The sequence below is a fragment of the Bos indicus x Bos taurus genome, chromosome 27, assembly GCF_003369695.1.
Source record: "Bos indicus x Bos taurus breed Angus x Brahman F1 hybrid chromosome 27, Bos_hybrid_MaternalHap_v2.0, whole genome shotgun sequence".
Lineage (NCBI taxonomy): Eukaryota > Metazoa > Chordata > Mammalia > Artiodactyla > Bovidae > Bos > Bos indicus x Bos taurus.
This window is the reverse complement of record NC_040102.1, coordinates 24,633,738-24,705,826: the sequence shown is the minus strand read 5'-3', so window position 1 is coordinate 24,705,826 and position 72,089 is coordinate 24,633,738. Positions and strand designations below refer to the sequence as shown.

General features: G+C 44.2%; 1 protein-coding gene across 2 annotated transcripts; it reads left to right on the top strand.

Annotated features, from left to right (window-relative positions):
- Positions 1–31,717: 31,717 nt before the first annotated feature.
- PPP1R3B (protein phosphatase 1 regulatory subunit 3B) lies at positions 31,718–43,830 on the top strand. Of its 2 annotated transcripts, XM_027529838.1 has the most exons (3): positions 31,753–31,981; positions 32,687–32,817; positions 38,938–43,830. In XM_027529838.1, exon 3 carries the CDS (start codon positions 38,966–38,968, stop codon positions 39,818–39,820), a length of 855 nt encoding a protein of 284 aa, XP_027385639.1. In that variant the 5' UTR covers positions 31,753–31,981; positions 32,687–32,817; positions 38,938–38,965; the 3' UTR covers positions 39,821–43,830. The 2 variants fall into 2 exon arrangements, with proteins under 2 accessions (XP_027385638.1, XP_027385639.1); XM_027529837.1 differs by lacking the exon at positions 32,687–32,817 and having other exon boundaries at positions 31,718–31,981.
- Positions 43,831–72,089: the final 28,259 nt, after the last annotated feature.

Genomic DNA, 72,089 nt, shown 5'->3' with positions numbered 1-72,089 from the left:
ACAGGACTTAACTCCCAATGATCTGAGCACCTGATGACTTGTGATTTTCCCCCAGAAGACTATCCTCTTCGAAGGCATGATTCTCACCCATGCTGCTCACTGTTATAGCCATGGTGCTTAGCGTGGTGTCTGATACACAGTAGGTGCTCAGAAAATATCCCTTGAATGGACGAATCACCTAATGACTCCATTTACTGTTGAGGAAACAAAAATTCAGAAGGGCCTTCTAGCTTGGCCCCTACCCACAGGACACTGGAGTGCAGAGTGCCCGTGGAGAGGCAGATCTTCTAACCCCTGGCTGGGACTCTTTCTATTTGTTTCTGCCACCCTCTAACCCAGAACGTCTCAGTTCCCCCTTCACCATCTCAGTCCTCCCATCCTTAGAGCCCTGCTCTGTCCCCATTGGCTGACACTGACCTCAGAAAGCCTGTTCAAGTTCTAACTCACATTTATCAGGTAACTGATCACAGGCTACTTTGTGTTAGAAATTCCACTGTGGTTTCCAGTTGCTTTTAAACCTCTCCTCCCCGGAGCTAGTGCTGGCCTGCACCCCTAGAGGCACCTCCACTTTGCTTTGTAGCCTGGAGCAGGGCTCAGGTCAATGTTAATTTGATTTTGCAGCACCAGGCAAAACACAGAAAACCCTTCTCTCTGAGGTTAATACCAGTGAAACAATAAATGGAGCGCTCTCCACCCACAAGATAGCCCGAGTTGGAAAAATGGATTGTCAGTTCCTCTTCTTGCCTCGGATCTAAAAATGTCAATACTTAATACCCAGCGATGCTAGTCCATGTGCCCTGTGTTTCCTGACACTTGGCCCCTCCCCGACTATGTATTGATTTAATGAAGGGCCTCAGCCATCTCCGTTATCATGCTCATCACTTCCCCTGCCTGTTAGCTATTCTCCAAATTGAGCTATTCAAGCCAATTCATCAGATTACCTCCGGAAACACTGCTGGCTGGTCAAGGGATAAGAATAAATAACATGGAGATTTCAAAGCCATTACTGAGTGGTCTGTTAAAGAAAGAAAACTCAACAAAAAAGGAGATGAAGAACTTCAAGGAAGCCATTGAAACATCCCCAGGAGTAATGTAACACAGATGCCCACAGACAGGAAAGGACACAGAAAGTCAAGTAGCCAAGGTTGGTGACCCTATTCATATAAACTGTCACTCTGACCCTAAGTCAAGAAAAATAAAGAGAAAAGCACAGTCTACTATATATACAATGTCCTGAAGAGGAGGAAATATTAAAATATATTATCGAACCAAGCCCGGTTTCTGGAGAAAAATCTTGGCCCATTTCATTCCTCTGTTATACAGTAAATACGTTCATTCATCATCTGGCCACCCTATCTCTTTGAAATTCCATAAAATGCTGCCTACTTCATCTTGAAATATCTGTGCTTAGAGCAGAATGTGCAGTTTAAGCACAAAAGCTTTAAAACGCCACAGGAGTAATATCAAAAATCAGCTTAAGAACTTAATGCAACCAGACAAAAGACCAATAAATCTCAGGTCTGAGTGTGTGTGCATTTTAATAAGAGAATTCTTGCATAGAGTATTACAGTTTTGCTTGCCAAACATAAGATATGTTCCTGTGTTCCATGCTCATAATTGCAATAAAAGCTCTTATTGTAAATGGTACAGGCATGAGCAGAGGGGGGATTTCAGATTAAGGAGTTATATGAAGGAGGCTGACTTAAAGGTTACTGGGAAAACCTACCATTGATTTTCCAGCTCAAATCCTGGATTTGAAGCTGGGCAGGTAAGTCTTGCTTTTTCACTTTTTTTTTCACAAATAGTTTTGGTTTCTTAAAATGATTACTACACAGAAAGATAGTTTCACCTTTTATTCCCCTGCCCTTGTTTGTTACTTGATCGCAGGCACACTATTTACATTTTTATTCCTCGGCACAATTATCTCTGAGTGCTTAGGAATGTTCAGATGGACTTTTCAGCTGGGTTGGAGAAAATACATTTTCCAAACCACTTCAAAATGACAAGATCCCATTCAACATCGCATCAGGTGATGAGGCAAGACTATAGCATCTTGGATCCTGGAGGCTCCGAAGAAGGCAGACTGTCCTTGGCACCCAAGGTCAAAGGCAGGCTGAAAGCAGGATGTGGAGCCAGGAAGCTCTTCTAGGATAGGAGTCGGCTCTCCTGTATCCCTGCGTGGATGGGACAGGGTCAGGAAAGGAAAGGAAAGGAAAGGAAAGTGAAAGTCACTCAGTCATGTCCGACTCTTTGCGACCCCATGGACTATGCAATCCATGGAATTCTCCAGACCAGAATACTGGAGTGGGTAGCCTTTCCCTTCTCTAGGGACTCTCCCCAACCCAGGGATTGAACCCAGGTCTCCCACATTGCAGGAGGGTTCTCTACCAGCTGAGCTATCAGGGAAGCCAGAGCAAATGCTATTTCCAAACCATTGCAACTGAAACCTCCGATCAGATGGCAACATGGTCCATGGATGTAGGAAGGAAATAGACAAAGGACTTTCAAAGCTCCTGAAGTCATGATCAAATGACCTTCACTTTAGGAGGAAATCAAGCTGAGTTACTTAGTTTCTACTTCTGTGATTGGAAAAATACACACACACACACTCTTTACTGAAAAAGAATAAGACACTACTTCAAATGCTTGCCTACCATCCCTGTAAAGGCCAGACAAGCGCAACATGGCCATGGCAGGCATCCAGGACAAAGCACTAGGAAAGTCACAGTACTGAAGCCTTTCATAGACCCCTTGGACATTATTAAAGGCAGAAAGTTTGGAATTGAATCAGAACCTTATTCAGGAAAGAGGAGTAAGGGCCAGCATCCCACAGGCTGAGTTAGCCCCAGTGACCCTGCCAAGGAGCTGAGTGGCAGTACTAAAACAAAACTCACCTTCTTTCTTGGACTTTTAAAGCACATTATCACTGTTGGGGTGGGGTGGGGGGCATGCATGTGGAGAGAACACAATACTTCCCATCAATCCCCTCTGGAGTCATAAGCAAGCCCTTGTTTACAGGAAAAGAAAAGGTGGCTTTCTTTTATCACCTTCTGTTGACAAAACAAAACACACAAAGTATATATCATTGATCAACAGTCTGACGTCTCAAAATCAAAAGGGCAAAACCAAACAGGAGAAGAATACTGGCTAGGGAAAAGCCAGCAGAACTGGCCAAAATGCCAAGTGCTAAATCATTATTTCTTCTGCTCCCCAGAGGGGAGGGAGCAGAATCCCATTTGTTAGTTCTATTGTATTGATTTCTAGACTCATAGAAGTCGGTCTCCAGAAGGACCCTGAACAGTGCCTTCCTCTCATTTATTACTGAGAAAGATGAGCCCCCAAAGGTCTTGGGGTTTTATGAATTTCTCAGTTTTAAGGTGGTAACTAAGCGACAAAGTCCCTGGTTCCTGGCTCTTCGTCTGTGTCATACATGATGGCAGCAAGAGCTGGAGTGTGGGGGCCAGGACTTATCCCAGTCTTGTCCAGTGGGGGTTATAGAGATGTGTCCTGTCCCTTTTTAGTGGTGACCGACACCATGGGTGGCTCAGTGGTAAAGAATCCACCTGCCAGTGCAGGAGACTCAAGTTCAACCCCCGGGTTGGGAAAATCCCCTGGAGGAGGAAATAACAACCAATTCCGGTATTCTTGCCTAGAAAATCCCATGGACAGAGGAACCTGGTGGGCTACAGTCCGTCGGGTCACAAAAGAATCAGACACAGCTTAGCGCCTGAGTACCCACACGTGCAACGCTGCTGGAAGACTTCGACGTTTTGATACTTCTGATAACCTGCATCACTATTTTAGGTGCAGAAACTGATACTCCAAGAGATGATGTGACTCATCAAAGTCATCTGACATGTAAGTGACTCTCAATTCTGCTCTGCTGCTTCCTCTTGCTGCTTGCTGTGTCGAATGCTTGGAAAATAGACACAAGGCACAGGTCTGCTCACTAGGAAGACACATAAACCTTACAAAGATAAAAGGAAAGAAAGAATACAAAGAAACAGAAAGCTTCCTATAACCCCTGACAAGCTGTAGTGAGGCTGACCCACCACACACACACACACACACTACACTGTTAAACCAATTGAATTTTCCATATGAAGGCCAGTGTTCACTCTTCAGTGAGTTAGTCACTCAGTAGTGTCTGACTCTTTGTGACCCCATGGAGTATAGCCCACCAGGCTCCTCTGTCCCTGGGATTTCTCAGGCAAGAATACTGGAGTGGGTAGCCATTCCATTCTCCAGGGCATCTTCACGACCCAAGGATCAAACTCAGGTTTCCTGCATTGCAGGCAGATTCTTTACCATCTGAGCTGCCAGGGAAGAACTGAATTAAAGTTGAAGTTCTTCAAAGAACTACATGGTTCTATCCTGATCCCTAGACTATTGTTACTGCCATGAGTTTCTTTATCTTTTAGGAATGTCTGAAGCTCACCTTCCTTCGTAGAAAAGGAAGATGAAGTTGGTATCATGACAGTCGACTGGCAGGCGTCCATACTTTAACCATTCCATTAAGCCATGGTTCATCTTTATTTCCCTGGCATTTCTCAGTTGAAAATGCAGGTCTAACCCTAGAGCAGCACCAAGCCCTGGTCTGCACACTTGCAGCCTCTCTGTTCCAAGCAAAGGATTCAAGGTCCATTCCAGAATGCTGGCTGGGACAGAGGTAGTAACCCCTGCTTGGGTCTCTGAGCTGTGCTCAGAGCTGATTGATATCATGTAAATGGATGTTCTAATGAAGAGATTGGTCCATCAGCCAAAACTCAGGGACATGCAAAATGTATTAGGTCATTTATCGTCCAACAAGTTTCCTGTGGCGAAGGCAGCTACAGAAACATTTCCAAAATAAATGTCATTTTAATTCTTAATCTAAAAAGAATCATCATAAGCACCACTAATTTTCCTCTTTACAATTCTGCATGAGCATCTCTAATGGAGCAGGACCGTTCTAAAAATGGGACGACCTTCTGCCCTCGCCAATACCAGTTTTGGGAAAAGTTCTGCACTGTTCAGCTTTACAGACACATCTCTCAAAGGTACAAAAGTCACCAATCTCCTGGAATTATAGAAACCTAAGGATTTGGCATTATTGTGTAGACTGCATTAATATACATTCAGTCAATAATAATTGCCATAGCTAAAACTGATTTTTAATGGGAATATATTTTTACCACATTTAAAATACCCATGATTCTGCAGTGCGGAAATAAAAGGGAATGGAAAAACCTCTCATTCCTTGCAGAACCATGATTCTGAGTCACTAGTTCTGGGACGGGGTGGGGGTGGGAATGGTGCAATGGAATTAGTAGTGAAAAAAAAATCAATTGCAGTATTATGAACCTTTAATTTAAAAAAAAAAAAAAAGAGGTACAGAAGTTCATGCTGAGAGTAACTGCCAACAGCAGTTACTCAATTCTAATAATACTCAAGAATTTTCTGTATTCAATTCAGCAGAGTATTGTCTACCATCAAGGCTACTACTTACCTCCTGAAGCCTTTGTACTATTAATAATTAGAAAAAGATGCTCTCCAGCCTTACTCCTCACCCCTCCTGCCCTACCCTGAAGCTTGTGTAGTTACACTCCCTGGGGAACTGAATGCTAGGTATATTTCAGCTTCCCCACACTTCAGACAGAGAAACCTTTGTGCAAAATGTATACTTCTCTGTGTAGGCCCTGTACCTAGAAGTAAAGAAATTAAGGAACAGATTAATAAATTATGGCCTATCCATATGGATGGAGTATTAGGAAGTCATCAAAATGGTATTTTACAGAATATTTAAATACTCAAACTAGTCTTTCACTATATCATGGAAATATCTATGATATATTATGACATAAATATAACATTTATGATGTAAAATATTTATAATATAATACATAATGTTAAGTTAGAAAAATAAATTATAAAGGAAAAAATGGAATAGGGCATCAACTTAATGAACAAATTATCAGATGTGCATAAGATGAGGTGTACACCAAAATGTTAATAATTTTTATCTGCAGACAAGGCAATTATGGCTGCCTAATTATTTTTGTACAAATAAATTTCTGCATTTGAAAGGTTTTCTTCAATGAGCATGAACTGTTTCTGTAGTAGAAATCAATTTGAAATAACAAAGAAATATCTATAATCCCATCTGCTTTTCAATCCAGGAAATAATACATCTAGTTACTTTTTTGCTTCAAAATCTTTCCAATTAAGGAAACATAGGGATGGTGACGGAGAAGGCGATGGCACCCCACTCCAGTAGTCTTGCCTGGAAAATCCCATGGATGGAGGAGCCTGGTAGGCTGCAGTCCCTGGGGTTGCTAAGAGTCGGGGACATGACTGAGCGACTTCACTTTCACTTTTCACTTTCATGCATTGGAGAAGGAAATGGCAACCCACTCCAGTGTTCTTGCCTGGAGAATCTCAGGGATTGGGGAGCCTGGTGGGCTGCCGTCTATGGGGTCTCACAGAGTCGGACACGACTGAAGCGACTTAGCAGCAGCAGCAGCAGCAGGGATGCTGAAGTAACAAGATAGCAACTGATTTTCTCCAAGGCTATGATTCCCCTTAAGGATAGCGAAGAAATCTACAGTGGTTTTAAAATGAAAAGTGCATTTTAAAGTGGAGGATGAAGGTTTGAATCCTATCTCCAGTAGCCATCACTATATGATCTTGGAAAGATTATGACCTAGAGGGACAGAATTAGGGAAGTGGAGTGGGAGGGAGGCCCAACAGGGAGGGAATATATGTCTTTTGGGCTTCCCAGGTGGCACTAGTGGTAAAGAACCCGCCTGCCAGTGCAGGAGACATAAGAGACCTGGGTTCGATCCCTGGGTGGAGAAGATCCCCTGGAGGAGAGTATGGCAACCCATTCCAGTATTCTTGCCTGGAGAATCCCATGGACAGAGAAGCCTGGCAGGCTATAGTCATTGGGTCACAAAGAGTCAGACACGACTGAAGCGACTGAGCACGCAGCTTGTATAACTGATTCACTTTGTTGTACAGCAGAAACTAACACAGCATTGTAAATATATTCCAGTAATAGAAATGCTATACTATACTCCAATGATAAAAAAAAAAAAAACAACTTTTTTAAAAGAAAAGGAATCTGCAGTGATGCCAGGAAAGGACAGGACAGCTCCTCCCTCAGGCCACAGGGTCAGGGGCTCCCATCACATGGGTTCAGGCAGCCCAGAACACAAGACATAAAGCTCTTTGGGGCCATAATGTAGCTTTTGTAGTTTAAGAGGTTTCGAAGCTAATATTTAAACTCCTTGCATGCTTCAACTCCTATATGTAAACTGAGACTTTTACCTTAGAATCCTAATAATTGTAGTTACTCTAACTCGTCCTGTCATCACTGCTTACGTTCATTTTGAAAATACTAGCCTCTCTGGGAAGAAGTGTTTCACGCTAAGGGCCAGGATCAAGGGTGTTCTCCCACTCCACCCTGACCCTCATCACTTGGGGCAAATTAGGGAAGCTGAGGCCACCTCCTCCAGGGCAGGGCTGCAGAAAAACTAACAAAATTAAGTGAGGGGCTTCTCACTTGTTTGGAATTCTTCCCAAACCATGCACCAAATTCCGTAGTATTTATTCATTTGTTTGCTTTCCTACAGTTGTGCTCCTGGACTGCACACACTCCAGGCCCCACAAACCTGAATTCACCGAGGGTGACAGTAAATCAGATGAGAACACTAGGGAAGATAAACTCGGCGGAGGCACTGGGCGGGGTTGGGGGGGGGGTGTCTCCCAGAAAGCTCTGGACTCTTCTGCAAGGGTTTGCCATTATTTTAAAGATTGGACTTGATACTGTCCAACCCAACAGCAAGAAGTTATTTTTTGACTTTTATTGATTTATTTATTGACGACTGATATCTGAACAAGGTGAAAAAGGCTTCTTTAGAGGCAGAGGCAGCTCATCTTCTGGTCGTCCTGAAAGATACACTGGAGCAGGACTGGTTTCTCAGGGAATAAGCTCTCGCTGGGCAGCACTAAAGAAACCTTATGAAAGAAAAAGAAGAAGGCAGTGTTGCCAGCAGATGGGTGCTCTTTGCCTGTAACTGAGCAAAGCCGCCTGACTCCTTAGGAGGAGGTGGGGTGCTTAGCTTGGCAGCCGACTCCTTAGAAACTGTCTCTAAGGGGTGGCTAAGCCTCTAAATTATTAGCATATCCTTAGCTCTGATACCCTGGACAATACTGCTTTGGGTTTTTGTTGTGGAGAATGAGGGAGAAGGATGGTGAACACCTTAGAGCAACAAACAAACAAAACCCTGAAGACTTCTCAAAACACCTAAGGCCCTCATTTGCACTGGCTTATCCACCTGCTCCTGACTGTGGAATGTTCCTAAAATCCTTCCCTTTGCCTTTCGGCATCCTAGCTGCTAGTGTTAATAAAATGGTCTTTTTCAGAAAAAGCAGGATAATATTTTTTTATATTCAGTATTATTACAAACACACACATATTTTATATACCCAAGAAGAATGTATATCAATATACTAACAGCAGTTATATTAGAATGGTGATTTTTCCCCCAAATGTTCTTTAATATATATGTGGTTTTTAATACCATAAAAGGGACATAATAAAGTTGGGAGGGAAGAACATTTTATTAGTGGTTCTATCCCTAGTACCTGGCCTCCTGGAAAGCATCCAAATATGTTTTTTGAGGATAAATCAAGAGCTTGGGATGAACACACACACATTACTATATATAAGACAGATGCCAACAAGGACATACTATATAGCATGGGGAACTCTACTTAATATTCTGTGATAACCTATTTGAAAAAATCTGAAAAACAATGAATATATGTATATGGATAATTTTATGCAAAGATGGGTTCAATAAAGGACAGAAATGGTATGGACCTAACAGAAGCAGAAGATATTAAGAAGAGGTGGCAAGAATACACAGAACTATACAAAAAAGATCTTCATGACTCAGATAACCATGATGGTGTGATCACTCACCTAGAGCCAGACATCCTGGAGTTTGAAGTCAAGTGGGCCTTAAAAAGCATCACTATGAACAAAGCTAGTGGAGGTGACAGAATTCCAGTTGAGCTACTTCAAATCCTAAAAGATGATGCTGTGAAAGTGCCGCACTCAATATGCCAGCAAATTTGGAAAACTCAGCAGTGGTCACAGGACTGGAAAAGGTCAGTTTTCATTCCAATCCCAAAGAAGGGCAATGACAAAGAATGTTCAAACTACCACACAATTGCACTCATCTCACATGCTAGCAAGGTGATGTTCAAAATTCTCCAAGTCAGGCTTCAACAGTATGTGAACCATGAACTTCCAGATATTCAAGCTGGATTTAGAAAAGGCAGAGAAGCCAGAGATCAAATTGCCAACATCCACTGGATCATCAAAAAAGCAAGAGAGTTCCAGAAAAACATCTACTTCTGCTTTATTGACTATGCCAAATCCTTTGACTGTGTGGATCACAACAAACTATGGAAAATTCTTCAAGAGATGGGAATACCAGACCACCTGACCTGCCTCCTGAGATGTCTGTGTGCAGGTCAAGATGCAACAGTTAGAACTGGACATGGAACAACAGACTGGTTCCAAATTGGGAAATGAGTATGTCAAGGCTGTATATTGTCACCCTACTTATTTAACTTCTATGCAGAGTACATCATGTGAAATGCCAGGCTGGATGAAGCACAAGCTGGAATCAAGATTGCTGGAAGAAATATCAATAACCTCAGATATACAGATGACACCACCTTTATGGCAGAAAGCGAAGAAGAACTAAAGAGCCTCTTAATGAAAGTGAAAGAGGAGAGTGAAAAAGTTGGCTTAAAGTTCAACATTCAGAAAACGAAGATCATGGCATCTGGTCCCATCACTTCATGGCAAATAGATTGGGGAAATAATGGAAGCAGTGAGATACTTTATTTTTTGGGGCTCCAAAATCACTGCAGATGGTGACTACAGCCATGAAATTAAAAGACACTTGCTCCTTGGAAGAAAAGCTATGACCAACCTAGACAGCATATTAAAAAGCAGAGACATTACTTTGCCAACAAAGGTCCATCTAGTCAAAGCTATGGTTTTTCCAGTAGTTATGTATGGATGTGAGAGTTGGACTATAAAGAAAGCTGAGTGCTGAAGAATTGATGCTTTTGAACTGTGGTGTTGGAGAAGACTCTTGAGAGTCCCTTGGACTGCAAGGAGATCCAACCAGTCCATCCTAAAGGAAATCAGTCCTGAATATTCATTGGAAGGACTGATGTTGAAGCTGAAACTCCAATACTTTGGCCACCTGATGTGAAGAACTGACTCATTGGAAAAGACTCTGATGCTGGCAAAGATTGAAGGCAGGAGGAGAAGGGGATGACAGTGGATGAGATGGTTGGATGGCTTCACTGACTCGATGGACATGAATTTGAGTAAGCTCCTGGAGTTGATGATGGACAGGGAAGCCTGACGTCCTGCAGTCCATGGGTTCGCAAAGAGTCGGACACGACTGAACAACTGAACTGACTGATATGGATAACTGAAGCACTTTGCTGTGCACCTGAAATTAGTAGAGCCCTATAAATTAACTATTCTCCAATCATTTTTTAAAATATGTTGTTTAAAAGGATAATCCATAGAAAGAGATGAGGATACCAGTCTTGTCAATATCACTCTGATAAATCCATCTAACTTTGGAGAAGATTGCTCCTCTTCCTCTAAAGCTATTTCCATTAGACTCTTTCTCTATATCATTACTTTCCTGGCCACTTGCATGAACCCAGTAAAAAAGGAAAACCCGAAGAACACACCATGATGCTACGTTAAGTGACAGTATAGAAGTTAAGTTTTTCCTAAAACCCTTCAGGAATTTTGAACCACCGAAGTTCTTTTGCCAAGTTGATTTTCGATTCTTCAGCTTTTGTCTTATTTTTTATTCATTTGCACAGCAGAAAAAGTATGCCTCTCATTTCAACCAGATGTAGCAAATATCAACTCAAGCCAAGTCAGCAACAAAAATTCTGACCTCCTGAGGGTCCCCTCCATGGGAGAAGTTGGCCTGGCAAAACTTGTGCATTTATATTAAATACTATACCCTAGAAGAGGGGGAAACACCTGTCTTCAGGGCGAAAAAAGAGCAAGAGAGAAGCTGAAGCCAGGTTTATTAAAGCTTCCTTATCTTGCTACAAAGACCCGCTGAGGTCAACACCCCCTACCACCACTCCACAGGTGATGCTGAGCCAAGGCCAATTTCAACAACCTTTTCATCAGTCTGCCTATATTTTTCTCTCCCTCCACTGACTCTTCTGCTTTGGGTTGTTTTCTCCCCATCTCTGCCTCAGCCAGGCATCTGTGGTTAGCAGGTCTCTGGTTCCTTTGGTTCCCACAAGGAAAGAAGGCCACATACAATCCAAGTTAGGAGCCACATGGTCAAAATGTCTCTATGGTAACTGTTGAGATTGGTAGAATCACATTTGTACCAACCAAATTGCAAATTGATTCCAAGCAGGACTTAGGTCAGCCATGAGTTGCCCAAGGCCACAGAGCTGCTTCTGTGGCAGAATCCACTGGGAACCCAAAGAAAGAAAGTATAGTCGCTCAGTCACATCCAACTCTTTGCGACCCCATGGACTGTAGCCCACCAGGATCCTCTGTCCATGGAATTCTCCTGGCAAGAATTCTGGTGTGGGTTGCCATTCCCTTCTCCAGGAGATCTTCCCAACCTAGGGATCAAACCTAGGTTTGCATTGCAGGATTCTTTACCAGCTGAGCCACCAGGGAAGCCCCTCTGACTTATCATTAACAACAATATAATATCTTGTTCTTTCATTCATGTTTACCCAAAGACTTTAATGGTTTTGGTCAGGCATTTGCTTAATTCTTTAGGTATCATCAACATTTTCTGGAAGAACACACTTGAACTGCAGGAAGCAGAGCCTTGTGGCCTTTGGATGCAAATCAGCTGATACAGTAACCAGATATGCAGGTATATCCAGATTCCTCATGGGCTCACAGGATGAGTGAGCTTGCCCATTTTTTAGAATACTAAGGAATTCTGAGATCGGTCAGCACTTTACTGATGGTCCCTTCCTAGAAATGTCAGACTTTGAAAGCACATTAGATGTCATCAACTCCGACCTGTAAAATTACAGACTTTGGGTGGTGTCTTCAGACAGCAGAGGACAGGGAGTTTTAATTCAACAAAAAACATGACAAGTAGGAGAAACTTGATAATGCAGAGCTGACCTGCAGGTGTATGTTAATTATTGATGAGGACTCTGCTGATGAATTTGGGGGTAAAGGTGGGGTGGTCAGAGATGAATCATAATCTTTCTCTCAACTAGAACGCCCAGGGCCAGGACTCTCATTTTCTAGATGAAGAAACAAAGGACTACAGAGGTGAAGCAACTCATCCATGGTCAAAGCTAAGTTAGAGTCACAGCTCACATGATTCCTGGGACTGAGTCCCTCATTCTTGTTCTTCTGTGAACCATTTCCACGCCATCTCTGGTTTTATCTTCTGTGTTCATGTCACACGTCACAAATATAGAAAGCAGAAAATCTCACTGACAAATGCTTTTCACACAGCAGCAGCCACTTGCATTTAGGGATTTTTTTCCTAAGCTTTTCCAATGTCCACCCAATGCAATCGTGGAATATGCAAACCAAATGCACGCAGCATATGGACCAATCTAATGTCTCAGAAACTTCCCAGGAGGTGCTAGTGGCAAAGAACCCACCTGCCAATGAAGGAGACATAAGAGCCAGGGGTTCGATCCCTGGGTCGAGAAGATCCACTGGAGGAGGAAAAGACAACCCACTCCAGTATTCTTGCCTAAAGAATCCCATGGACAAAGGAGCCTGGTGAGCTGTGATTACAAAGAGTTGGACATGACCCAAGCAACTTAGCACAGCACACAAAAGTCTCTGAGAAATAAGGGGCATACTGTATTCTTAAACAAAGTCAGGAAGCTTAAGTAAAATTTCATCCACTGACAGAAAATGTAATTGCTAACTGCTTCCCAAAATCTAATTGTTTTTATTTCTTGAGATAAAGACTAGAGCACCAGAGTGGGATACCAGGAACTCAGTGATTGTAACTTATATGTCCTATTCCCAGTGCAGTGGCCCCTTGAGTAGAAAGCAGATGGAAATCCCAGCATCTGCTTGAATCCTGTGGCTCCTAAACTTGTTCTCCACAGTCTTGAGACCTCCGAGTCACTTAGCTGGGTTTTCTCAGGCTTTGTTCTTACCTGCCTGTCTAGTACTGAACATGGCTCTCACCCACCCTTTCCTTTGAGCAAGCCTTTCTTCTCTTCCTCATAGGTATTAGTCTTAAGGAATTCCCTGATAAACTTCCTGTAGGCAAATCTTCACTTCTGGGCCTGTCTTACAGCTGTGCTATGCTGTGCTTAGTCGCTTCAGTCATGTGCAACTTTTAGCGACCCCATGAACTGTAGCCCATTAAGCTCCTCTGTCCATGGGGATTCTCCAGTCAAGAATACTGGAGTGGGTAGCCTATCCCTTCTCCAGGGGGACTTCCCAACCCAGGAATCAAACCTGGGTCTCCTACATTGCTGGCAGATTCTTTACTAGATGAGCTCCCAGGGAAACCCCTGTCTTCCTGGGACCCCTTCAAAAACAGCTGATGAAGTTGCATTAGTGAGGGAAGTACTACTGTGGGCAACTGAGAGTCAGTCTTCCTGGGGATAGTTTGAGAAACTGTGTAGACTTCAGCACGGGCCAATCAAGGAGCAAGGAAGTCGGGGGATGGGGCTGGGGAAGGGGTTTACCTAGCTACCCCTTTACTGGTTGAGGGTTGTTGTTGGAGCAGGAGGGGTCAGATGTAGTACCCTGACACTTCTCACTGCCCCGTATGTGGCCAGGGAGTACTCCCAAGCAGAAAGAGGCAGGAAGCCATCAGCTGGAGAGGAGCTATCTGCAGACAGCCTCTAGGGTAAACCAACAGAAACTGGGCAGAAAGCACCACCATCATCTGCTACAATTTCCCTCATCAAAACCCATCTCCAACTCCCCATTTTCTACAGTAGGGATCATAGGCTCACAGAGTAAAGTCATATTGGACACTCATGTGATTGGTTTGACAAACAGCCTTCCTGACTTCTTGAGTCTGAATTCTTTAGACAGAGTAATCAAACCCAGAGACTTCACAGGTTTGTTACTATCTGGCCTCTGAAGGCATTTGAGATCTGGACGCTTGGTCTAGAAAATAAAGTCCAGGTTTCTCTGACTGGGCATCCCTCATGACCTCTTATCAAGCCAGATTTCCAACCCTGTGCTCTTCTAGATGCTTTCTCCCGCCCAGATTTGTCTATTTCATATGTGTGTAAAACAACTCAAAATCAGATCATGCTATTCTTTTCCAGAGACTTCCCACTGACCAGAAGATGGGACTCAAGCTTCCCAGTGGCAAGGCACATGAGGGCTCCTACCGCAGGGCCAACCCCTAGTACAGCCCCCACGCCCACCCCATCCCACCCTCAGCTCCCCTCCATGCCTCACATTTCATCCACACGAGATGACTGTGGATCCCTAAACATTCCAGATCCTCCCACATCTAGCTGCTTTTCTTTCTCTGTCTGGAAGTATTCACCCCATTTTCTCCACCTGGAAAACTCCAAGTCCTCCTTCAAGGATCCGTTTAAATCCCACCTCCTTGGCCCAGCAGGGGGAAGGGAAGCTTCCTCCTCTGTGTTCCTGGTTCCCAGCACTCGTTCTGCCACAGCGTAGATCGCTGTGTCGTATTTACCTGTTCAGATGCTTGTCTCCCCAACTAGGGGCTTCCCAAGTGGCGCTAATGGTAAAGAACCTGTCTGCCAATGAAGGAAACATAAGAGGTGCAGGTTCGATCCCTGGGTCGGGAAGATCCCCTGGAGGAGGGCATGGCAATCCACTTCAGTGTTCTTGCCTGGAGAATCCCATGGATAGAGAAGCCTGGTGGGCTACAGTCCATGGGTCGCAAAGAGTTGGACACGACTGAAACGACCGAGCACACATGCATGCACTCCCCCATTAGACCATGACTCCTCAAATGCAACTGTTGAGTTTTTTCTCTGTATCCCCATGGTCTGGTGTAAGGCTGTGGGTCCATTACAATATGCCAACTGAATAATGGATGAATCGATGTTACTATAGTCCCTGGACCTGCTGCTTTTCTGAGGGTATGAAAACATTTGCTCGTCTGTAACTGCTGATTCTCTGTCCTCCACTCTTAAGCTCCCATCTTCCGCCTACCTTTAGCCAAACATGGCCAGTTGGATGTTCTCGGCTAAAGAATCTTAACCATTTCTCTTGGTTCCTGCTACCTGGGTCCCAGAAGACGCCCAGATGCAAGAGGGAGGACTATTCTCTGAACCAAGAATCTTTAAGATGGGGTAGCATTCTGCCCACTCCAGTACTCTTGCCTGGAAAATCCCATGGACAGAGGAGCCTGGTGGGCTGCAGTCCATGGGGTCACTGAGAGTCGGACACAACTGAGTGACTTCACTTTCACTTTTCACTTTCATGCATTGAAGGAAATGGCAACCCACTCCAGTGTTCTTGCCTGGAGAATGCCAGGGACAGGGGAGCTTGGCAGGCTGCCGTCTATGGGGTCTCACAGAGTCGGACATGAATGACGCGACTTAGCAGCAACAGCAGCATTCTGCTTTCTGCTACCTGGTCTTAAATTCTCACAGACTGCCTGGTCCCTGCCTGCCTGCCTTTGCAGACTGGTTACTCTCAGCTCTGGACTCCTCTCGATTTTGGTGACACTATTGTCAGCTACCTTTTAAAATATATATATATATATATATATATATATTCCATCCTTGACTCTCGGGTCTCTATTGACACCTTGCTCAGCACGACAAGGTTGTAGGTACATCCTGAAATAGATGCGCCCACCCAGCTCTGGCTTCTGGTTGACACTCAGAAGCCTAGATGGCTGTCTGCGCTGGAGACCGCCCAACATTTCGCTTGAGTTACAGCCAGAAGTTGTCAGTTGTGTGACTGATAAGAGAGAACGAAAATACATGTGCTTCCATGAATAAAACCAGCAGGGAATCGTCCTTTTACTTTTCTATTCAAAATTGTCTCTGAGAGTGTTTTCTCATTATTCTTTTTCACTCCGTCAATGGGACCCGTCTGTGCTCTGGGAAAGGCAGACGGGAGGTGAGGAGATGTGGTTTTCCCATCCAGGGCTCGCTGTCTAGTTGGGGAGGACAGACCACCAACAAGAAAACAGACAGAAGAGAAATAGTTACAGATGGTGAGAACCACTGTGAAGGGTACGGATAGGAAGGATCTAGGGTGGAGGGTGGTCTGGGAACCTCTCTGGGATTGCGACATTTCAGGTGAATGGAGGGAGGGAAGGAAGGCGCCACCAGGAGAAGTGTAGGGAAGCCTGCCGGGTCGTGTGCACAATTTTTGTCAGTACATTCACACTAAACTAGAACAGATGCTTCATCCGGGGTCTTCAGAAAGAGGCTAAGGGTCCAGTTCCCCAGTGCACACGTGGCAGGACCATTGAGAGATGGATAGATGGGAATGGTGACCTTCAAAGCTGTAGCTCTTAGGGACTGCTGGTGACAGCTGGACAGTGAGGTGCTGTGGTGACTCTTGGGCTGATTCAAGGAGCTATATTCAGTATCTTGTAATAACCTATAACAGAAAAGAAGCTGAAAAACAACATACATATATATGTATAACTGAATCGCTTTGATGTTCATCTGAAAAATGGTAAATCAATTGTACTTCAATTTTTTTAATTAAAACAACAACAACAACAACAAAACTGAAATCTTAGTTTCCACATTTTATCTTTGGATTTTTTTTTTAGCATCTTCCAGACTGTTGTCTGTGATCTGTTTTCTGGCCCGTAGCAGAAGAGATATATTATCAAGACCAGTAGTTCATGTTTGGTTTTACAAACAATTAAATAACCATCTGTTGGTTTGCTTCAGTGATAGAGAAAGAACTGTTCAACTGCCATACAGATTAAAATGGATATGTCACACTAGAAAGATTGCATTCTGAGTTTAGTCCAGCAGCCCTGGTCACTGTGTTATCAAAGAATTCATGCCACTGGCCTGTGGTCGTCTTCATCTCTCCTCTTTTCAATGGAACAGCTGATGCAGCAGGAAGCCTGACTAACCAACCCTGCATCCTCAGTCCTGACTGGCAGATACAGGCGATCAATCAACTGCATTGAATGAATGAATGAGTAAATTGTGATCTACAAAGATAAAAACTACTCCCCCCCCCCCCCACCGCCCCGCCTTTTTTTTTTTGACTTAAAACAATAGACATTGATCTTGCATTTCTGGAGGCCAGAGTCCAAAATCAAGGTGTTGTTTGGGACACACACTTCTTCTGAACGCTCTTGGGGGGTGACCCTTCCCTGCCTTTTTCAGTTTCTGGTGGTTCTAGGCGTCGCCGAACTTGTGGCTGCATCGCTGCAGTATTTGCAGCGTCTCGAAATGGCTTTCTCTTCTATGTTTCTGTCTAAACTCCTCTATTTTTAAAAGAAGTTAGTTTTTCTTTTCAAATCCCCACAAAACATTGCTGTGGGTGGGTCTATCTCTAGGACTAGGGCTGGTCCCAAGTGAAGCACTGCATCTCATCTTTGTGTGTCTGTATAGCATACCTTCATTTCCTACCGATAAGCTTTGAACTGGTTGATTTCGTCTCTTCCACTTGGTTCTGTTTCTTGCGCTGTCGCTTGGTTCTGTGCTTGGGGGAAAGAAGACATCCTGCTGATTGTCCTTCGAATGGGGGTTCAGGGCACATCTGTTGGAACAATTCCCATCCTTGCTCTGGATGGAGAGTTAACATTCAGATCAGATCAGATCAGTCGCTCAGTCGTGTCCGACTCTTCAAGACCCCATGAATCGCAGCACGCCAGGCCTCCCTGTCCATCACCAACTCCCGGAGTTTACTCAGACTCACGTCCATCGAGTCAGTGATGCCATCCAGCCATCTCATCCTCTGTCATCCCCTTCTCCTCTTGCCCTCAATCCCTCCCAGCATCAGAGTCTTTTCCAATGAGTCAACTCTTCGCATGACGTGGCCAAAGTATTGGAGTTTCAGCTTCAACATCAGTCCTTCCAAAGAAATCTCAGGGCTGATCTCCTTCAGAATGGACTGGTTGGATCTCCTTGCAGTCCAAGGGACTCTCAAGAGTCTTCTCCAACACCACAGTTCAAAAGCATCAATTCTTCAGTGCTCAGCCTTCTTCACAGTCCAACTCTCACATGCATACATGACCACAGGAAAAACCATAGCCTTGACTAGACGAACCTTTGTTGGCAAAGTCATGTCTCTGTTTTTGAATATGCTATCTAGGTTGGTCATAACTTTCCTTCCAAGGAGTAAGCGTCTTTTAATTTCATGGCTGCAGTCACCATCTGTAGTGATTTTGGAGCCCAGAAAAATAAAGTCTGACACTGTTTCCACTGTTTCCCCAGCTATTTCCCATGAAGTGGTGAGACCGGATGCCATGATCTTTGTTTTCTGAATGTTGAGCTTTAAGCCAACTTTTTCACTCTCCACTTTCACTTTCATCAAGAGGCTTTTGAGTTCCTCTTCACTTTCTGCCATTAGGGTGGTGTCATCTGCATATCTGAGGTTATTGATATTTCTCCCGGCAATCTTGATTCCAGCTTGTGTTTCTTCCAGTCCAGCGTTTCTCATGATGTACTCTGCATATAAGTTAAATAAACAGGGTGACAATATACAGCCTTGACGAACTCCTTTTCCTATTTGGAACCAGTCTGTTGTTCCATGTCCAGTTCTAACTGTTGCTTCCTGACCTGCATACAAATTTCTCAAGAGGCAGATCAGGTGGTCTGGTATTCCCATCTCTTTCAGAATTTTCCACAGTTTACTGTAACCCACACAGTCAAAGGCTTTGGCATAGTCAATAAAGCAGAAATAGATGTTTTTCTGGAACTCTCTTGCTTTTTCCATGATCCCGTGGATGTTGGCAATTTGATCTCTGGTTCCTCTGCCTTTTCTAAAACCAGCTTGAACATCAGGAAGTTCACATTACATAGAGTTAAATCATGTGTAATACATGTCCCCATTCTGTTAGAATTTCCTAAAGTTTTAGTTATGCTCACTTATGTTCTCTCTCTTTTTTTTTTATCGTTACTCCTCTCCATACGGAGAGGGAAATGGCAACCCACTCCAGTATCCTTGTCTGGAGAATCCCCTGGACAAAGGAGCCTGGAGGGCTACAGTCCATGGTGTCGCAAGAGTTGTACACGACTGAGTGACTGAACCACCACCACCACCTCTCCATACGGTACAATACAACTTTGCAGGAAACGTGAGTTCTCAGGGGAGTTTGGGAAATGCTGGGTTAAATAAACAGGCTGTAGGATGTGGCAGAGCCTCCAACACACTTTGAAGTACTGCGAATCTCCTAATGGGGTGACAGTTTGTCCGAATCTCCAGAACTACTTGATCCTGAAAACTTTCAGTGATGAGCTTCTCTTGGGACTAGTGTTTCCACCCAAGGCACTCTGGGGGCAATAGCATATAGCTTCTTTGTTGTTTTCCTTTATTTCATTCATTACATTTTCGCATCTTTTTTCCATTTCTCTAAATATAAAATGACTTTCCTTTCCTGGTTTTTTCTCTGTTCAATTTTGTCTGCTCCTGAATCAAAAAGTCTGATTTAAATAAATAGGTACTGAGTACATTTGAAATTAAAATTAAATAGCTTTAAGTGTTTGGCGGGGCTTCCCAGGCGGTGCAGTCGTAAAGAATCTGTCTGCCAACTCAGGAGACACAAGAGAGGTGGGTTCGATCCCTAGGTCAGAAAGATCCCCTGGAGGAGGAAATGGCAACCCACTCCAGTATGCTTGCCTGGAGAATCCTTTGGACAGAGGAGCCTGGTGGGCTATAGTCCATGGGGTCACAAAGAGTCAGACATGACTTGGCAAATAGAGAGAGGGACTTGGGAAATCTCAGGCCCCTGAGTGTTGTTTTAGGGACAGTGGTCACAGTTCGTGTTCTGCCTACTCTGCGAGAGGATGAGATGGACTTCCAGGCAAGCAGGAAGCAGAATGTTAGGTCTGGAAGAGCCTCTGGGACATTGTTCCATGGCCGGTAGTGACCAGAAAAGCATTAAAAATGCTTATTCCACTAAAGGTTTTTCCAGAATCCTTATAACCCTAACTTATGACTCCACAGTGCTTTCTTCGAGCCTTGAAATTTTCATTACTTGTTTCTACAATGTTTCCTCTTATTAAAAATAAAAAATCAGATGGCACATATTCATGTTTTAAATTGGAGTAAATTAGAATTAAAGCTGATTCTCTTGGCAGCATGTCTTTAAGGTTATATGACCTTCTTGAGAAAATTGTCTATTTTCAGATCTCAGGAGTCTTCAAAGTACAAAGGTCAGGAGAACATAACACAGATGTCCAAGACGACCCACTGGCAAACTATCCTCCTCCCCAGAGACTACCCATCTCTTGACATCACACAAGAGTCTCACCTGCTTCAGATGCAAGGTGACAAGTACCAGTCTTGGCAGGGGGCCATGGAAGGCTCCCAGAGCTGAGAGGATGAGGGTCAATAACCAGGAGCCTCCTCTCCCAACCACGAACCACAGACCCCATTGTGACAACTCTTTCACCCACTGCAGCCCCGTGCCCCAGGTTGTGACAAAGCCGGAGGGGCCAGCAGATCTCTAACTGCCAATGTAGCCACTCAGCTTGAACAACTGTCACAAAGCAGGGATGAATGGATTAACTCCTTCCAGGTTACTATGGAATTTGCTACCTTCACTGCACTTAGAGCAGGTTGCTTCGTTTATTGTTTTTGTATGCTGTCTCAGGATGTGGGGTGGACTAAAGAATTGTTTTGGGTAGGAAGACTTTTTTCCATGTCTGGCTTTTTCCCAAAAACAGAGATTTTTGGCAACTTTCCTCCATTGTGTGGGCTTTCCCTTTCACCCTGCACAAGCCTCAGAAACCTGCCTCCCCACAGGCCCTCTTTCTTCCTCCCCCGCTACGGTTTCCTTTTCCACCTCCCCAGATTTCCTTCCTGCGCCTCTGCTGCAGCTGTCCACGGAGGCTGGAAACAGCTTCTTCTCCAGCCAGAGGAACCCAAGCATCCTTTCCTTACCGCCTGCCTGTGAATGAGGGGGTTGTCCTGGCAGTCAAATTAAATGAATGGCTATGCTTGCAAAATGCACAATTTATCCTGCTGGGGCCCCAGTGAAGACTCTAAAATTCACCTGAGCAGACTCGAAGAGCAAGACAAGAAATTCCTGAGCTGGGGCTCTCAGGCTCTTTCATCTGGTTGCTGTGAGCTGCAGCCTGGTGTGCTGGAAACAGCCTGGGCTTGGGAGTTTAGACAGACTTGACTTTGAATCAAGACTCGGCCATTGGCTGCTGTGTGACCTTAGACAAATTACTTAACTTCTCTGAGCCTCTCACCTATAAAGAGGGGATAACAGAACTACTTTCCCTTTTGGGACATTGGTATAGAGTATGTAAAGTGCCCGGTACTGGGGCAATGTTCAATCAGTGGCAATCCTTATTGTTTAGATTTGTTCTGAGGAGTATAAAAAACTGAAATGAAGTTGAGGAGTTGGCAAGAGGGCTTTTCCCCATGGAAGTCACAGCTGTCATTTTGATGGAGTTGCACCAGCCAGCTGGACACTGATGGAGCCAAGGACTGCCCCCCAATAGGGTATAAGGGCATCATTTTGGAATTTCAGCATGGATATCTCCTTGCCTGGTGCCATGTGAACCTGGCTTCCTGCCTTCCCTGCTGGTGACTATCTTATTGTAGGGGAGGGGAGAGAGCATCGCAAGACCCCCGGAAGTGGCTCTTGTTAGAGGATGGAAATCCTCCACCATGCACCGCAGACTCTTGGTTCCCAGAGCAGATGCTGACCTCCTGTGCTCTTCGGTGGTCCTTCCTGACCAGGAGACAGAGTCCCCTACCTTCCAGAAGTGGGACTGGTGATGGTGACAAAGGGGAAGACAATGGAAGAGAATTTCCTTTCTTTCCTTCTTTCTTGGAAATCCAAGGTGGCGGTAACATCAGAAAGACAGATGCTATTTTCTCCCCATTACAGGTAATGACAGAAACATTGCTGTTGTTCATATCAACACGTTTCCTGCCCATTCTTTTAATTTAGTGACAGAAGATGCTCCTCCACAGAGAAGAAGTGGGCATGGAGTCAGGCTGGGCCATCTCTCCAAGCACCATTGCTGGTCCTCCCGCCTGGAAGGACTTCCCTGGTGGTTCAGTGGTTAAGACTCTGAACTTCCACAGTGGGGGGTGGGGAGGGGGGAGTAGAACAACAGAATGAAAATAAGCAACCAGAGTCCCCCTGGGAACTGCATACACTGACACCAGGCGAGAGATCCCCTCCTTCCTCTCCGTACTCAATGTGGGGTTGGTGTCGGCCCCAAGGAGCCAATAGTCATGTTCCGCACGATGCTGAAAAGTTTATCCTAGAAACAACCCCACTCCTGCCTTTTTAGTATTTGGCTACATGAACCAATATACTTCTTTTTGTTTGTTTGATTAAGCTAGTAGGGGTGAGGTTTCCCTCTTTTTTTTAATGTATTTATATATTTTTTAATATTATTTATTTATTCGGCTGCACTGGGTCTCAGTTGCAGCAGTGGGACCTAGAATCCAGGCCCTCTGCATTGGGAGTGCAGAGTCTCAGCCATTGGACCACCAAGGAAGTCCCTGGGCTTCCCTCTTTTGCAATCTAATGAGTTCCTGACTCACCCAAGTACCAAACAGAAAGACTCTGGGATCCACAAAGGCAGGCAGTGATCTTGACCCTGACTTTGGTCAGTGTTTGAAGATAGGATGTCAGATATCATGAGCCAAGTTTGCTTGTTAAGAGGGGAAATGCTCTTGTTACTACAGCCCTTAAAACTTGGAAGGACTCGGAAGAACTGGCTGGAGGCATGTCACCTGTGTCCTCAGACTCTTCTGTACTGAAAAGCTTCAGTTTTTGGTTACTTCAGAGTGCCATGTTGATGGTGTTTTTTCTGCTGCTAAGTCACTTCAATCATGTTCGACTCTATGCGATCCCATAGAAGGCAGCCCACCAGGCTCCCCCGTCCCTGGGATTCTCCAGGCAAGAACACTGGAGTGGGTTGGGATCTCCTTCTCCAATTCGTGAAAGTGAAAAGTGAAAGTGAAGTCGCTCAGTCGTGTCCAACTCTTAGCGACCCCATGGACTGCAGCCCACCAGGCTCCTCCGTCCATGGGATTCTCCAGGCAAGAGTTCTGGAGTGGGGTGCCATTGCCTTCTCCTTGTTGACGGTGTAGTCTCCACTAATTGTTGGAAATTCACTGGCCTTTGAGTAGTGGGCAGGAGTTTTACACTTGGCCCTTCGTGGGCTTTGGCCACAGGCTCACAGGAGCCCCTTACTCATTGTAAAGACTGCTCACGTGGGCCTTTTGATTAATTTCCCATCAGTCTGCCTAGAGGTAAATGTAGAGAGCCCATTTCATCCAACTCAAACAGGAGCTGAATCTCTGACTTTAAACAAGTGATGGCACTTTTCTGGGTTTTCGTTTTCTCCCCTGTAAACAGAGGGTGACTAAACTAGAAAACACAAAGTCCTTTTAACTCCAGGGTCTCTGGTTTTGCAGTGTGATTTATAAATGAAAGTCTTGGCATTTGGAGTGAAATTAAAGAGCAAAGATTTGGTATGTGGAGCTCTTCCACCTGAGCAAACACTACGCCCACTAAGTGTAAATTCCCACTGGTACGGAAAACAATAGACCACCCCTGGAGTGGGAGAGGGAAGGTTCAAGACATCACTGGGAGAGAAAGACCTCTTTGCTCAGCAGCAAATAACACGCCCACTGCCAGATAAGACAATCATTAAAACCCAGGAGAATGGGTAGCACAAAATAGACTATTACATGTAGTGTGAGAACCTCATCAAGGAACTAAATCAGCATGGTGGATAAGCTAGCACTACTTTAAAAAAAAATACTACTCAGTCTCCTTGGTATATTTTGTAATGTTGGGGAGAATCTGGTAAATGTTTGGAAGAGAGGTCATGTACACATATAAAAATGTATGAGTATAAAATTCTTTCAGATGCTTCTCCATGGTTTTCTGACACCCCCTGCAAAACAAATTATTGACGGAAGAAAAAACACCAGACTGACTTCTAAGATCTGGGGTGTAGGACCTTCACACCAGGCCTACCAAGGGGGGGATCACTGAAGCCTGCCCTGAGCAGAAACTGCAGTGGATGGTGAGGATGTGATCTCCACAGAGGGTGGGCTGTAGAAGGAGCAGGCAGTGACCGTAGAGTCTAAGGACAAAAGGCCCGTTCCCAGTTTTGAGGGACTGCACACATCAATCAGTACTAAGCTTCTAATTGGACTTGGTAAGGAGAAGCTTCAGATCCAGATTTTATTGTATTTAGAATAATCCAGAAACGTGACTTTCATTGTACTTGAATTTTGTGGAATGAGTCATCCTGGTCACACAGAAAGTATTTCAGGAAATCTTCAAAATAACCCTGCCAGGCAGGCATTAGTATTTCCATTTTACAGATAGGAAAACAGAGGCACAAACCTGGGTAGTAGTTTTTCCCAAGTCCACAGCTCATTGTGGCAGAGTCGGTATTTAAATCCAGGACCATCAGATGACTACGCTCTTAAACGCTACATTTCAGTATGTCTAGGGCATGAAGGTTTTATGAGTCTGTATATTTTTGTCCTCCTAGGAATCTTTGCAGGAAATTAAATCAAAAACCTTCTCTTATATCTCTTATATTTCCTTCTTTTCATCATCAATGACTTTGGATAGTCCCTAAAAGTTGATGGATAATGTTGATTTATAAGAAAGAGAAACACTTATTGACTGATCTTAGAAGATTCCTTGATTTTTATGAATTAAAAGATAATACCAAAAAAGAAAGAAAGAAAGAAAAAGAATCAAGGTCTATTAATGCATATATATGGAATCTAGAAAAATCATTCTATTGAACCTATTTGAAGGCCAGGGATAGAAATGTGAATGTGGAGAATGGACTTGTAGAAAGAAGTGGGGAAGAAGAGGGTAAGAAGAACTGAGAGGATAGCACTGCCATATATACACGACCATGTGTAAAACAGACAGCTAAAGGGAAGCTGCTGGAGAGCACAGGGAGCTCAGCTCTGTGCTCGGTGTCGACCTAGAGGGGTGGGATGGAGGGGTGGGAGGGAGGCACAAGAGGGAGGGGGATATATGTATACATGTAGCTGAGCCACATTGCTGTACAGCAGAAACTAGCACAGCATTGTAAAGCAAGTATACTCCAATAAAATAAAGAAGCAACCAACCAGCCAACAAATAAAAACATATATTTGTCCAAGTTGTGGAAATTTAGAGAGTTTTTATTTTCCCCTTTACACTTAATATGTTCAAGAGTTCCTATAGTTGAACTTGTATTACATTCCATAACCAAACACAAAAGGTGTTATTTAAAAAGAGGAATAAGGTACTATACTTAATAACTGAAGAAAAAAAAAGAGAAAAGAACCAGGGTCAAAATCAGTGAAGAAGGTTTAAGTTACTACACCCTTTGGATCAAAGAAAAATAGGAGACAACAAACCATACTTACAAGGGGTTCTGCATTTGAAGATGACCAGAGAATTAACAGAAGAAAATAGGAACGATGCCAAATATCTTTGCTAAGGTTTACTATATGGTCAGATCAATTTCCAAGGCTTAGATGTCAAAGTCTGGCTTCATATATTTTATGGTCCTGGCTGCTTACCAAGTAAGACTCATACAAATAGTTACCGGGTGGTTGTTTTTGGTGAAGTGTAATTTTATAACAAAACTGAGTAGCCTTTATAACAAATGCACTATTGTCCTCTGCATTTTATTATGCAGTAGGTGAAATAACGACGTTAGTCGATGACTCTTCCACTGCTTTCTGAGATTTCTGCCTCTTTGGGATTGTGATTAAGGCAAGACGCAGAGATAGAATATTCCCCACACGTGGTGACTTCCTAGCTTTAACTGCCCTAACAGCTCATGGCTGTGTGTGGAGAAATCATTACCAGGAGTTTCAAGAAGGAAGAATGCAGTCTCTAAGTTCTAATTCCCTAGAGGATATCAAATGATCAGAAGGAAAACCATGAAGTCAGTTCAGCTTCTGACCCTAAACTTCAAAGAAAAAGAGGAGTGATAGAAATGTAAAGTTGTGGGAAGACATCGTGCGTACATTTAGAAATTTTTGTACCTAAATAGTCGTTTTCCCTCATCCCTCTAATGAGTGATTATTTATTTATTTCTGTTTTTTTAATTGGAGTATAATTCCTTTACAGCGTTGTGGTAGTTTCTGCTGTACAACATGAATCATCTATGTGTGTGTGTGTGTATATATATATATATATATATATATATTCCCTCTGTCTTGAGCCTCCCACACATCCTACCCGACCCCACCTCTCTAGGTCATCATAGAGCCCCGAGCTGAGCTCCTTGTGTTATACAGTAGCTTCCCACTAGCTATCTATTTTATACACGGTAATGTATATATGTCAATACTACTCTCGCAATTTGTCCCACCCTATTCTTCCCCCGCTCCATGTCCATAAGTCCATTCTCTACATCTGTGTGTCTATTCCTGTTCTGCAAATTGGTTCACCAGTACATTTTTCTAGATTCCATATATATGCATTAATTATACGATATTTGCTTTTATCTGTTTGACTTACAAGTCATTGCTTTCTTAATACAAATTATATTATTGCTTGTTTCTAAGAGGACAATCCAGGCAGTTTTATAAATATCAGGATGGATCCGGCCAAAGTATAATTGTTTACACAAAAGCCCGAACTGCCTTCAGCATCTGAGGCATTTGACTCCAGAGGCACGCGGCAGAACAGCCCAGCCTGAAGGTCCAAGGCACGCAAGAGCCAAGTGGCCTGTCGTGGCCCTCCAAGCAGCTTGACATGTCACTCTCCTCACAGAAACGCATGCCGCTTGTCATGACATTCTGAGTGCTATACGTTGCATCACGTGTATATAGTTACAATTTCAAATATAATTTATGATCAAACCAGTCATGAATGGGGGATGGATGAGCAAAGAGTATAAATACATACTGGGTTCTGCCTAATTCCTTTTAAGCCTGTGGCCAAGCGGTACCCTCTGGTTCCCAGCCTCTCCCTTTCTCTCTGACCAGCCACCACTTAATATCGTTTAAGTCAATAATATGGTTATGAAGTCCCCATTCATAACTTAAAATGGCTGTGTACTTTGAGACTCAGAGCTAAAGCAAAAGACAAGTGTGCAGCTATTTTTACCCGGGGCACAGAGTATATGACTCATTAGTGAAAATTCTCATATGGTTTTTTGGTGAGATGAGGTATAATTTACCCAAAGTCCATAAACCAAGACCTTATTAGGATTACTTAACACTTAAACTTCCTCAACAGTGAGACTAAAAAGTCAATACTGATCCTCCTAAAAATGATCTGGTGACATGAATTAAAAGTCTAAAGAAGGTGCATATCCTGTGGGAAACAGACTTACAAGAAAGAATCAGGGATGCTGTCCTCCAATATAAAACAAAAAGTTTAATATAAAAAGAACAAAACAAAATGAAAAGTTAAAAAAAAAAGAATTAGGGATGCAGACAAAGATTTAAATATGAAGGTCCTTATCGAAGTATATTTTTAATAGAGAAAATTTGGAGTAAAAAAATCTAAGTATCCCATAATAAGAAAATAAAATGTGGTCTCTTTATGTGAAGGCATATTATGCAGTCATTAAAAAGCATGTCAGGAAAATTCTAATATCAATACACTGAAAATGAGCAGCCATGATTAGAAAATTAAAATATTAAATTTTATATATACTATGATCCTGATAATAAAATGTTTGGGCACAGAATAAATACTGAAAGAAAAAACAGTAAGTTACTTTGGTAGTTTTGACTGGGTGGTGCTGATTCTGTTTTCATCACAATATTTTTCTGTGTTTTCCACAATGTCCACAGTGATCTTGTATTAGTTTTATAATCATAAGCATAATATACAGTGCAAATTAAAGATATATCTGGATCATACAAAGCACTGCGCTAGATATAAAGCTGGAGCATAAAAGCTGTTTTGTTAATGTAACTTTTAAAGGAATGGTCCCTACATCAGCATCATACAGAAACTCAGAAACTCTCAACTATGTAAATTACTGATGGGCTCTAGGAGCTTTGACATGTATATTACTCAAGATCTTTCCAAGATCTTCTCTTCTGTGCTAAGGACATATTCTCATTGACAGAGGCTTACAGAATCCCTTTACTGGTATTCATCTGCCTGTCCCATAAAACATGACCTAGCAAGTCCCCTTCAGCAATTCTGAAAGAGGGACAGAGGGCCCCAGGTAATATGATGCACCCAGAGCGCATCTGCAGCTCTGACAGGTGCAAACAACGCCTCTCATCTAAATATAAATGGACTTAAGCAGTTTGGAAACAGTCTTTCCCACTTTCTATTCTGATCGAGCAAAAGAATGCTCTCTTCTTTAGTTCTGACTCTCTACGCTGGTTATTTTTTTATTTAGATTCACTTAAATTCAAAGAGAAGCAATGTTAGAACTCTAAGACGACAGAAAGAAAAGGATTTCCAAAATCTTGTGTGATTTGAACTGTTTTTGAAATTGTTAAGTTGAGGAGGAGATAAGGTATTAACATTTTTTAAAGTTTTCTGGACGAGCAAAAAAAAAAAAAAAAAAAAAACTGATGTTAACACATGCAGAAGGAAAGACTATCTAGTATTTAAGCCAGAAAGAGGATCTGATTTTTAATCAATGGAGTGGAAATTCTTTGGGGGAACATATAGAAGAACTCTGTGCCATTTCCAATTCCTGCCATTCTCTCTCCCATTACCCCTAAACGTTTTCTCCCCCTTCAGGATCCTGCTCAATGGTCACTTCTCAAAGGTCAGCCTTCTCTAACCTTCCCCTCTTCCCTCTCCCCCACTGACACACACACAGTCTTTCTCTTAGCTCCCCAGAGATCTGCCTTTCACACGTTCATTCCACATCATTATTTGTCAGTTTAAGAGCTTCTTGAGAGTAAGATAATATATCACTCATTTTTCCATTTCCAGCACCTAGGCTTAAGTTGGTTAATAGTGCACTATAGAACAAATGAACAGATGTGTAAGACACAGCTAAAAAGTCACAGATGAACCCAGTGCAAGAATAAGACAGTGCTACCACTAACAACCATGAAAAAAGAGAAGTTTATGGATGATCATTGGCTATCCTTAGCCACTAGCTTCTTTTTATTTGGGGGAGAAGGATAGGCTTATTAAAGAATATTAAGGCTACAATTCAATGCCAGATATTAGAAAAGGAACTTGGTAAGCATTGACTAAAGGGTTGAAATTTTCCGTTTTCGGTTTCCCTCTTTGTTGCTAGAAAATGAAACCGCAAAGCAAGATTGTCTAAGGACCAGTACATCTCTCAGGTTCTGGGGTTCAGGACTGATATGAATTCTCCTGCAACAGTTCTCCAGAGCTTGCAACCCAGCTCTATTCCAATCTCAAAGACTGTGCTCTTTTCAAACTCTTAGATGCCACAGTCCTACCTACCAAGACTGTGGTGTGCCACAACTAAGTTTAGCCCCACTCTCCTGGTCTGAAATAGTCACCTAAACCACAGGGGAAATTATTACCCATGATTTCCTAGATCTATGTAAGGAAGATACTTCCAAACCCAAATGCTATAAAATTGTATTTACTTGTCCCAACTCCTTCCCACTTGGGTTCAGATCACCCTTTACCTGCATATGTTTTGCAATACCTGTTGGCTCTTTATCTCTGCCCACTCCTCTAGCGTGCTCCCTCCACTTGAGAAATGTAGGCAGCACTTGGCTTCATAAATTTTCAAACTTCTCATCAGCTAATAAAAGGGTGTTTAGAGTTGGCAAAGGAATTATTGCATAGGAATTTCATTTGCCAACTGCCTAGCAATAGTTAATTTCCCAGGTGGTCCTTAATTAGATTTATCCACTGAAAGAGAAGGAAGAGGACTAATGATCACCCTTCAGACAGGAAGACTGAGTCTGAGGAAGCTCTCTATAGCACCGAAGACTCCAACTACATTATTGTAATGGACCAGAGTTTTTGTCTTACATTGCTAGTAAAGTTAGAAGCTGCTTTTAAATCTCTTATAGCAGAAATTCCCATATGCTATGGTCAACATAATAAATTTTTATAAAGCTAAATATACGCAATATGAAGGACTAGCCTCTACTGAGATTAGGCCCTTCCTGTATTTTGTTGTTGCTGTTAAAGAGTGTGTGCATGTGAACTCAGTAGTGTCCAACTCTTTGCAAACCCATGGGATTCTCCAAGCAAGAATAGAGTATTTCTTTCAAAAATAAAAGGTGGTAACAGAAGATGGTAGGACTTGTTTATATTTTTAATTGGCACTTTAAAAAGCTGGTAATCCTATATTAATTTCCAAAATTCAATAAACCTGGAAAACTGGGATCCTCATCCCTAAAGTGGTTAGCTCAGAGCTGGTCACCAAGGAAATGGTATCTATGACTGCTGCTGCTGCATGCATATTAAATTGATCTCACATGGGTGGAGGGGCTTCTAAACTCTATTCTAAACTCATCATTCTCTACAGATCTCAAGCTGAAGCCCAGAGATCAAGGAGGCCCTGTAGATACAGGTTGAATCCGTTCATACAGATTCAAGTTAGGTAGTTTCCTCGGAAATATACCTACCTGCTGCTGCTGCTGCTGCTGCTAAGTCACTTCAGTCATGTCCGACTCTATGCAACCCCATAGACGGCAGCCCACCAGGCTCCCCTGTCCCTGGGATTCTCCAGGCAAGAATACTGGAGTGGGTTGCCATTTCCTTCTCCAATGCATGAAGATGAAAAGTGAAAGTGAATTCGCTCAGTCGTGTCCGACTCTTAGCGACCCCATGGTCTGCAGCCTACCAGGCTCCTCCATCCACGGGATTTTCCAGGCAAGAATACTGGAGTGCGGTGCTGTTGTTTTCTCCAATACCTACCTGAGAAACCCTCAACTATATATGCAATATTCTGAGATGGGTATTGGTCCTTTGCCTCAATAACAACTTTATTAAAAGGATTTTACTGTATTCCATTCACAGGGACACCCGGACCGTGATCGGCACAAAGCAAGCGTTCAGTAATTACTTATTTTCAACAGTATCCTAGAAGCTGGGGATACTGATCCCGACAAGGCTCCACCTAAAACGGAGGGAAACACATTTGGCATTCTCTCCGGGCTCCTCTGGGCTCCACGTGTGATGGAGGAACTAGCGGTCACCTGTGAACCCCGTGGCTGAAGAGTAAGACAAAGGCGGGGCCGACGGGACGGGTGAATGGCTCTGCAATCCCGTCCGCGCGCGTAGGGTGACTTTTCCCGGCTAGGACTTTGCCTAGGCAGTAGGAACTGTGCCAGGCGCCGGCGTCCAGCCCTCTGGCTGTAACGGGAAGCCGTGCAGCAGGCAAGTGCCTCTGCCCCCTGGCGCCCGTTCCCCCGGCTTCGGATGAAATTGTGACCCACCGCCCTCTTCCCAGCCCTTGGAACCCGGCCCTATCTCTCTGGGCGCGCAGCCTATCACGTGGCGCGGCGGTGCTGGGGGTGGGGGGGGGGGGGGGGTGGGACCGCGGCTCCGCGGTTATTGGTGGACGGCGCGCGTCTCGGGCGCGCCCATTGGCTGCGGGGGGCGTTCACGGGAAAGGGGGGTCTGGGAAGGCGTCCCGAGTGGGGAGAGGTGGCCTGAAAGTTAAAGGGAGCCGCGCGGCGGCTGGAAGTTGGAGTCCCAGGTGAGGGGCCGCAGGGAGGAGGCGGGAGGGCTGCTCTAGCGCACGGACGGATGCGGCTGCCCGCGGAGGGCGCCCACCTGAGCCCCGGCCCCCGCTCCTGCTGTCGCCGCCGCTGCCCCCGCCACCCTGGCTGGGATGCTGCCGCAGGCTGGCGCCTCCGCACCTCGGGGCTTATGAGCTGTACCAGGTACGTCCCCCACCAAGCCCGCAAGGCCAGGTGCCCGACCACAGAAACGGCGACGAGGGCACGCATCAGGGACCCTCTCTGGTGCCTGCCTCACACACTTTCTTAGGCCAGCTTGCAGTTACACTCTGGGCATGGGACACTCTAGAAGGGCTTGAGGAAACTGTTGCTTCCTCGTGGAGAGGGCAATGCAGGGACCAGAGGTTGGATGGAGCCTGGCCGGACCCACGTGATGCACCGATTGGGGGTCCTGGCCACGATGGGAGGCTGGGGCTGGGAGTCCAGACCACTCTTGGTCCCTACTGTGCCGAGTTCGAACCTGACACTAGGCTTTTCCGCCTGGGAACCGACACTCCTAGAGCTGAGCCCTGGGATCTTGAGCAGAAGGGAAAGTCGCTGCGTCTCTCACCCCGCCTCGATTGCCCGTTACAACGTAGGGAAACACACTAGGTGATCTCTCAGGTCGCCGAGGGGGCTACGGGACACGGAGCGCACCGGCGGCTGGGGCCACTCCGAGCCGAGCCACCTCGGGTCCCCGGCCCCCAGACGGGCCGTCCTGGGCCGGCGGGGTCGAGGTGGCCGCGCGGGGACGCTCTCGCGGCGCCTCTCCGTCCGGGGTGGCCCCGCCGCCCCGCCCTGGTGTGATAACTAGGGCTCCTCCTCCTCGTCGTCTTCCTCCCCCTGCCGGTCACAACTCCGGGAACCCAGCCCAAGCCCTGCCTCCCGGACACACACCGAGGCTCACGTAGTCTGGTGGCGGCAGCCTCCCCTGCCACCTCCCTCCGGGTTCTCCGATGCAGCGAGCCAGCTGGAAAGGGGGCTTCCCCGCGGCCCCACAGGTGGGTTCCCGCCCGGCGAAGGATCTCTGGGAGGGGTTGGGAGCGGGGTGCAGCCCGGGCCTGGCTGGACCCAGGAGACAGTGACCTGTGGGATCTTCGAAGCCAGGACGCCCTGGCCTGCCCCCGTGTCCTGTTCCTGTCCGTTTTGAGTCCAGAGAAAGAGGTGTGGAAGCGACTCAGTGCAAAAGAGAGAGCAGAGAGCCCAGAACATACTAGAAGGTTTGGGCTCTCTCCTGGTATTGTTTGCTGCAGAAGAGGAGAAAATTGAGAACTTGGAGAGTTGCTAGAAGATGTTGGGGCCTGTGGTGTGTGTGGCCAGGCCTCCCTGGGAGACCCACGGCCCAGGAGAAGCCAGAGGAAGGCCTTCAGGCTGGGGTGCAGAGGAGAAGAGGAAATGGTTCATTTGGCAGGGTTGTCCAGGAGCCAAGACTAAAGTGAAGACAGCTGGAGGATTTACCCCAAAAGTAAAGTTGAGGTATTTAGGGAAAAGTTAGTGGGAAAAGAAGAACCATCAGGCAATATCAGCAACCCAGAATGTCAGAGCTCAAAGGGATCTCAGGGGAGAAGCTCAAGCCCAGAGAGTTTGAGTAATTTGCCCTGAGTGCCACAATGGCACCCCACTCCAGTACTCTTGCCTGGAAAATCCCATGGACAGAGGAGCCTGGTAGGCTGCAATCCATGGGGTCGCTAAGAGTCGGACACGACTGAGCGACTTCACTTTGACTTTTCACTTTCATGCATTGGAGAAGGAGATGCCAACCCACTCCAGTGTTCTTGCCTGGAGAATCCCAGGGACGGGGGAGCCTGGTGGGCTGCCGTCTATGGGGTCGCACAGAGTCAGACATGACTGAAGTGACTTAGCATAGCATAGCCACAGCAACGTGTAGGCATTCCTAGGCCAGTGTGCTGTATTTCATATTGGACACTTCTAGATGCAAACACTGTGCCATTTTAACTTATCTCTTTCCTATAACATGCAACCTCATCCACAGATATTTATCTCAGAGATGCTTTGGATGGCGGTGACAGAATAGAGGAGTCCAAGTGGCATCTAGGGCTGCGAATAACAGCCCCATGGTCAGAGTACCATGGGAAAGATGCCAACTTTGTTCACACTATGGCAGCCAAACCTTTTGGGAGCAAATAGAGAAATGCCAAAGGCGTAGGTGGCCACATCTTTAAAACAAAAATTATACCTGGTAACTTGGTTGTCAACGCTTACCTTCACAACGTAGCTTCAGTGTTCCTGGTGAGTTATTGGTGCGTCTGATATTTCTGTCTTTTCTTATCAGAGTGCAAGAGAATGGGGGAGGCAATGTGTTGGCCTCAATACAAAAGAAAAAGATTTGCCTTCTATAAAAGGCACAGCCAGAGAGTCAGTAGTTCAGCTGCTTGAAACTGTGAAGGTTATAGGGTTATTTTCTGTACAAGTTGATAGATTTTAGAGAAGAATCACCATTACACGTAACCCTTGCCAGCTGTCTTGAGAGGGTGTGTTGTTTGTTACTAGTGGAACAGGGAAAACTTTTATGCAAAACTCTCCATGTTCTTTCTGATTTGCATGGAGTGTTAGGGTTTGTCCTCTTTTTGACCAGAAACACTGAAATGTACCCTTAGACACGTCCAGTCTCTCATGGGGCAAGACTGATCTCCTAGGCATCTATTTGGAAGCAAAAGTTTTGAGAATCCCTGCTGGTCTGAGTAACAGCTACTCACAGTCTCGTGACCTTGTCCTGCAAAGAACTGGTATCCAGGTCCGATGTCATCTCTGCTGGTTCAGTTGTGTGTCCACATCTCCTTCTGGTTTTTTTTTCCCTGACCAACCTTGGTGACTCATATTACCTGGCTTGGGCGAGGGAAAGGGCAGAGCTCCCAAAGAGTCTCTCATAAGAGAGGGCGTGAGTACAGCCCAACGCATCCTGTGTTGGAACTGATCATTTTCATGCCATTTAAGGATTAAAGCACCTATCCAGGTGCCTGCCTTTCAGGAACTTAGGAAGCTCTGATTACCTTGCGTGTCTCCAGTGACAGGAGTGTGTCTGGGTGTTGGTCATCATGGTCAGGGTCCATCAGGGAGTTTCTGAGCAGAAGATCAGGAAGGCTTACACCAAACCAGCACTTTGGTGCACCAGTTCTTGGAGAATGATCTGGTGAATAAAAACTGGAATCTACCTGTGAGGACAGACAAGGGAGCCAAGAGTCAGACTGCACCCTCTGTTGAGGCCACAGGGGTTAGTGACCTCCCCTCCAGCGCTGGCGACACTGAAAAAGTGAAGGGATTCTGGGCCGGAGCCCAAGAGGAACACCTGGGCCCCCAGGTGGTTCACCTTCCTTTTGCCTTTCGTGGAGAAAGTCACACAACCAATTCCACTCTGGAAAGTGCCAGTGGAATTGTTTGTTTAGTTCCAGTCCACCGTGCCAGTGGAGTCTGGCTCTGACTCCAGCCTTACCTCCTTAACCCCCCAACCCCCTGTTCTTAAAGCTCGGTGATAAAAGGGATCCCAGGGGTACATTTATACCTCTGGGTCCAAATACTGAAACTTTACCAAGGCTTTCAACTAAGCCTCTCCAACTGGCGGGGTTAGAACTTGAGAGCAATTGCGGTTGACTGCAAGTGTGCAGGAGAAGGCAATGGCACCCCACTCCAGTACTCTTGCCTGGAAAATCCCATGGACAGAGGAGCCTGGTAGGCTACAGTCCATGGGGTCGCTAAGAGTCAGACACGACTGAGCGACTTCACTTTGACTTTTCACTTTCATGCATTGAAGAAGGAAATGGCAACCCACTCCAGTGTTCTTGCCTGGAGAATCCCAGGGACGGGGGAGCCTGGGGGGCTGCTGTCTATGGGGTCGCACAGAGTCAAACACGACCGAAGCGACTTAGCAGCAGCAGCAGCAAGTGTGCAATTGCTTTCGCTGATCTGCTTGTGTCAGAATTCTGTTTCCAAAATATTTTGAGAGCTCCCCAATCATTTTCTAATGATCTGTTTTAAGGTGGTGCGGGAAAGCACGTAGAGAGCCTGCAGTTGACCTTGTGCTGACTCAGGCCAGGAGGAAGCTGCTGTGGCCGAGGAGGAACCCTTCCTCCCTTAGTTCATACCCAGGTTGTCAGGGGTGGGCAGAGGAGGAAGGGCTGGGATATGTGGCTTTGCCTGCTGTTTGGTTATTTTTAATTAACAATTCATTCAAAAAACAAAAGCTACCTGTGTTAAAAGTAGAACTGAATGATTCCAATGCATTCTAACAGAGTTTTGCAATGAACAGAGGAAAAGAAAAATTGAATTACTTTTTAGGCATAGGGTTTTTTGGTGTTTGTTTGTTTTACATTGAACCCCTTAGTGAACCCCCCACTGACATTTTTTTTTTTTAAAGCTGTCTTGCCCAGTTCAGTCAGAACTTGCCTTTCCAGAACAATTGCATGGGTGTAAACAAATATAATAGCCAATTTTCTCCTAAAATTTTCACTTGTTTCACTGTGTTAGAGGAGAAACAGTAACACAGATATCCTTTAAAATGCATCTTGATGGCTACTTTCTGGCTATAAATTAAGATAAAAACATTTAGAAAGGTTGAGCCATTTCAGGCTAATACAGGTACTTGTGTTTATTGTTTTGTCTCTGAACGTGTGGGTTTCTCCACTTGGTCATTACTAAGTGATTCCTGCATCCCGAGGAAGTGCTGTTTTTGTTTGTTTTGGAAAATGGGATCAAACCCAATATGTCTTCATACTTTCTCATTTTTCTTTATATATTTGATCATCAAAATCAAGCTGAAGAGCAGATATTATTTATGGGTCTGGTATTGTATGTGAGACCAATGATCTCCACTCTTGTCAGAAGATGAGCAACATTTTGCCAGTCTTTCTCCTGAACTACCATCATCAATCCACAGCACAGCAACCCCCATGGAGGGGAGACGAGGGGAGGCCTGAGAGTTGGTACCCCAACATACCACCACACACTGTTGCCACACTAGAGCCTTTGCCATGCAGGAAGATGTGATTGGCAACTAATCCAGATCCTGTGTTCTGTGATTCTCAGACCAAAGATTTTAATCCAGATTTCATCACTGACTTCTTCAGTTAGCCCTTTGGAACTGTCAAATCAGGATATCAATTTGCCATGGTAAATAGAAATTCAAATAGCTTGGCTCTAGTGTGACAATAGTGTTGGGTGAATTTTGGCAAATCTTAAGATATCTGAGATGTTTTACTATATTCATTCTGTTTTCTTGGTTAGAGAAGTTCTATTATTTTAGAAAAGATAAGACAGTACAAATCAGGAAAACAGAAATTTCCTGAAATCCCATCACCTTGATATTTTGGCAGTTTTAAGTATATCTCTAGTCTTTATTCTGTGCATATATGTAATAATTTTGCCCTACAAATCCAGTCTTTCTGTATAATTTTATCTTCTCCATTTTTTACATTGACAGTGAAAGTCAAAGTCACTCAGACATGTTCGACTCTTTGTGACCCCATGGACTGTATAGTATAGACTTGATTGTATAGATTGTACAGACTGGACTGTATAGAATTCACCAGGCCAGAATACTGAAGTGGGTAGCCTTTCCCTTCTCCAGGTTATCTTCCCAACGCAGGGACCAAACCCAGGTCCCCTGCATTGCAGATGGATTCTTTACCAGCTAAGCCACAAGGGAAGCCCAAGAATACTAGAGTGGGTAGCCTATCCCTTTTCTAGCAGATCTTTCTGACCTCAGAATCAAACCAGGGTCTCCTACATTGCAGGTGGATTCTTTACAAACTTAGCCATCAAGGAAATCCATTTTTTACATTAATCTTATATTATGAATTTTTATGCCTTTTAAATATTTTTTACAAATAATGATTTTAATGATGATATAAAATTGTATCACATGAATATAGTATATTTGATTTAATCGGCTACCTGTTATTGGTCAGTTTATTTTCTCACATTTCTCCCTCCACTTAATGTTGCATTGAACAATTTAATACATTAATCTTCATGCATTTTAAATTATTCCCTTAAGTTTAACACTTGTATGTGATATAAGAACCTGAAAATAAAAGATTTAGAAATTTTGTGCCATTTGGACTAATATAGATATTTGTACTATCTTTTGAAATTCTTTCCTAACTCATTAGGTAAAAACAGGCACTATTTTCTAATCTAAATTTCTTAAATTACTTATAATTTTGACATTTTGCATATTTATAAGCCACTTTTAAATTTCTTCTATGAATTTTCTATTTGTGCTCTTTGCTCATTTTTCTACATGGAATATTTGACTTTGTTATTATTTTATAAAATCTCTTTATATATTAATGTATTAACAGTTTGCTGCCATTCTTTTTGGAAAATATTTCCCCAGTTTGTCTTTTTTTTTTTTTAGTTTTACTTACTTTATTCCCTTATAGAAAAAACATGGTTTTTATGAAGTCAGATTCATGTAATCTTTAGCATGATTCTCTTTGCTTTTTATTCTTATAGAGGCTGTTTTCACTGTAGAAAAAAAAATTATTCACTGATACGAAAAGTTTAAAAATACTAAATTTCTGGCACTTTTTAAAAAACATACTAGAATATAAAAATCTATTGTACATTGAATGAAGACAGGTTGGGGTCTGTCTTCACTACTGAATCTAGGGTCTGGCATCATGCCTGGCACATAGCAAATGACAATCAGTATTTGTGGGAGGAATTAATTTCTTTTTATTGGATGAAAGCAGGATTTACCAAACTGTGTTCAGCAAGGTGCTCCACAAAAAATGGAGGCTTCCCTCATTAGGAATAAGTTTTGGAAACTCCACAAACAGCATGCGCTTTTCATTATTCCCCACAATCATCAGTGCACTGAAGGCCTCAAGAAGTCCTGACAGGGAATCCCATGAACTGGTTTTAAGACCAGTGGTTCCATACTTCTTTGGTTTTAACCTTGGGCCTCTCCCCCTGCCCACCCTCCACTTACGCTTTTAATCTCCCCTGAAACCACGGTCACACTGGACCACCCTTGAGTTAACAATGAGCTGTGGCCACGTGGGCGGAGATGAAGGCAAACGCAGCTTGCCAGTCCCTGTTGGAAGGATGAATCTGAATGTCTGTCTGATCTCCTTTCTGTTTCTGTCTTTCCTCTTGGCCAGGGTTCTAGCGTGTTCCTCTAGCCCCGTGATGGCCGTGGACATCGAGTGCCGGTACAGCTGCATGGCCCCCTCCTTGCGCAGAGAGCGGTTTGCCTTCCAGATTGCCCCAAAGCCAAGCAAACCTCTGAGGCCTTGTATTCAGCTGAGCGGCAAGAATGAAGCCAGTGGGACGGTGGCCCCGACGGTCCAGGAGAAAAAGGTGAAGAAGCGGGTGTCCTTCGCCGACAACCAGGGGCTGGCCCTGACGATGGTCAAAGTGTTCTCCGAGTTCGATGACCCGTTAGATATTCCTCTGAACATCACCGAGCTCCTGGACAGCATCGTGAGCCTGACAACAGCGGAGAGCGAGAGTTTTGTGCTGGATTTCTCGCAGCCATCAGCGGACTACCTGGACTTCAGAAATCGGCTTCAGACCGACCACGTGTGCCTGGAGAACTGCGTTCTGAAGGACAGGTCCATTGCAGGCACCGTGAAGGTGCAGAACCTCGCGTTCGAGAAGACGGTGAAAGTCCGGATGACCTTTGACACCTGGAAGAGCTTCACAGACTTTCCCTGTTGGTACGTGAAGGACACGTACGCGGGTTCAGACAAGGACACGTTCTCCTTTGACATCAGCTTGCCTGAGAAAATTCAGTCTTACGAGAGGATGGAGTTCGCCGTGTGCTATGAGTGCAATGGACAGACGTACTGGGATAGCAACAAAGGCAAAAACTATAGGATCATCCGGGCGGAGCTGCAGTCTACCCAGGGAACAGCCCAGCCGCCAAACGGACCAGATTTTGAAATAGCCTTTGACCAGTTTGGAAGCCCTCGGTGTTCCTACGGTCTGTTTCCGGAGTGGCCTAGTTATTTAGGATACGAGAAGCTTGGGCCATACTACTAGTGACAGCCTGGGATGGAGCCGGGCTCAGTGGGTGCGGATGAGCCGAGCTGCAGTCGTCCTGAGATGGAGAGGGAAGCCCGGAGAAGAGCTGAACTGCCATCATACACAGTTTTGAAAGTAAAGGATCCTAGTCACTTTTCTCCTTCAATCAGCCAAGACAGCCAGGTTTTGATCACAGAAATGGGTTCACGCTTGGAGGAGATGGCTGTGCTGGTCCGTTTGGCAATGACGGTCTGTCTGAGCAGGATGATGCTGGAAAGGGTCTGGACGGGACCCAGGCTTGTGGGCAGCCCTGGCTAGGCCAGAGGATGTTGGCTCAGTGATAAGGAGTCCCTCTCCTCTTGGGTGTGGGAAGTCAGTCCCCTGGCAAGCCCTCGGTCCTCCCCGTGGCCCCTCTTCTGGGGGTCTTCACCACCCAGCCGGGGCCTTCTCACCTGTTGCATGGGCTTTACACTTTATCTCTGCATTTTTTGTGCACTTGGTTTTCTTCCACAGTTCAGCTGCTGTTCAGGAAAAGATGATGCAGGCCGATCAACTTGTGATGGAGACGGGCATTTCCTCTTTCTGACCCTGTTTTGACAGCCCAGCAGAGAACAACACACCAGCAATGGGAAGTCAGCTGGCTCCTGGGCGGTGTCACCAATGGTGCACTAGGCTGATGCCAGCAGGACAGGCATGAATGGGACGCTTAGCTTCTCCTCTTGGCTTTGGGGGAGCTTTCTAAGCCCTCGCTCTTACCCTGAGTCACCGGACAGCTTGGTTACAAGACTTGTTGTAACTTGCTCAGCTGGCTTGCCCGTGTCTCTTTCTTCACAAAAGGATTTTAGAATCTCTTTTCCTGGAGAGTCATCATTTACACCATGTTTGGGACGTTTGGATTTGCAGATTCAATATATCCTCCACACCTCCAGAAAACATTTGGTTGTATTTTGACTCTGATTTACAACATCCACATTGTAAACAACACTTTACCAGCCCCCACGGACTTTGATTTGGTAGTTCTTATTTATGGTGTGTGGGTGTGGAAAGGGATGGGGAGAAAAACCTCATCAAGTTCTCAGATTTGATTTTTACTGTTTGCCAACTCTGAAGTATCATAGACTCATTGTTCTTAACCACATTGGACTAAAACATTAAAAGTCTGTTGGTTCACACTGTTGTGAGATTCCTGGGACTTTCCTCATCCAATGGATCCCCAAATCCTGTGATTTTTCTTGGGCAAGATTCATTGGTACTTGGGAGTGTTTAAAAAGTACTTTTATATGTGTATTTGTAGAAGGTTTGGGTTTTGTTTTTATTTTCAGAACTTAATTAAAGGACCGCCTCGTTTTTCTTCTGCCTGATCTTACTAAAGCGAGGTCTTCCTAAGGGGAGGCAGGAGACGGGATACCCCACTCCCTAGATCTGGGGACACAGACCTTGGACTCTGCACGCAAAGAGCCTTCTTTTGCTTGCATTCTCCAGATCAGTTGGAAGAGACCTCCTGGTTTCTGTGGCTTTTGTAAATCAGCATTGAGCAGATCTCGAGTGTCTTGGCTCCTAGAGTTTTGTGGTTGGGTTTGTTTTTTTTTTTTCTTTTCTTTTTGAACTTTAAAATGTTTTGATTTTTTAAAATGCTCTTAAGTGGTGTTCCATAGAGTTCTTATCCCTGAAACCGGCTGTGATTAGTCTGCAACGTAGTGCTTAATTTTTTATGTCTCTCCCCCGTGGCCAATGCTGGGGGATTACATGCTAATAAAATTTAAGGGACAATCACATTTTTTTCTTATGCTGACATTGGGCAGAACTAGGTTTTATGTAAGCATGTCTTACATCCAGTACACAGACAAGATTCTCTATATTATAAATCTGGTGATCAGAATTGTTATACAAGAGTGTAAATCTACACCATTTGGAAGCAAACCTAATTTTATACGGGTCATGAATTTATTTTGCTTTAAGAAGTCCCCTCCCTCCTGTAGTTTATGAAAGGTACAAAGTGTGCTGTCATTTCCTTATGACTAGATCGTTCTCTGTTAGTAAGAAAAATGCCCCAAGTGACTTCTGTATGGTTTTCAGTCATTGTGATCTGAAGGCATTCCCGTGTCAAAATTTGAAATATGGTAATTCAGTGATAAGTATCTCTTTCAAAACAACCACAAACCCTCCCCCTACCCTTCTTTCCTCCCAGCTCACCCCAGCTTTTGTGCTGGGGCACTGGTTGCAAACCCCCTCACCAGTGCACCTGGGTTGCTCACCCCACCGGGCAAGTCCTTACCTGCTGGCAAAGAAAGACCCTTCTCTGACTAAAGCAAGTGCCTGCCCTGGCTCCGCAGCAGCACTGTCAGGCAGTGAGGTTTTGGCCTCTGAAGAGCACTATCTCCTCTTCACCAGTCAGTCTCCTTTTGGGCTTCCCACATGGTGCTAGTGGTGAGGAACCCACCTGCTAATGCAGAAAACTTAAGACAAGTTTGAGCCCTGGGTTGGGAAGATTCACTGGAGGAGATCATGGCAACCCACTCCAGTGTTCTTGCCTGGAGAATCCCACAGACAGAGGAGCTTGGCGGGCTGCCGTCCATAGAGTCATAAAAAGTTGGACACTACTGAAGTGATTTAGCACACGCATGCTGTCTGCTTTGGGGCCAGTTCTCTCCCAGGATACCAACAGCTGGCCTCAGGACCTGCTCCCAGGGGCTCTCTCCTCGGTTCCTAACTCACCAGCAGTAATATGTCCACACACTTCAGAAAGGGACAGGTTTCTTATCTGGAGACATGACTGTAGCCTGACCTGTAGGTCTGACTCTCTTGGTTATAATGACAAGTGGCCCCTTCCCAACTCGCCCCCGCCACCGCCCCCCCAAAGGACCAGCCTTCTGCCAGTGGTGCAGCTGTCCAGGGGCGGGGAGGCAGCTTCATTTCTGTTTCACATTTATTCCCCCATATGTCCTGGGGAGCGTTTGCAAATTAGGTGCAATAAATAAACTAGGTGCTCTAAAGATAGATTTTATACAATAAGCTTTCAGTGTTTCTTGGAAGATGGCAGCATTTGGGCAAGACTGTTTGTTTTTTTCTTCAAGTGTTCTTGTTACAGGTGAAAAACAGTGAAGTTACGTAGTTCTCCAGAGATTAAAATGATTTCAGAGTCAGGGTAGAGTGTATTTTCTAAGATTGAACGGTGGCAAAACATTATTCTTTCAATGTTTTTTCTAAAGATGTAAATTTTAAACTGCTAAAAGAATGTTTTGGGGTTTTGATCTTTGCTTATTATTTGACATTTTTAAAAACAAGCATTACTTGTAGTCACTGGGATACTAAATGACTTCTGTCTATATATACATATGTGTACAAACCCCCCAAAAGTATTGGCTCACTTTTCAGAAGAGCCGTGGGCTAGGGTTTCCCTCTTAATGGACAGTGAGTGAAAACTTCAGTATCCTTCCGTCAAAGCCCTCGACAGGATGTGATTTGCTAGAGAAAGCACCATGGCTTCTGCCCTGGGAGGTCCTGACGTCCTCGTCTTTCCTGAAATGACCACGGACATTGGGGCTAAGATGTTATACTTACAGTGGGATCTCTCAGGTCATCTGAAGACACTTTGCCAGTGTATCTTCACTTCCTGAAGTGGGACACATCTGAACGGGGAGGGACAGACAGCCGTGCGGACGGGCAGCTTTTCCTTGTTAGGGTTGTAAAGCATTGGAGCGCAAGTTGTAAAGCTGTGGATGCTTTTAGTCTTGTTTATCAGTTTCTAAAGTCGGCTGGACCTGTGAGGACTCCAAGAACACAGCTGTGGTGGTGGCAGTCTGCTCTTACTTCTATGTGAATGTAGAACCGGAGACTCAACTTCATTTTCATGCCTAAAAGTGCCTTGTCGAGAAAGTTCCACAGGTTTTTTTTTTAATACATATTTTTGTACAAAAAGGGGAAATGCACTTTAAAAATCACAAGAATGGATGCCTTGTGTGTAGTATAAGAGAGTGGTTTGTTTGGATCTCAAATGCAAAAATGTAATAAAGGTAGAAAACCCAAAATGGAAAGTGTCCTATTTTAAAACTGACTCTCTTACAGTCAGAGGTTGGGGAGGAACATTTTCAATCAGTGTGTTTCCACATATAGAAAGCCAGTTTCCAAAAGGGCTAGGACACAATCAGTGGCTAAGCTGAAAAGCTGGAAGATGCAGAGAAAGGAGTAATTGCTTTTTAAGCTGTTAAAGCAGCCAAGGCTGATTACAACTAAGAAAGTGATTGCCAGGGAAGAGGAACAGGGGCCTGAGTTGTTATAAATCGTTTTTAATGATCTCAGGGTAGATCTCTTCCTACCCTCTCACTTGCTCTTGAAGAGTATTTTTGGTTTAATGTATGCAACAGTGGGAAAACTAATAAGCAGCTATCATAACTTGGAACTGTTTAATCAGACAGACTTTGCAACCAGCAAACCACACAGCTCCTAGTGGGGCCCTGCCTCCAAGGGGTGCAGGACATTCACCCTAAGTAAGAGTTCAGAGATGTTTTATTTCAAAGTTCAGAAGATGGGATGCAGGCGAGGTCAACTGCTGCCAGATGTTTCCTGCCAATCAGTCTCAGCTACAGGGGAAAGGCAGTGGTGTTTCTGCCGTAGAAAGAGTATTTTCAGTCTTAGCTCCTGGTCAATAAGTGCCCAAAGCAAGCTACAAGTGTAACCGTCTTTCTCAAGCCTGGCAAACACTGCCCACGTTTTGGCTTTCCAGAAATAAGGGGAAAAAAGAACACTTGTTTTTATGAATGTCGACTTGAGATACAATGTGGTTTTCATAATCATTACATAATTCTCATTTGTGAGATGGACATTCAGGAGATATCTAGAGTAAAAAGAAACAAGGAAAGAAAAAAAAAAAGCCAAACCAGTTTTCTAGAGCAACATCCCCAGAATAGCAAATATCCAGCTCTGTGAATAATTCAATGGAATATTTGTTGCTCATGGGCAAGGCCATTTCTAGGTACTGTTTCTTTTTTTTTTTTTACCTTCAGTTTCGGCTGTACCGGATGCAGGGTCCACGTTGCTGCCTGTGGGCTTTCTCTAATCGCAGTGATCCGGGGCTACTCTCTAGTTGCAGAATACGGGCTTCTCACTGCAGTGACTTCTTTTGTGGAGACTGGGCCCCAGGCAAGCAGGCTTCAGTAGTTGGGAAACATGAACTTAGTTGCTCAGTGGCATCTTCCCGGACCAGGGATCAAACCTGTGTCCCCTGCATTGGTAGGCGGGTTCTTACCCATTGTGCCACCAGGGAGGTCATCTAGGCACTATTTCTACTCAACCCTGTATGAGACAGTCATGTTTTAGGTGAGTCCTCTAGGAGCCGTGGAAACTGGTACTGCCAGGGTATCAGTAGTGGGTAAGCCTGGCGCCTGGCCTTGACCCTGCCGCCCCCTGTCAACTGCTCTACTGAAGGGGTTCTGAGTATTTTTAGCAGGAATAAGGTAACCAGGGGCTCTGGCAGTGCCCTGAGTACTTCTTAGAGTTGGCCAACATGTTTGCTTTTAAAATGCTTCTAAATATAAACTTGTAAGAAGTGCCATGTACACTTTGCATTCTTTGTGAGGATCACAGGAACAAGAGCATTCCAGACGATGGTGTGGTCGGAAAACCATCAGTGTTCACGCTGGAAGGGCTATCTGGGAGCTCTTTTTATGGATTAAGAGACAAAGGCCCTTGGTGTGTTCCCAAGAGTCACAGAGCCGGTTGGTGACAAAGCTGAGTGAACTGCACATGAGAGTCTCTTTTTCTTTTTCCAAGAACTGTCCCCCAAAACTGGAGCCTCTCTCATGGAACCGAGACTAAAATTCTGAAAAGACGTTCCTCGTGCTAGAAAGATGTGATTCCCTGGGGAGGCATGAACACCTGCATCTTTTTTTTTTTTTTTGGCTGCACCCCGTGGCTTACAGGATCTTAGTTCTCTGACCAGGGATCGAACCCATGCCCTTCCTGCAGTGGAACCACAGAGTCCTAGCCACTGGACAGCCAGGGAAGGCCCTGAACACAAGGGGCATATGGCAAGGACCATTGACCACGTGGAAGCATGAAGGTCAACATTAAAAGATTTGGGTATCCTAGGGCCTAGCTGGACAGCAGGGTGTGATTGATTGTAGGAAACCGCCAATGGGCCCCATCTACCCACTCATCTAAGGATTCGGAGCCCACACTGCCTTCCACCTGTGGCCCAGGACCCCCTAACCCTCATTTCTTCCCCTGTGACATCACCCATTCCTGGAGAGGAAACAAGTAATCTCAACAGAGGTCTTCGTCCACAAGGGGTTCTCCGGTAGGTGACACTCCCCAGACACTTCCCGAGTATCAGACCCAGTGCCAGACTTGAGTCGAGACAAGGTAGGAAGAGGATGCCTAATACTCAGTCTTCTTTGGAGCCAAAGACAACAATGATCCAGGACCCTGGGCCTCGACGCCAAATGCAAGATCAGGTGGCTAGATTAGGGCTTGGCAGCCTTTTCCCATAAAGGGCCAGATAGTCATTATATTAGGATTTGCACATCATGTTTTCCTATGTCACTATTCTTTAAAAAAAAAAAAAATATATATATATATATATATATATAATAACCATTCTCAGCTGTGTTCCAAAAGCAAACTGGCCAAGGGCTGTAGTTTGCTGACCCTGGTTGAAGAATCACATAGAGTGAGCCCTCAGAGGAGACTTGTAGCCCCTCAGCTGAGGCCTGGAGTCAACTTTCTAGTTTGTTTGTTTAAACACCATATAATTTATGGTCTAAACTGGGATGCTTTTCAGAATGAATGGGGGGCTCTGAATGACCCTGGAGAACTCATGGAAACCAGCAGCTGGGCAAGCCCTACTGTGTCAGGCCTGCCAGGCTCACCTATCCTAGACTTGAGGATCTCCTTAGACCTCAAGGAACTCCAAAAGCCCCAGCCATGGAACTTATGGAACTTCCCTGGCTGTCCAGTGATTAAGACTACTTGCTTCCAATGCAGGGGGTACAAGTTCAATCTCTAGTTAGGGAACCAAGATCCTGTATGCCACTAGGTCAAAAATAAATAATAACTAAAAAATTTTAAAAGCCAGGAGAAACTATTTTTTAATGCCTTAAAAAAAAAAAAAAAAAAAAGGCAGAAAAGAATGATTAAAAAAGAGAGAAAACCCCAGTGAGTCATGGGCCAGAATCAACTCTGGCTGGATAGTGCTTTTGGGGAGATGGGTTATATCAGAGTGGTGATTTTGTCTGTGGTTTCGATGTGTTTTTGTTGGTTAGGTTTGTTTCCTAATGGTAGTGTTGATGGCCAAAAGGCCTCTGGAAACTTCAGCCAATTCACTCTTAAAAGCAGAGAATTTAAAAGGAAAGGGGTTATTAATGGTTTGGGCTTACGTCCTACGTCTCTCCACCCCCACCCTGGCGCCCCAAAATAGGGCACGCACAGCCTAGCTCCCCAAGAAAGATGTTCACTGTGGACTGAGACATAGGCTGAGTCTCGCAGTATTCCAAGCCCCAGTCGCCAGAAAGTATTTACCACTGAAGTGCTCCCAGGAATTTTGCAAACCACAGAGTCTCAGCTCATCTAACTCTGGCCCAGCACATTCAAGAGGCCTTAAGCACCACAGAAGACCAAACAAGTAGAAATTTATCTCCAAAATGCTCTGGGTGCAGACTCTGAAGGTCCCCTCTCCCTTGCCAGTGGCCATCTTGGTGATGTGGACACACAGGCTCTTCAAGTTTTGTCACCTCCTGCAGCCAGCAGTCAGCGGCACCCAGTGCTGCAGGAAGGGTGACAATGGGGAGAGGACCCCAGTATGAGTGCTGCGGGGACTGGGAAATGTCTTTATGAAGCCCCGATTCATCCAGCGTGGGCGGGGTTCAGCTTTCCCCAGTTCACTCCTTTTCAGGGAATGTGGACACATCACACGTCACAGCCTGCACTGCAGAAAGAAAACGACCCCCCACCCCCACACCTACTGGGCTCACTCCCAGGGCCATCTCGTTCAGTGCCATTGTAGACATCTTGGTCCCATTTGAATGTGGAATTAGCCAGGTGGCATTTTGCAGATCTTATCACATCATTTTATTATAATTTATTTTAGTATTAATTATTCACCATTCATCAATTGCCTATTGAAACAAACACTGAAATATCTGCCAGATATTTTCACAAATTCTTTTTTGCACACTGCTTTGCACATTCCTCATGCAAGAAGCATTTGTTAGTTTGAATTCTCCAGTCTCCAGTTGCTTTTCTTACCGACTGATCGGTGACCTCACTGTCTTGGGTCCTCCCATCTTATGTTTCTCGTATGTTACCACTCCAGTATTCTTGCCTGGATAATCCTATGGACAGAGGAGGCTGGCCAGTTACAGTCTGCAGGGTCGCAAAGAGTCAGACAGGACTGAAGTGACTTAGCATGCATGTACATGTTATGTTACTACTACTGCTACTACTCTCTCACACACACACACACACATAGACTGCAAAGAAAAATAAAAATGTATTTTCTCTGCAAGCATCCTTTTGCAACTGGTTTGTTTTCCTACTTTGAAATGTGGAGTCCCTACCCCAGAGTTTCTGCAGGCGGTGTGTTCTGTCCCAGTGTTGCAGAGGCAACACTAAATGCACAACACAGTTGGCAGTGGCTGCAGCAGGAGAGACAGAATGCCGCCAGGCACTGGTGCCTCGCCCCCTACACAAAACCCTCACCGCTATCTGCTAGGCCTCTGCACTCTCTCCCCAGATGGGGGATTTGAGACACTGGGTTCTAACTGCAACTTCAGCCTCAAGGAACGGTGAACCCCTGGCGGTTCAAAGGTTTTATGAAGCATTGTAATCTGTTCTTAAACCAAATTTTACAAGAATCCAATTTGCAAAATAGACAGAGAGGAAGCTGCCCAAGGTAGATACTACAGGAAGGGATCAACAGCCCTCTGCCCCCACCCCAGATTCCTGAGACACTTCCTAAGGGCCCTGAGCTTCTGAAATAGAAGCAAGGACCTTTGCCTTCAAGCCCAGAGTACACTGCCCCTGCTTCCTATGCTAGTGAATGTGGGTCAAGGATACTCTGTAAAATAAAACAAAAGAGAGCTAATAAGCAAACCCTCTATGGAAGGAAAACACAATGATTTAACCTTATATTATGCAAAAGGACTTTGGTTATGTTACGGTTATGTTATCAAGGTTAATTACCATCCATGTTTCACAAAAATCATTGGCTTGTTCACACAGAACCACATCTGACTTGCATATTATTGTACCTGCATGTCTTACACTTAAATACAAAAAAATAAACTGCTCGACATGGCAACTTCTACTCCTTACTGACAGTGCTATGTACAACAAAATGACTGAGTGCTTCTACGGGTAAGATTGTGACCGGGGCCAAGCACTCTGGCAGATATAGAAAGAAAAAGACATCACCGTCACCAAGCTATTTATAATCTCTCCAGTGGTTATTCAAGTCTTTTCCCAAATTGTACATCTTTTTACTCCATTTACTTGTATCAAACTAAGCCCAAAGAGAAGCCTAATGTTTCTTTATTTTAAATTAAGCTTTGTTATTTTGAGATAATTGTAGATTCACATGCAACTTTTAAAAATAATAAAGAGAGCCCATGTACTCCTTACTGAGATTACCCGAATGGGAACATCTGGCAAAACCATAATACAACGTCACACTCAGGATGCTGACATGGGTAAAGGCAGTAGAGAACCTTTCCACCACCACAAGGCTCGCTCATGTCCTTTTAAAGACACAGCCTCTCCTTGCTCTACCTCTCCCTACACTCCCTGCCCCCACCCGCTGAGTCCTTGACCCTGGCAACCACCTCTCTGTTCTCCCTCTCTATAATTGTGTCATTTCGAGAAACGTTATATAAATGGAATCATACAGTATGTAATCTTTGGGAACTGTCTTTTCCCACTCAGCATACTTCCCTAGAGATTCAGCCTACTTGTCCCATGGATCAAAAGTGTTTCTGTCTATTGCTAAGTATTATTCCATGGTATAGATACCCCACAGTTTGGTTAACCATTAATACACCAAAAAGCAATTCCATTGTATCTAATCTGGGGCTATTAGGAATAAAGCAGTTATGAATATTCATATACAGGTTTTTCTGTGAACTTGTTTTCACTGATCTGGGGTGAATGCCCAAGAGTGAAATTACAGGGTCACATGGTAGTCCTGTGTTTATTTTTCTGGATTTTTGTTGTTGTTGTTTTAATTTTTTGGCCACGCAGAGTAGCATGCAAAATCTTAGCTCCCTGACCAGGAATCAAGCCCTTGCCTCTACAGGGGGAAGCACTGGAAGTTCAAAGTCTTAACCACTGGTCTGCCAGGGAAAAGCCCTAGTTTTATAAGAAACTGCCAAACTGTCTTCCAGGTGGCTATGCTATTTTACAATCCACTGGTGATGTATCCCATTTCTCTACATGCTCATCAGGTTCTGGTGGTGTCACTAGTTTGTATTTAGCAATTCTAATAGGTGTATGCTTCTGCGTCACTTCAGTCATGTCCGACTCTGTGCGACCCCATAGATGGGAGCCCAGCAGGCTCCCCCATCCCTGGGATTCTCCAGGCAAGAACACTGGAGTGGGTTGCCATTTCCTTCTCCAATGCATGAAAGTGAAAAGTGAAAGTGAAGTCGCTCAGTCGAGTCTGACTCTTCGTGACCCCATGGACTGCAGCCTACCGGGCTCCTCCGCCCATGGAATTTTCCAGGCAAGAGTACTGGAGTGGGCTGGTGGCTTTAATCTGCATTGCCCTAATGGCTAATTCTATGGAACATCTTTTCATGTGCTTATTTGCCATTATTATCTTCTGTGGCAAAATATCTGTTCATGTCTTTTGCCCATTTTCGAATTAGATTTTTGGGAATTCTTTTAACTGTTGAGTTTTGAGGGTTCTTTTTATATTGTCTATACTAGTCTTTTGTCAGATATGTAGTTTGAAAATATTGTCTCTGATTCTGTAGCTTGCCTTTTCACCCTCTTCACATGGACTTTCCCAGAGCAAAATTTTTTACTTTTTATCAGTTTAATTTTTCCCCTTTATGAGATCACGCTTTTAGTGTCAAGTCTAAGAATTCTTTGACTAGCCCTAGAACCCGAAGATTTCCCCCTATTTTCCTTTAAATTTTATAGTTTCACATTTTAAATTCAAATATTCAATTCACTTTAACTTTTATATGAGAACCTTAGCTCAGAGTTTATTCTTTTTGCCTATAGACATCCATCTGTTTTACCCCCACTGGCTGAAAAAGCCTTCTCTCCTCCATTGAATTAATTTGCTTCTCCATTGAAAAGCAGTTCGGCATATTTGTGTGGTTGATTTCTGGGTTCTCTATTCTGCTCCTTGATGGATATGTCTGTCCCTCCGCCAATACCACACAGCCTTGATCACTAGCTGTATGGTCAGACCTAATACCAGGGAGTGAAACTTCCCACTTTGTTCTTCTTTTTCATGATTATTTTAGCTATTCTAGAAATTTTTTTTTCATAAAAACTAAAAAATAATCTACAGCAGCAGCTGTAAGTGTCTTTCTATAGTTCTTTCTGTAATTGCAAGCGAATGTACATACATACACACTGAAAAAAAGAGGTTTAGGTTTGAGCATCGGAGAATGGTCTTAGTGTTATCATAAACTACACTTTCAGTTTTCCTCATCAGTTTGCTTGTGTTCTCATTCAGGATGTGTCCATGAATCAAAGTATTTCATAAGGCCCGAGTAAGGCAACTGTAGAACCAGGGGCTGTTAGGAGACCATGAGTTCCAATCTCCAATTTTACAAATGCAGACAATGAGGCCCAGGGAGGTTAGGAGACTTGATGAAAGCTGAACAGAAAGTTCTTGAGGAAAGCCAGCCTACCACCAGGGCTCTGACTGCAGTCCTGAGCCTGGATGTCCTGTCACTTGGCTGGTTCTGAACTTGAGAAAGCACAGTTCAGCAGCAGGGCTATTTACCTACCAAGATCAGAAGTCTTTTTTTTTTTTTTTATAAAGTCTTTTTTTTTTAATAAAATTTTTTTTAATATTTATAAAGTCTTTTTTTTATATTTATAAAAATAAAGATTTTTAAAATGGTTCACATTTTAAAAATCTTTATTGAATTTGTTACGATATTGCTGCTGCTTCTTTTTTTTTATGTTTTTGTTTTCTGGCCAAGAGGCATGTGGGATCCTAACTCCATGACCTGGAATTGAACCTGCACTTCCTGCATTAGAAGGTGAACGCTCAGCCACTGGATCACTGTGGAAGTCCCCAGAAGTCATTCTTGCATCATCTTCTGCTGGGCTTTCAATCAGGGGCAGGGAGGGAGGCAAGGAGGAAGACAGGACAAGAAAATGAAATTTTAAAAGCTTGATTTCTGCTTCTGCCTCCCTTAACCAGCTCAGAAGTTTCCAGATTTCAGTCCTTTCTAACATGTGAACAATGGAGGTGACTAGAACATGATAGAAAAATAGACATGCTCCCCCCAGTGTTAGGTCTAACTGGGTGGAGAATGATGAGAATAACACCTTGATGCATCAGTCACTGCTGCTGCTGCTGCTGCTGCGTCGCTTCAGTCGTGTGCGACTCTGTGCGACGGCAGCCCACCAGGCGCTAGTCAGTCACTAATTACAAGTCACTGTGGGTGATTCCGTAAGTAACCATCCTGTCCCTTGCCCTCAAGGAGCTTACAATCAACTTGAAAGGCTTGCAACTACTAATTGCCCAAGTGACAGGAAATGTGAACTCATAATGAGGTAACTGTCATTACCAATCATGGGAATACATTCATTTTCTGGTGCTTATTTCAGCAGAGATCAAGGCCACTTTGGGGGCAGAAAATATAACCTCTTGGTGAGAACCACTGAAAAAAATCAGTTGTTTGTTTTTGTCCTTCTTTCATTAGGCACGATACATGTACAGACCAGCCGACAAGCATTCTGTGCTGACAGTCCTGTTCCTGTTATTACAGCCAAGGCCCAGATGCAGCACAGAAGGCACAGGCAGCTGCCTCCTCCCCACCTCCTGGCCATTATTACAGTCCAAAAGTGGGCTTAGAGGCACTGGAGACCCCTCTAATGTCAACAGTTGTACCATACCCGTGGATGGCCTAATAGTTTAAATCCTAAAGTGAACAAAAAAGCAACCACTGCAGGTAATTTCCATTTAGCCTTTGCTTACTTTTTCCTTCTAATCTTAATTAGATTTTCTTAAAACAAAAATGTGCTTTTCTTCCCTTCCATCCGTATTCAGTCCAGCAGTCATTGCGTAGACACGAGCAAGGGGTTAACAGGGCCTGGGAAAGGGTGGTATTGAAGAGGGTGACAGGGGCAGCCTGTGCTAGCTAGGAATGACGATCTGTACAAAGACGATCAAGAGCATGGTGGAAAGGCAGACTCGTGTTGGCAGGGAGAATGGCTACACACAGGGGATTCAGCAAATAAATATATTAAGGATACGGGGACCCAGAGAAACAGAAATAAAGATGTAAAGATATGCATGTATTAATACATACAAATGTATGCCTGCATGTGTGTATAAAAATGCATACGTTTCCTAGCTCTGTCCTCTGGGATGGCCTGGGAGAAGCAATACCCTGGTAGCATTAGGCACACTCAGCATCGAGATCTTGGCTTCTAAATATCATCCTCCACGAAAAGGACCAAGGTTCCTTAGAGAACTGACTGATTCAAAGCTGGGACAGGGAAAGTACAAGATAAACCAGGAATAGCTTGTTGTGCAGGCAGTGGTCAAGAATGCTGGGCACAAGTCAAAATGACACATAAGACTGTTTCTCAGGGCTCCTTTTGTCAAAATCTAGGTCAATTTGAGCACCAAAATAATTAATGAAAATAATGGATTATAACTCATTGAATAATAGACGATAATGAATAATAACTTATTTGTTTATAAACAGATACACTTACAAATGGGAGATGAGAATTCCTCCCTAAAATACAATGCCTACTAGTAAATGTGTAAGAAGGATGCAATTTAAAAATTACTATTTGGCAAACATCAGGGTAATAAATTTAGGCAAGAAACATCAATGGGAGCTAAAACAAGTATGTGAGAGTGGAATGAGTAATGGGATATTTATATGATAGTATTAATTACAAAAGAAAAATGTAACTTTCCATTGGAGAAATGGGACACACTCTCTTAAATCAAGGGATCAAAAGCTATCACGGGGGCACAAAGTTAATGGGACAATACGAACACAATAGCACTTTCCTGATATTCCTGCTCCAAGGGCATAACCTGGGGCTAATCATGAGGAAACACAGGATAAACCTAAGCTAGGGATCATTCTGGGAAACGTAAACTTCATAAAGGTCAAGGGCATGAAACTCAAGATCTAGACAGACTAGATCATGTGGTCGGGAAATGGCGTGTTTGCTACCAAGCACATCATGAGTGAAATGCGGAAGGGTTTCACTCTGTGTGCAATGTACACAATTCTTTGTTCTAATCTTCCAACTTTTTTGTAAGTTTGCAATTGTTACAAAAAAATTTTTTTTAATTAAGACAGATTAATAGTTATAGGAAAAGAGTGGGATAGACTGGGAGTTTGGGATTAGCAGGTGCAAACTATTACATTTAGAATGGATAAACTATTAGGGTCTACTGTGTAGCACAGGGAACTACATCTAATCTCCTAGGATAAACCATAATGAAAAGGAATGTTTAAAAAAGAATGTATATATGTGTATAACTGAGTCATTTTGCTGTATAGCAGAGAGTGGTACAACATCGTAAATCAACTATACTTCAAGAAAATCTTTAATGACATTAATAGTTATAGATTAGAAACATGACATAAGTGACAGTAATGTGTGTGTCAAAATGCAGTCTGCAGACAGAGCTTGGTCTGTGGATTTCACCACCCACATCAGGAGAAAGGGCTTGCGCCACACTGCATATCAACGCTTCATAAAACATGCTGTGGTTCAGCAGACGGGTTTTTCAAAGCCTGACTTTCTCCATGAAGGAAGTAACACATTGACTTACATTCTGCACCAAGCCCGTCATATCATCGGAGACCGTCACTTATTAATAGAATAGCACTGGTGTAAATGACAATGAAACATGGATTAAAACTGCACAGAGCAGGCTATTGGACTGGAGTTCTCTCCTGTGAGTCACAGTTAAAAATAGTCATAAGCGTATGCTTCTCAAGTGTCCAGTTCAGAACATACTCTTAGAAGCATTTTGGATGAAAGTGGTCATCACCCACAGGACCCAGAGTGAACTGCAAGTACCAACAATCTCATAGACTTTTTCTGTTCAAGATGGTTTCTATCTTGGCGTCTATATGGCCCTCAAAAGACGGGAACACCTTTCCATACTCCCACAAACTCACTGTTAATTCTTACCAAATGAACACTGATCTGATTCTTTTTATGGAGAAGAAAAAATACTAACTGAGGAAACATGTCTAAGTGAATTAACAAAGGAAAAAAAGTTGCATGAAACTTCGAGGAAAACCTCCCCTGTACCTAAAAGAGAGGTCTCCTACAAATATCATGCTTAGCATTTGTGTCTAGAAAACTGGAAAAAAGCATCTGCATTCAATTTTAAAGATTCTTGGTCTTCTACTTGTTAGTAATTCTACTATTTGAACAAAATTTCTACTGGGCGTGTCTCTCTTACATGGCTGGAGACAGTTCTACTTGCTAGTTTAACATTTTGCCTTTTGGGTGGATTCTACTTGCTCATTCCGAAACAGTGAGTGAGTTTTTTTTTTTTTTTTTTTTTAACTTCCTGTGTTTATGCACCAACCCATACTGTTCCACTTCTGTTGCTGAGAACGTGTGTTGCCAGGGTAAATATAATCACCTAACTTCCACATTGCAGTTCAGAGTAGGAGGGACTCCAGTAGCTTGGGGAGTGGCACAGCATGCTGGGTCACATGGCCTTTGGGGCCATCCAAGTCTGCCAGCTGGAGGAACCATCAAAGAACCAGCAGGGTATTTGGTGCCAGCCCAGCACTGTCAGCAACTGTGGCACATCCAGGAAGAACACAAACACCACTGCCTTGACCCAGTAAATCAAAGGTCCTTCCTGCTCCAGCTCCTCTGCAGCATTTGGAGGTGACATCAAACATGGGGCTGTCTGCTCTGCGCTGGTTATTCCCTCCTGGATCACGTTCCTTGTCCTGGTTCTCCAGGAACAATCTCATCAGCACTGCTAAGTCTGAAAATGTGAGCAGCACGCATGCAAACAGAACCCTGGGGATCGTGAGGAACTCTGAAAACCAGATCACATCCATGGAAATGTAGTGGCTGCTGGGGTAGTGAGAGCCCTAGGGATGAAGCTATGTCTGAGATACCATTTGATTTCCAAACTTAAAAAACACTGTGTCTTGATGCAGGTTCTCCATCATCTGGCTTCTGCCTACCTCTGAAGCCACATCCCCTGCTACCTACTGACTCAACTCCTGCTGCCTGCTGACTCACCCCCTACCAGTGCCAAGTTGCCTGGTAGTCTCCACATTTCCCACACTATCTCCTACCTCCTAGGTTTGCTCATAAAATTCTTTCTGCCCTATTGGCTAAAGGCCAGTGTTTGGCTTGGAGTCAATACTCAGGATGGGCTGCCCAGGTGGCTCAATGGTAAAGAATTCACCTGAAAATGCAGGAGATTCAGGTCCAATCCATGGGTCAGGAAGATCCCTGAGGAGGAAATGGCAACCCACTCCACTGTCCTTGCCTGGGAAATCCCATGAACAGAAAAGCCTGGTGGCTATAGGGATCGCAAAGAGTTGAATGTGACTGAGCACGCACGCAGGCACGCAGGTACTCAGGATGGTGTTGAACTGAGCTGATGAGACCCCAAGCCCCTTTTCATTCTGTGGACTACACAAGCCGCTGCCGCCTACTTGTCCATTCCTTAAGGTTTCTTGCTGGTCTGTTTTCCCATAAATGAAAGATCTGACACATCTCAGCAATAGGTTAAGCCCATCTCAGAGACATAAATGCTGATCAGAATTTTAACTTGGAGAAAATAACCCTTTGCATCAAATTAACCAACAATACAACATAGCCCATACACACGTCTCAGGTAATGAGGGGAACCGCCTCATCCAAACTAAAGAAAACACCCAGGGTGTGACAATGGCTATTCTTGTGCTGTTGTCATTTTTCAGTCACTGAGTCACATCTGACTCTTTTCAACCCCATGGACAGTAGCACACCAGGCTTTCCTGTCCCTCACTATCTCCTGGAGTCTACCCAAGTTCATGTGCATTGAATCAGTGATGCCATCTAACCATCTCATCCTCTGTTGCCCTCTTCTCCTTTTGCCTTCAATCTTTCCCGGCATCGGGGTCTTTTCCAATGAGTCTTTGGAAGGACTGCTGCTGAACCTGAAGCTCCAATACTTTGGCCATCTGATGTGAACAGCCAACTGTGCTAACAAAGCACTAATCCTCATGATTCTCAGTTGCTATGGTAATTGTCTCTGTTGCTGTAACTCCCATGGGTGAAGATATTTGACAAGATGCTGTCATTTCCCATCATTCAGTTCTGTTCAGTCACTCAGTCGTATCCAACTCTTTGCAACCCCATGGACTGCAGCACTCCAGGCTTCCCTGTCCATCACCAACTCCCAGAGCTTGCTCAAACTCATGTTCATCAAGTCAGTGATGAAATCCAACCACCTCATCCTCTGTCATCCCCTTCATTAAGGCAACCTTATAATTTTTCACCCAAACTAGGACATTCCTGAAGGTCAGAGGATTAATATTAATAATAATTTCAATACATATATAAGTAGGACATTTCTGGGAATTTGGGATACACTGCCACACTACCCATCAGGCTTCATGGTATCCCACACAAAGAGTCCCTCAGTGATGTTTGCTGACTGAATGGACTTTAGTTTTTCCTCCTCAGTTTCAGTGTGAGATCCTTAAGTGCAAAGGTGATGTCTAATGCGCCTCCGATATTACTCATAATGTTGGAATTATAAGAACTGTTCAACAATAGCTGTTGACTGACTTACGGTGAGACATGCTTCCCAAGTGAAAATTCCCAGTGGGTAGCTGAAAATACAAGAATAGGACTCTGCTGATAATATTCTGAAGGAGATCAGCCCTGGGATTTCTTTGGAAGGACTGGTGCTAAATCTGAAACTCCACTACTTTGGCCACTTCATGTGAAGTGTTGACTCATTGGAAAAGACTCTGATGCTGGGAGGGATTGGGGGCAAGAGGAGAAGGGGATGACAGAGGATGAGATGGCTGGATGGCATCACTGACTCGATGGACGTGAGTCTGAGTGAACTCCGGGAGTTGGTGCTGGACAGGGAGGCCTGGCGTGCTGCAATTCATGGGGTTGCAAAGAGTTGAACACGACTGAGCGACTGATCTGATCTGATCTGATCTGATAATATTTTAAGGCTAGAATGTTTGCGTGGCTCTTTAGTATAGAGAGAGCTTCCCTGATAGCTCAGTTGGTAAAGAATCTGCCTGCAATATAGGAGATCCTGATTCGAATCCTGGGTTGGGAAGATCCCTAGGAGAAGGGAAAGACTACCCACTCCAGTATTCTGGCCTGGAGAATTCCATGGATTGTGCAGTCCTTGGGGTCTCAAAGAGTTGGACAGGACTGAACCACTTTCACTTCACTTTAGCATAGAGAAGATGTGTTAGCTAGAAATAAAAACTCTCCCACCAAGGAAAACTCAAGTCAATGATGAGACCTGAAAGACTTCTCTAGAAGGATGAAACCCACCTGTCTTCAGCTGACCTAGAACACGACAAAAACACTAACTGTTGTGCTTTATGAAGTGGGAGAAGGGGAAGAGTGGAGCTTGGAGATGAATTTGTTCAGAGGGAAAAAGTAATGAAATAAATAATTTTAAGCAACACCAACTTTGATAATGATAACTGAAAAGAGTAATAGTAAAAAGACAGACTTACACTGTTGAAATAGAAAAGGACCTTGGCTCTCTCCGACTCTTATGGCCCCATTTCACAGCTGAGAAAATTAAGGCCCAGAAAAGTAAAATGGCATCTGGTTACCTTGTCCCCTTCTGGGAAATTCTTGCCATGAGAATTTGACAGTATTTAATTATTCACCGTGGTTGCTTCAGCAGTCTTGGGAAAGCTTAAGTCTTCCTTCTAAGGCAAGAATATTTTCCCTCTTTAGATAAGGAAGTGGAAACTTTTCAAAAGTTTTGCCAAGATAAGAGCCTTCTCTTCTAATTTGGTGACTTCAGTCCACAGATTAGAAACTATGGATAAGAGCCTAGAAGTGGCAAAGAGGTGAAGACGGAAAGGCAAATAGAAGTCATCAGCAAAGTGGCAACACCTGGCCCCTCACGTGGGCCCAGCCGGTCCTTGCCGGCTTTGGCACACAAACTGTGAAGTGTCAGCCTCTGATTTAGACAGCCCCAGAGTGAACTGGACAGTTTGGTCTCCGAGCAAATGGAGGCCATAAATTGATGACAAACCAGAGAGTCCTATTCAAATACTGTTACCATTTTAAGCAGTGACCAGAAATGTCACCCTTGTAAGGTCACTTTCTTTTTCTGAGATTCTTGCAATATTTCAAGGGTCTTCAAAGTGAAGTCAAAGTGAAAGTCGCTCAGTCGTATCCGACTCTTTGTGACCCCGTGGACTATACAGTCCGTGGAATTCTCCAGGCCAGAATACTGGAGTGGGTAGCCTTCCCCTTCTCCAGAGGATCGTCCCAATCCAGGGATCAAACCCAGGTCTCCCGCATTGCAGGCAGATTCTTACCAGCTGAGCCACAAGGGAAGCCCACTGTCACAAAATTGTGAGAGGCAACACCTTGGTACCTATCATTCACACATGGACCACTGAAAGATTGAATTCACTTCCTACAGCTATGCAGTGAGTCAAAAGGAAAGTTTATGCTCCTCCTATGAGAACCATTTCTGGAAAGATAAGGATGGTGAAGGTCTCCACCAGCTCTGACCCAAACTGTCATTTTCAAAAAGACTGTCTGCACACCAAGTCTGCAGAGGAATAGTCTTCTATTCCATTTTTTCCGTCCAAACAGGATGATTTTTCTAGCATGATTATTTCTTTTAAAGGCAATGCAGAGACTTCCCTGGTTGTCCAGTGGCTAAGACTCCATGCTCCCAGTGCAGGGGGCCCAGATTTGATCTCTGGTCAGGAACTCGATTCCACAAGCTGCAACCAAGAGTTTGCTTGCCGTAACTAAAGATTCAACATGTTGAGACTAAATATCCTGCAAGCCACAACTAAGACCCCGGTGCAGCCAAATAAAAAAATAATTTTTTTAATGCAATGTGGGGGTGAGGAAGGGACAAGGTGGGCCCTACTGATTCCAGAAACTGACAAAATTCTGGTGCCAGGGAGTCATTTCAATCAAGACTTGAATTCCAAAATGGATTAAAGATCTAAACATAAGACCAGAAACTATAAAACTCCTAGAGGAGAACATAGGCAAAACACTCTCCAACATACATCACAGCAGGATCCTCTATGACCCACCTCCCAGAATGTTGGAAATAAAAGCAAAAATAAACAAATGGGACCTAATTAAACTTAAAAGCTTATGCACAACAAAGGAAACTATAAGCAAAGTGAAAAGACAGCCTTCAGAATGGGAGAAAATAATAGCAAATGAAGCAGCTGACAAACAACTAATCTCAAAAATATACAAGCAACTCCTACAGCTCAACTCCAGAAAAATAAATGACCCAATCAAAAAATGGGCCAAAGAACTAAATAGACATTTCTCCAAAGAAGACATACAGATGGCTAACAAACACATGAAAAGATGCTCAACATCACTCATTATCAGAGAAATGCAAATCAAAACCACTATGAGGTACCATTTCATGCCAGTCAGAATGGCTGCAATCTAAAAGTCTACAAGCAATAAATGCTGGAGAGGGTGTGGAGAAAAGGGAACCCTCTTACACTGTTGGTGGGAATGCAAACTAGTACAGCCACTATGGAGAACAGTGTGGAGATTCCCTAAAAAACTGGAAACAGAACTGCCTTATGACCCAGCAATCCCACTGCTGGGCATACACACTGAGGAAACCAGAATTGAAAGAGACATGTGTACCCCAATGTTCATCACAGCACTGTTTATAATAGCCAGGACATGGAAGCAACCTAGATGTCCATCAGCAGATGAATGGATAAGAAAGCTGTGGTACATATACACAATGGAGTATTACTCAGCCATTAAAAAGAATACATTTGAATCAGTTCTAATGAGGTGGATGAAACTGGAGCCTATTATACAGAGTGAAGTAAGCCAGAAAGAAAAACACCAATACAGTATACTAACACATATATATGGAATTTAGAAAGATGGTAACAATAACCCTGTATACAAGACAGCAAAAGAGACACTGATGTATAGAACAGTCTTTTGGACTCTGTGGGAGAGGGAGAGGGTGGGATGATTTGGGAGAATGGCATTGAAATATGTATAATATCATATATGAAACGAGTCACCAGTCCAGGTTCGATGCACGATACTGGATGCTTGGGGCTGGTGCACTGGGATGACCCAGAGGGATGGTATGGGGAGGGAGGAGGGAGGAGGATTCAGGATGGGGAACACATGTATACCTGTGGCGGATTCATTTCGATATATGGCAAAACCAATACAATATTGTAAAGTTTAAAAATTAAATAAAAAAGACTTGAATTCCTTAATTTACCTAATGAACACATGTAGATTGGTGGATTCCTCAGAGAACAGGCCCCACATCCAGCCTACTGTGCTGTGAGTCTAGGGCTGGACATGGTGACTGATATGCAGGCGTAGAAACTGAGCCCCACGAAGTGACTGGAAATGTAAACAACCTTTCCTCCCATCCTGAGCAGATTAAGCAGATAGCTTTTCTTCTGTTAGGTGGAAAGCTCAACCACTCAGCTCTAGAGCACAGACCACGAAGATGGATGACTGCTGCACCCTCAAGTTTGGTTCATTTATAAGAATTAGAGCCCTAAAAGCCAAAAGTGACCCAGCCAGGATCTTAGCACACCCAAGAAATGACAGATAGGCCAACAGCACTGAGTGGAACATGACAGATGCTGCAGGGAGGCGGGCTATAGATGGGGTCAGAGATTGAAGAACACTATGTTAAAATGAGAGATCCTCGTTCTATTATTTGAGTTAAGTTATTGGAAGATATATGGGGATTAAAGATATCAAGGACAGTTACCATGGATACTACCAAATTTATGGTCAACAGGTAAAACTTTGCCAAGAGACTTCTTTCTAGTTCTTGGCCACCAAAAATAAACCTGAGAATTAGGCAAAGTAGTTTTGGAAAAGACCTCAGAGTTCCTCCAGACTTACTGATGAGGAAGTAGAGGTAAAAGTTAAAAAAAAAAAAGGCAAGATGAGTTGCTCAACCTCACACCAGAAGTAGGCAACAATGACGGCTATAGTCAGACCCCTTGACTCTCAGATGAAAGCAAGTCTTCACCATCCAGAGGGGACTCCTGGCACTGCAGGGGCCACTTGGACCTAGATAACTCTAGGTAACTCTCCCTACATAGGAATGAGACAAGGGAATCAGAAAGGTAAATATTCAGGGTATATATTTACATGGTCATGTTTTGTCTACAGGGAAGGAGAAGTAAAACCCATATCCACCCTATGCTTATAAGAAAAGAGACCTTAAAGATCCAGACTTTAGTATTTTTTCCATACACTTTCAGCTATGTGTGTGTGTGTGTGTGTGTGTGTGCGTGCGCACGTGTGTGCTTAGTCACTCAGTCATGTCTGACTCCTTGTGACCTCATGGACTGTAGCCCCCTAGGACTGTAGCCCCCTAGGCTCCTCTGTCCATGGGGATTTTCTAGGCAAAAATACTGGAGTGGGTTGCCATGCCCTCCTCTCCAACTGTGTGACTGGGAGACAAATTACTTGATCATTTTAGGTCTCACTAACTCACTTGCATAATGAGAATAATAACTGTACCTAATTGAAAGGTTTTGGAGAGGGCTAAATGAGATAATGCTTATGCAACATTTAGCACTGTGCCTGGCAAAGAACATATGAGCTGTCATTATTACAGGCAGACCTCATTTTATTTTGCTCCACTTCATTGTACTTTTCAGCTATTGCACTTTTTATGAATTGAAGTTCTGTGGCAGCCCCGCATTGAGCAAGTCTATAGGTGCCATTTTTCCAATGGCGTGTGCCCATTTTGTGTGTCTGTATCACATTTTGGTCATTCTTGCAATCTTTCAAACTTTTTCATTATTATCATATTTCTTATGATTTGTTATCAGTCATACTATTCATACTACTATGACTCACTGAAAGTTCAGATGGTGGTTGGCATTTTTTAGCAATAACATATTTTTTAATTAATGTACATATGTTTCTTTAGATGTAATGCTGTATGTGTGTGTGTGTGTGTGTATGTTTCTGTGTTGGTCGCTCAGTCATGTCCAACTTTTGCAACCCAGTGGACTGCAGCCCACCAGGCTCCCCTGTCCATGGAATTCTCCAAGCAAGAACACTGGAGTGGGTTGCTGTTTCCTTCTCCAGACATAATGCTGCTGCTAAGTCGCTTCAGTCGTGTCCGACACTATGCGGCCCCATAGACGGGAGCCCACCAGGCTCCCCCGACCCTGGGATTCTCCAGGCAAGAACACTGGAGTGGGTTGCCATTTCCTTCTCCAATGCATGAAAGTGAAAAGTGAAAGTGAAGTTGCTCAGTCGTGTCTGACTCTTAGCGACCCCATGGACTGCAGCCTAGCAGGCTCCTCCATCCATGGGATTTTCTAGGCAAGAGTAGTAGAGTGGGGTGCCATTGCCTTCTCCGGATGTAATGCTACTGCATGCTTAATGGACTACAGTATAACATAAACATAATCTTTATACCCACAAGCTAAAATATTAGTGTGACTCACTTTATTATGATATTTATTCTACTTAAGTGGTCTGGAACCCAACCCACAACATCTCTGAGGTATGCCTGTAGAAAACAGTAGGCCTAAATCCAACTGTAGGAAAAAATATATTAAATATTAGTGGAATACACATCCCAATTAAAAAGTAGGACTTGTCATAATGGATTAAAAAAAGAAAGCAACACTGTCTACTAGAGATGCACAGTAGATATAAAGAGAGATGAGTTGTGACCAAATGTAAAGTAAAATAATGAAAATAGGTACACCATTCAAAAAGAAAGCATACTAAGGCCAAGTTGCAGTAACATCAGATCAAGTTGACTTCATAATGATAGAAGTATCAATTTATTAGGAAGACATAACAATTATACATGTGTATGCACCTAATGGTGAGCGACTTCACTTTCATTTTTCCCTTTCATGCATTGGAGAAGGAAATGGCAACCCACTCCAGCACTCTTGCCTGGAGAATCCCAGGGATGGCGGAGCCTGATGGGCTGCCGTCTATGGGGTCTCGCAGAGTTGGACACGACTGACACGACTTAGCAGCAGCAGCAGCAGTGGCTCAGTGGTAAAGAATCTGCCTGCAAAGCAGGAGGCCCAGGTTTGATCCCTGGGTTGGGAAGAGCATGGCAACCCACGCCAGTGCTCTTGCCTGGAGAATGGGACAGAGGAGCCTGGCGGGCTGCCGTCCACAAGATCGTACAGAGTCGGACACGACTGAGTAAGCAGCAGCAGCACCATGCACCTAGTAACAAGAGCTTCCAAACATACAAAATGAAGGAGATGTGACATTTTATTGTCTCTCATTTTATTATGAGAAAAAAGGTGATAGGAAGTGTTGATGGCAGGTGGAGGGGGACACCGTGTTTAGGTAAGCACAGGGGAAAGCCTGGCTCATTTCCTATAAGCATTAGGAACAATTCCTATGTTCTTAGCCTCTCTTTGATATGATTTTCACAGCAACCTGGGCATCATGTAGAAATATTTCACTGGAGTATGAGAATAATTGTATATATTGGTAACTAGTAATTTTATGACTTTGGAATCAACAGACTTTGTTGAGATCTTTGAGAACTTGCTCTGTGCCTGCCAATTGTGCTGCATACTACAAACTCTCTGACTTCAAAAAGCTTAAAATACATTTCAGGAGATAAGTAGGAAAGACAAAAAAGCAATTCCTAACAATACAAGGCATAACTGAAGTTTCAAATAACCAGTGCAGATATACAGTAACCTATGTAAAAGGGTATTCAAGAACAGGAAGAATTTGGAAAGAAATAAGTAAGGGATTCAAGGGGAGCGTGTGTTGTAAGCAAAGTTTCAGAAGCAATGATCCTGACTCCCCAGGAAACAAAAAGCGTATCAGACTGGCTGGAAGAGAGCTTCGTCTAATAACCCTGCCCTCCAGATGAACGAAACAGATCAAGACAGCAGTTATTGTTGGCCCCGTCTTTTGCCATTCAAAAAACAATGCACACGTTTGGATTAAAACTCTGCAAACAATGGTCAGGGAGTGTGGGCCAGATGTACCCTGCAGGAGGTGGGAAGAAAGCAGAAATCCCTCCTCATTTCATGCGGGGAAGATATGTTTTTTTATGCCAAGCAGAGCCCCTCAAATGGTGTGAGAAAGCCAAGGTCTCTGTGGTTGGTGTGATGGATTACCCAGGCAGGGGAGGACAGAGGCACTCTTAACTTCTCTCTGAAACAAAGGAGAATGATTTGCCCCCAAGAAGAAGCAGGCCAGGGATAAGGATTTAGTGGCGATTTAAGGACGTAAATGAATAATATCACCCTGAGCCATCCTCTGGAGTTCATTCTCTTACTTGAGGTTCCCTCGGCATTTCAGTACACCCCTGGCCTCTCCAGAAGGCACTTGCTTAGGTAACATCTCGGGATTTTCCTTCTCATTCTTTCGGGTATGGATGCCTCACCACTGCATGGTGACTAGCTGCACAAAGTCAGGGGCTGCTTCCTCTTCCCCTTCAGGTGTCCCTAAGGTGTGAGACCCTGCAGTGCCATGGACTAGTGCATGAAAGTGAAAGTGTTAATCACTCAGTCCTGTCTGACTCTTTGCAACCCCACAGACTGTAGGCCACCAGGCTCCTCTGTCCATGGGATTTTCCAGGCAAGAATACTAGAGTGGGTTGCCATCCCCTTCCCCAGGGGGATCTTCTCGACCCAGGGATCGAACCGGGGTCTCTCTTATTGCAGGCAGATTCTTTACTGTCTGAGCCACCAGGGAATTCCTGAATGAATGCATAGTTAATGCCAATTAATGAATCTGGAGAGAATTGCCTACCCTGCAGTTTTTACTACCCGGCCTGCACGTGTAGGCAGACTGGTTATGGGCTGAGATAACCCACTGGTCAAATGGGGCTCTCAGAGAGGTGTCTGCTGATAAACTGGCCCCTGCTGTTTTGTTCAGTGTCTGACTCTGAAAGCACAACCGCTTCCTCCTATCTCACTACAGAAATTCCATGGTGCAAGAGAACGGGTCTAGCCTTGAGGCCCAGCTCTAAAAAAGGTAAATAGCAGCACCAGAGGAGGTTATAGGTCAAAGTATTACAAACCTGGGTTCTTGGATTCTTTAACCAATAGAAATGGATAAGAGGCCAGATGAGGAATTGAGGCAAGGCTTTATTGGGTCTCAGGAGGGAGAGAAAACAAGTAACAGATTCCTTTGTTCACTCCCGAGGCAGAGGCTGAGCATGTTCCTTAAATGGGCCGAGTAGGGGCTGGGTTGGTGGCTCTGGCCAGAGGAGGGGCTTAGGCGGTCTGCTGTTTGGGGCCAGAGTGAGGCACTCCGCCTGTGGCAAAGGTCATGAGGAAGGAGGCTAGACATACGCAAAGGCGAGGTTGAGCCTCAGGAGTCCCCCTGGAAATCCTCGAGCATCTACCCCCATAACCAGAGCCTGCCTGCTTTACTACTTGTGCTCCCACCTACACCTCTGACTTTAAGGGGGGCTGTCCCCCACCACCTCTTTCGGAGAAGGAGTTAACCTAGAGCTCCAGTTAATAAAAACTCCTGGGCGTGACAAGAGTGTTTTAACCTACAAACTCCTCTGAAGGTTCTCTGGCCTGCCTGACAGGCTTGTCCGGCCACATGTGATTGCTCACAGCCTCCCAACGGTGAGAGGCACGAGATGCTTTAAACCTTCTAAAAACAGGTTCCTTAGAAAAGTTAGAAAACTATTAGTATAAGTATAATGGGCTGATTAGAAATTGTATTGGTGAAGGGTTTTTCATTTGTTGAGCCAATGTTTGTTGCTAAGTCTCCACATCCCCTGCCCTTACACACGTTAATGAATATATAGAAGAAATAAGTATTAACCTTTGATATTAATCACGTTAGACCTTAGGCTAAGTAAATTCTTTCCTTAACTAAAACCCACTACACCCTCACCCTATAGGAATGTAACTTTATTTGGGTGGCGTCTGTTTTCAGAATAATCACCCCTGGAGAAATAAGTGTCCTGGTTGACTGACCACTGTCACAAGGAGAAGGTCATAAATTGTCAGCAGGCCCCCTGGCCAGAAGATGATGTAACACCCCTAAGACCTCTGTATACATTTGTATGAAGCACCTGACTTTGATAAAAGCCAGGACTGCTGACCCCACGTGACTTTTGCATAACATCTCAGTGTATAAAAGTAGACCATGGAAAATAAAGAATTGGGATCAGTTTCTCGAAATACTGGTCTCCCCATGTCGCTGTCTCTCTCACTCTGGCTGAGTCTCCATCTGGAGCGCAGAACCCGCCATGCTTACTAATTAAGCCTGGGCTTCTAAGATCTGACCGGGGAGGCCTCAGTGTCTCCTCTCCTCCGGGAGAATGGAAGGATGCCTGTGGCCTACGTAAGTGGTGCAAGCTTCTTGTCTTGAAGTTTTATTGGTCTCCCGCGTAAACCAAGCTACTCAGCCTCTTTTCTCCACTGAATTTTCCTACTGAGCTATTCTCATTCTATTACTCTTTACATCTCTAATCAATATCTAATTGAAGCTATTGTATCCTGATCTTTGCCGACGCTGTCCCCGCTTTGAATACCCTGGATCAGCCGGGGCTGGACCCCGGCAGTCTGCCCACCTCCTTGGTGGTGCAGCGTACAGGGTTCATGGGCAGTACCCTGCTTTTGTTCCTGACACTTCAGATATGGCAGTTGAATTTGGGTCTTTTTGTATCTTATTTTTCATAATTTGCCCCAACTTTGCATGCATACAGTTATTTTTATTCCCTTATAGTTTCTTTGCATTCTGTTGCTGAAGGAGACATTTGTCCAGGTACAAGTACTGCAGTAAAGGGTCCCTGGTTCCAGTCTGTCTCAAAAACATTCAGTTCAATTCAGTCGCTCAGTCATCTCTGACTCTTTGCGACCCCTGGACTACAGCTTGCCAGGCCTCCCTATCCATCACCAACTCCTGGTATTTACTCAAACTCATGTCCACTGAGTTGGTGATGCCATCCAACCATCTCATCTTCTGTCATCCCCTTCTCCTCCCATCTTCAATCTTTCCCAGCATCAGGGCCTTTTCAAATGAGTCAGTTCTCATCAGGTGGCCAAAGTACTGGAGTTTCAGCTTTAGCATCATTCCTTCCAAAGAACACCCAGGGCTGATCTCCTTTAGGATGGACTGGTTGGATCTCCTTGCAGTCCAAGGGACTCTCGAGAGTCTTCTCCAACACCACAGTTCAAAAGCAACAATTCCTCAAATCTTCAAATTGATTCAAAGAATTGACACAGTCCAAATCAATTAGATTTGGACTGTGTCAATTCTTCAAAAGCATTAGTATGTAAAAAAGAAATCACCATGCAAGGAAAGGTAGCTAAGCAAAAAATATTCATTTAACTATGCAACTTTCAAAAGATTAGTTCTAATCTATCATTTGAACATGACAGCTACAGTAATGATTGTCTACATACAAAAGCACCAAGCTAGGGGCTGGTATTGTTGTTTAGTTGCTAAGTCATGTCTGATTCTTTTGCAGCCGCATGGACTGTAACCCACCAGGCTCCTCTGTCCATGGGATTTTCCAGGCAAGAATACTGAAGTGTGTTGCCATTTCCTTCTCCAGGGGATCTTCCTGACCCAGGGGTCAAACCCACATCTCCTCCATTGGCAGGAGGATTCTTTGTCACTGAGCCACCAGGGAAGCCCTAGAGGGGTTGGTATAGGACGCTGCTAAAAACTCAACACTGGACTTTGGAAACAGAGTAGAATTGGCCTTCTAGGCCTGGCCATACGTCAGACTAAGAAAGTTTTAACAAAAGTGTGTTTAAATGCATAGGTGAGCTCCCAAGAAAGAGTGAAATTCTCATTGCCCAAAAATGCAGTGGAAAATTAAAAACAAAACCAGAAAACATGAGCGAATAACATTGTCCCTTCTCTAGGGGAGAGACTGGAAGAACGAGCATAATATGACATGGTGATCCAGGGCAGGGCTTCTCAAACGGTAATGTGCACATGAATCACCTGCGATCTTGTTAAAATGAAAATTCAGACTCTACAAATCTGGCTGATGCTGAGATTCTGTGTTTCTAATGACCTCCAAAATACTGCTGGAGGTCCCTGTGCAGCACCGGGTTTTAAAGTAAACATTTAGCTTGTGTATTTGTGTACTAGATCTCAACTAGGCTTTGTGCCTGATAGGGATATGGAGCTGGGAACTTAAATTCCTGCATTAAGATGGGACCCTAATAGAGCGCCCTCCTCGGGTAAAAGACTGGAAAACTCTACCCATCAGTACCACAATATTGTGAGAATGTTTTTCTGTTTCTGGCTGGACTCTGGGTGGGGAAATAAAGTCTCCCCAGAAAAACAGGAACTCTAGCCTGTGTCTTACATGGATGAGGGATTCAGATTTATCTGTATAACCTGCTGCTGCTGCTGCTGCTAAGTCGCTTCAGTCATGTTCGACTCTGTGCAACCCCATAGACGGCAGCCCACCAGGCTCCCCCATCCCTGGGATTCTCCAGGCAAGAACACTGGAGTGGGTTGCCATTTCCTTCTCCAATGCATGAAAAGTGAAAAGTGAAAGTGAAGTCGCTCAGTCATGTCCGACTCTTAGCGACCCCATGGACTACAGCCTACCAGGCTCCTCTGTCCATGGGATTTTCCAGGCAAGAGTACTGGAGTTGGGTGCCATTGCCTTCTCTGCTGTATAACCTAGAAGAGCCTACATTCAGGAATTAATGTAAAAACATAGTCCTGGGCCAATGATACCCAGAGTCTTCAGCAGAAACAGAGCAACCATGAAAGAGATGTTCTCAAAATCCATGCCACAATAGCTTTTCACAATCTTCATCAGAAATTAAAAAATTTTAAAACACATAAGGAAACAACCCACCAATTTTGAGAATGAGAAAACAAAATGGAGAATTAGGTGTTACAGAATAGAACAGCAATCTGAAAGAGAATCTAAAAGAAATATCTGAAGTGACTAAATACAGACCCCTCCCTAAAATGCCAAAGCTCCAAGAAAATATTAGGCATTAAAAAAAACGGGAAAATATTTGAAATTTTTTTCTTAAAAGGAACAAATGTCAATATTAAGATTAAAATGCAATGTACAGTTTAACTGAAGATTAGCAAAACTGAAGAGAGACTATGTGAATTGTAAAATAGGTTGCTACAATTTGTAACTGGGAAATAGATACACACAGATTAGCTACTATGAAGCCAGAGATAAAGAGGTAGAAACTATTAGAGTGTTACAAGAAATAAGAGAAAAGAAGGACCAACATTTCATTTAAGTTTTGAGAGAATAGATAAGGATTCATATTTGAAGATATGAAGGCATCAGTCTCAAACAGAACAGAGGAAAATAAACCTACACCAACCAAGATGACTTAGGGTGAAGCTACAGAACACACACACACACACACACACACACACACACAATTTTTAAAAACTTAAGCACAGCTGAAGGAAGAAGTGAAAGAGGAAAAGAAAAACCAGAGGGAAGAGAAGAAAAACAATGAGAGAGAAAGACAGATATGCAAAGGACGACAATTAGCCTGGTAAAAAGCTGTTCCCTGGCTGCAGAAGATGCTGGAGGACGGCGGAATATTGCCACATGCCCCAGGACCATTCTTTTAATCTAGAATCTATACAGGGCTAAGGCACCAAACAAAAGTAGGGATGAAATAAAGATGTAGAAATAAAGACTGGAAGACTATAGCTAATCATGGCCCCTCAAGGAAAAGGGCGAATTTTGAGAAGGAGATTAAACCCAAACGGAAGAAGTTAAGTCCAAACAGAGCTGAAATCTGAATCAATGACAACATAACAACGGGTGGGTGAGATATGGGTAAGGGGAGTCCGGGGGCATTTCTGGGGAAAGAAATTGCCGAAATGCACCCAGTAAAGATTAGAAAAAGCAGATACTATCTCCCCTTTCTCTGTTCTTTCTTTTTTTTCAGTCTTCTTTTCACTACCTGTCATTATACACTTTGTTTCTTCACTTTCTCTCCTACTAGAATCTAAACTCCCCGAAGGTGGGGACTTTATATCATCCCCTAGCACAGAACTGATGCTCATGTTTTACTGAGAACAAGATAAAGAATCAGGTTGTGCAGAAAGCCTCCAAATGCGTGGGGCCGAGACTGTCTTCTTTCAGGAACAGGCGGAATGGGGTCAAGATGTAACCAGCATTTCTGAACATCTCTCAGGTTCTGGGCTCCACACGACTCGCATCTTCTCGTTGTACGTGGACTGTGAGATAACAAAAACCATATGCCGGTGAGGGGCTTCCCAGGTGGCGCTAGTGGAAAAGAGCCTGCCTGACAATGCGGGAGACTTAAGAGAAGCAGGTTCAACCCCTGGGTCGGGAAGATCCCTTAGAGGGGGAAATGAAACCCACTCCAGTATAGGGTCGCATAGAACTGGACACGCCTGAAGTGACTTGGGACACACACACACACACACACACACACACACATGCCGGTGAGCAAAACTAACTGGTCTTTCATTCTGATTTAAAACCCAAGCTGAGCATTTTTTATCTGCGTTTAGTGTTTATAGACATTTCTGCCTGTTTCCAAGGGAGACACAGGCTGTGATCTTACATCCAATGTAATATCCTGTCTGACTGAGGCAGTAAAGATCCTGTTTTGTATTCTGGGGGAAGCTTTCACACTCTGGATATAGCCACACTCAATACCACCCAGTGACCCAGTAATTCTAGTTCTCAAACGCCTACCTGTGTAGACCCCAGGCCACAGGAACCCTGAAATTCCGGTTCTAACAATGAATCACTGGAAATCAAGAGGCCCCATCTTGAGCTCACAGGCAGCCCTGCCTCCTTGTCCACAGGCTTCCCGTTCTTTGTGCTCTCAGCTGCACCTAAGGACACCCTCCTTAGGCCCCTTGAGGTCTGCTGTTGGGTGTGACAGCCAGAGAGACTCTCCAGTTCTAACCA

What these genes read in the sequence shown, in the direction of transcription:
- PPP1R3B (XM_027529837.1), top strand. Translation starts at nt 31,845, where the DNA reads ATGCGGCTGCCCGCGGAGGGCGCCCACCTGAGCCCCGGCCCCCGCTCC. An exon ending in GGGCTTATGAGCTGTACCAG is followed by an intron (nt 31,982 to 38,937) that starts GTACGTCCCCCA and finishes CCTCTTGGCCAG; the next exon opens with GGTTCTAGCGTGTTCCTCTA.